The following is a 60,948-nucleotide window of genomic DNA, read 5'->3' on the forward strand; positions in this document are numbered from 1 at the left end:
ACTCATCAAGCACTCCACTAGCGGTGTGCTGGTAAATGTTCAACAACTGGCTCGGGGTGGAATGGGGTGGGCGGCGTGGGCCGGGTTCATAGCGCTTGCAGGTTTCCATGGTGTGACTGCTCTCTTCACGGGTGGCTTCAAACCACAAACATGATGTTGCTGAAGGCAGAGTTGGAAAGAAATGGTAAATGGGCAGACTCAAGCTGTGGGAGATGTGGAAGGGAGAGCATGAGGCCAATAGGGGAGAGAGGCAAAGCCTCCTCCTGGAATGTTGTTATTATTTGGCTCTGAAATGGCAATACATCAGTCAAAGATTAACCAGGAAAACGCATGTATTGTAAAGGAGATTTAATGCAGATTTAAAAATTGGTTATCCAGGTGATGGAGCGGCTCAAAATGAAACAGGGCAGTACAAGAACAGGAACGGCAGAAAGGCATTCCATCCCTAGCTGAAGGGACAGAAGGAAGAGGTGATGAGGGTCCTCAGAGCCAGGGGCTCAGGTCCCCTGGCAGAATCTGAGCCCCAGAGGGACTAGAACAGCTGATGAGATGCAGGTGCTTCTAGAGATGCACCGGAGGCAGAGATGGAGGGAAAGAAATACTCTGGCTTCTCTCTTCTCCCACCTTTCTGTCCCTACTAGTGCCTCCCATTGGGGTAAACCCAGCTGACAGTGGAGAAGGAAGCTTGCAGGCTTCAGGATGCCCCCTTAATACACAGCAGAGCAGGGAGAGGGTGAAGAACGAATATGAGGGCAATCAGGCATATCCAGGTGCTGGGTACCTAGCATCGGTCCATTGGCACAGTGCCTATTGCAAGGGCAGTGGATACAAATGGCCTGGCCCCGTGCTTCTGAGTACTGCTTGGTGATGAGACAATTTATGGAGGGAAAGGTTCTTTGGCTTTAACAGCTGAGGACTCTGGAGCTAAATGTGAAACTTACACTGTTCCTACAGAGCAGAAATCTTTTCCAATGCATGGACCTACAGATAATGTGCTTAAATTTCCTAACAAGCAGAGGGGATATTTGAAATGTTTAATAACCTTAAGGGATAATCTGACTTGTTAGTGTTGCAGAGCAGGCTGGAAATCACATTTAGATATACAAATAGTCACTTACATAGAATCTGTGAAATAGGAGTGGTTACAAGTTTTTTAAGTTTATTTATTTTGAGAGAGAAAGAGAGACAGAGACAGAGAGACAGAGAGAGCTCATGTGCACGAGCAGGGTAGGGGCAGAAAGAGAATCCCAGGCAGTCAGCCCTGTCAGCAGCATGGAGCCTGACACAGGGCTCGATCTCATGAATGGCAAGATCATGACCTGAGCCAAAATCAAGAGTCGGACACTTAACTGACTGAGCTACTCACAGGTGCCCTGGAAAAAATTTTTTTTATAATCAGCGATTTGACTTAAGTAAATAATATTGTACCAAAACTCAAAACTTTGTTCAGCTATATAAGGAAAGTATTTCCAGTATTAAAGCTGATAGACTATTTTGATGAATGATAAAATAATTAACCTGTCAATCTAAATAGAGATAATAAGAGAAGCAGAAGATATAACAAATGAGGAAACAGTGAAGAGGTATGTCATTTTAAGATAAAAGAAACTATCAATTATAAGAGAAATATTATTAATCTTGAATTATATGTAAATGCATTTTTGATGACAAAAGTAAAAGTCGTAATGAATTTAAATTCTCTCAGTGTGGCTGATTAATGTTCACAAAGCTCTGGGAATCGCTGATGAACATGGTTGACAAAATTAAACGAAATCTTTAATATGACAATTCAATAAACATTTTTATGAGCTGTTTGATAATAGAAATATTGAATAAATAGGAATATCAAATAGTATTACATGTGCTAAGAAGTTCTTTAGTGAAGTTGCCATTAGTTTGGTAGAAGCCAAGAGAACAGTCAGCACCAAAAACTAAATTGTTGATGCTAAGAGAAATGTACTTTTCTTTTTGAGAGAGAGAGAGAGAGCACAGAAGTAGGGGAGAGGGGCAGAGGGAGAGAGAGAGAGTTTTAAGCAGGCTCCACGCACAGTGTGGAGCTCCATGCAGACTTGATCCCATGACCCTGGGATCATGAACCTGAACCGAAATCAAGAGTCGGACATTTGACTGAGCCACCCATGAGCCCCAAGAAATGTACTTTTTAAGACAAAAACCCACCACCAAATATCAATCTAATGTGGAAGTTGTTGAAAGAGTTTCATGTGATTCCCTAAGTTGAATTATAGCTCAAGCAAGAGTGTCATCTGGTAGCCATTAAAAAAAAAAAAAAAAGGAAATTACTGCAAAAACTTCTAAAAATGAAGACATGATTTGGAAACTACTAGAATGATTTGATGGTTTATTTTCATAATAAGTTATATCTCTTGATAAGCCATTGTGGTATCCATATAATTCAGTTTGTTTAGATATGAAACAGAAAAGTATTTTTGCTGATTTGATTTGCATATGATTTACATGATCATTCTCTCTGTTAAGTACTTTCAGACTGCAGCTGCATGGGAAGCTCGTCTCATTGTGGAGAGGCTGGGGCTGAGTTTCAATTGACAAGTTAGGAGATGGGCTTCAGCTACACACTGCACATGAATACGAGCAAAAACATGAAAGAACTGGGGGCGCCTGGGTGGCTCAGTCGGTTAAGTGTCCAACTTCAGCTCAGGTCATGATCTCTCAGTTCGTGAGTTCGAGCCCCACGTCGGGCTCTGTGCTGATGGCTCAGAGCCTGGAGCCTGTTTCAGATTCTGTGTCTCCCTCTCTCTCTGACCCTCCCCCGTTCATGCTGTCTCTCCCTGTCTCAAAAATAAATAAACATTAAAAAAACAAAACACAAAAGAGCCTACTAGACAGCCTAGTGCGGGCAGGAGAACTTACTCATCCTTTCAGTTACTCGTTCAATGAATATTTATAGAACACCTACTGCGTGCCAGACACTGTTTTAACTGTAAGGGATACTTCAGGGAGCTAAGAAGGTAAAGATTATGTCTTTCATGGACCTTACATCAAGGCGGAGGACATAATCAAATACGGAGTGACTTTAAAAAGTGAACAGTTTGGTGTTCGACAGTTATACAAATCTCTGCCATCAGAGGGCACCCCAGCGTGGATCAGGTAGACCCAACTGGAAAAAGCATTTAATGGGTTGATGTTTGCCGAACTTGGCTGTGAGAAGACAGGCAAAGGTAATTTTGTGTTTCATGAGCAAGGGGTCATTTATGCAGGGACCATGTGTGTCCGAGGAAGCCAAAACTCAGGTCTGTGTCATGCTGTCTTCTCCATATGTGTTTCACATGAAGAAAATGCACTGAAGGTTATCAATGTTATAGGTTATGACAGGAAAAAAGTTAGGTATAGTCCACTTTTTTAATTTTTCAAATGAATGTGTGTGATGTGGCATCAGAGAATGAAAGATGAATGTGTAAAAACTTTAAAAAGGATCGAGGATCTCAAAAGCAAGGGGTGTCCATTCTGTCCTGATGGTACTACCTCTTGGTATGTGAGCTTCTCACCCTGGACAACAAGAATAACAACCTCTGCTTTCCTCCCCCTGCCTTCAGAAGCCTGGCCATAAATAAAGGGAATGGTGCTTATCACAAAGGTGTCTCTCTCTACACCACCTCCTTTCCCAGAGAAATGTTTGTGATTTGAAATGGGTGTTTTAAAATTTGTAGGGGAAGACATAAGGAGACCTGTGGACTGTGTTTGCTTGATTTGGCGGTTATGTTAAAAAACAACCTCAGGGTGCCTGGGTGGCTCAGTAGATTGAGCATCAGACTTTGGCTCAGATCATGATCTTTCGATTCATGAGTTTGAGCCTTGCATCTGGCTCAGAGCCAGCTTTGGAGCCTCTGTCTCCCTCTCTCTGACCCTCCCCTGCTCATGCGCTCTCCTCTCAAAAATAAATAAACATTAAACAAAAACCACCCCAAACTGTAAAGTAACATTAGAAATTCTCAAGTAGCTTGGGGATGTCAGACTTGAGGCTTACAGCCCCGTACAGGACAGCATTTTGTTCTGGATTCTGCACGCTAGGTCTGATTTAAATTACTCTGTCCTATGGTGGCCACCAGTGCTCTGGCACTTGTCAGATCCTGCCTGTGTTGTACTTCTTAGAAAACAGAAAATCCGGACGTGGACCCTTATCTTCCCCTTGTGTTCTGTGAGTCACTGGGAATGACTCTGCGGGATTTCAGAAGCAAATAATAGTTGGTGTTAGGGCCACACCCAGGAGAAAACTGTCCTGAGCTGATCAGGAGAGTCTAGCACTGACTTTTGAGCTCTCAGAAGGCAAAGACCATGTCTCATTCATTGTTGACTGCCCAACTTCTTTCTAATAATGCCTCACTCGCAGAATATTTGTTGAACTGAAATACTAAGTAAAGCATAGTTAAACACAACAAGCAGAGTCATAGCCGCTCGGTTCTTTGGGAAATAATGGGATGAGCAAGAAAATGAGCCTTACATCACAGTGCTACTTCTTAGATCTGTTATCATTCTGTTCTGTTAATGATACGTTGTTGCTTCTGATGATTCTAGTCAATTACATAACAACTGAGTTACTTTTTCCAGGGACAAAAGGATGGGCGGAGAAGCTGAGAGAAAATGGAAAACAAAGTTCCTTGGCACTCAGAATTGAATCCAGGGTCTGCCATGTTCTGTGTGATCTAGGGAAAGTCATTAATTTCTCTGAGACTCAGTCTCGTTTCCTGTAGTAATGGAGACCACACAGCCTCTTAGCCAAGAGTGGACATGAGGGTCGAATAAGAAGCATTGGTGAAGACGTCTGGCCACAGACCATCCCGTCCAATGCAGCTATGAAAGGCTCATGGTGATGGTGATTGTAACTGTGTGTAGGCACACATTATCTCCTGATAATGGAGAAAAAGCAGAACCTACACAGATGACCGCACACAGGATCCTGTCCATTGTGCCATGGGTATGACTGAGGCCAAGAGAGGGGAAAGGAGTTTCACAGAACTTCACTTGCTTTACGTCTCCTTTCTTCTGGCCCCTGTCTCCAGGACTCCATAAAGTGGTGCTTTTCCTTTTCATGTTATTTGTTAGTGTTTCCTAAACCTTTTTTCCAGACTGCTTAGGGTTTTTTTTTTTTTTTTAATTAACTTCATTGAGTTATAATTTACTGAGCTATAATTTATTATGCCACCAAACCCCATTTCAATGAGCTCAAACAAATTGATACATTCATACAACCACATCCAAGATACAGGATATTCCTATTACCTCCCAAATCCCCTGTGTCTCATCCCCACTCAACCCCTGCCTCTGATCCAGGTAACCGCTGATCTGCTTTCTGTCTGTGAGTGATCTCACAGGATTTCAGAAGGAAATAATAGTTGGTGTTAGGACCACACCCAGGAGAAAACTGTCCTGAGCGGATCAGGAGAGTCTAGCATGGACTTTTGAATTTGTCTTCTGTAAATTCAAGTGAAGTCTTTTGTAAATTGAATTTGTCTTTTGGAAATGAAATTATACAGCATGTACTCTTTAATGTTTCACTTCTTCTGTTCAGCATCACTTTTTTTTTTAAAAAAATATAATTTATTGTCAAATTGGCTAACATACAGTGTGTAAAGTATGGTCTTGGTCAGCATCATCTTTTTGAGATTCATGTATGCTACTGTATCAGTAGCTCATTCCTTTGATTGCTGAGTACTGTTCGATTGTATATATATACCACAATTTTTTATCCATTCATTTACTAAAGGGCATTTTAGGTTGTTTCTAGGTTTGTTTGTTTGTTTGTTTGTTTGTTTTTTTGTTTTTTTTTTTTGCTATTATGAACAAAGATGCTATGAGCATTGATGTACGAGTCTTCGTGTGGAAATCTGTTTTCCTATCTCTTGGGCATATACACTTAGGAGTAGAGTTGCTGGGTCACATGGTAAGTATATGCTCAACAATGTAAGAAATTCCCAAAATGTTTTTTTTTTTCCTTAATGATTATTCATTTTTGACAGAGAGAGAGAGAGAGTGCAAGAGAGGGAGGGGCAGAGAGAGAGGCGGACAGAGGTTCCAAAGTGGACTCTGTGCTGACAGCAGTGAGCTGGATGTGGGGCTTGAACTCATGAACCATGAGATCATGACCTGAGCTAAAGTTGAATGCTTCAGCGTCACCCAGTCACCCAGTCACCCCCCCACCCCCCACCAAAATGTTGTCTAAATGTTTGTATTTTTATGTTTATATTTTCTGGATACCAATTCTTTATCAGATACATATATGAAGAATATGTTCTCCCAGCCGGTGGTTTACCTTTCCATTAACAATACCTTTCAAAGAGCAGAAGTTTTAAATTTTGATGAAGTCCACTTAGTTCTTTTTTTTTTCTTTTTTTCGGTTTATGCCTTTTGTGTTGTTTTTCTAAATAATCTTTGCTTCCTTGAAGGTCATAGGTATTTTCTCTTATGTTTTCTTTTAAAGATGCTATGCTTTTAGCCTTTGTGTTAGGTCTATGCTTTACTTCAAGCTGATTTTAATGTATATGTGAAGGCTAGGGTTCACTTTTTTTCTGTATGAATAATAGGAGTATCCAGTTGTTCCAGTCCAATTTATTGAAAAGGCTACACTTTCCCCCACTGAATTGCTTTGGCAAGTTGTTGAAAATCAACTAATCATATATGTGGGGGTCAATTTTTGTACTCTCTCTTTTGTCCATTGATCTATATGTCTATCCTTACACTGGTACTACAATGTCTTAATTACTGTTACTGCATAATGTCTTGAAATCAGATAGTGAGGGCCTCTAACTTTGTACTTCTAGGTTTATTTTGGTGCTTCTAAGTCCTTTGTATTTTCTTGTAAATTTCAGAATCAACTTGTCGATTTCTGCAAGAAAACCTTCCTGGAATTTTGTCTGGAGTTGTATCATATCTGTAGATACCTGTTAGGGAGATTGAGTCTTCCAGTCCATTAAAATGGTATGTGTCTCCATTTATTCTGGGCCTCTTTGGTTTCTCTTAACAATGTTTTATATTTCTCAGTTATAAATCTTATTTATATTTATATTTAATATATTTATATTTAAATTTATCCCTAATTATTCATGTTTTGGGATGCCTATTAAAACTTTTTCAAGTTCTGATTGTTAATATATAGAAATACAATTGACTTTTGTATATTGACTTTGTTTTTTTAATTTTTTTTATTTAAAAAAAATTTTTTTTAACGTTTATTTATTTTTGAGACAGAGAGAGACAGAGCATGAATGGGGGAGGGTCAGAGAGAGGGAGACACAGAATCCAAAACAGGCTCCAGGCTCTGAGCTGTCAGCACAGAGCCCGACGCGGGGCTTGAACTCAGGGACTGTGAGATCATGACCTGAGCCGAAGTCGGCCACTCAACCGACTGAGCCACCCAGGCCCCCCTGTATATTGACTTTGTAACTTGAGACATTGTTAATCTCATTTATTAGTCCTAATAGCTTTTTGGTAGGTTTTTTGGGGGTTTCTGTATACATGATCATGTACTTTGCACTAAAGACAATTTTACTTTCCACTTTTTCTGCCTTTTATTTCTTTTTCTTTCCTGATTACATAGGCTAGAATTTCCAGTTTAGGGATGAAAAGAAGCTATGAGAGCATTTCTTACCTGTTTTCAAACTGAGGATGAAAGCATTCAGTCTTTTGCCATGAAGAATGAGGTCAGCTCTAGGTTTTTCATGTTTCTTCATCCGTTTGAAGAAGTCTTCTATTCTTAATTTGCTAAGAGATTTTAGCATTGATGAAAATAGAATTTTTGGGGGCTCCTGGGTGGCTCAGTCATTTAGATGTCCAAATCTTGATTACAGCTCAGGTCATGATCTCACAATGCGTGAGATGGAGCTCCCCTTTGGGCTCCATGCTGATAGCACGGAGCATGCTTGGGATTTTCTCTCTCCTCTCTCTCTGCCCCTCCCCCACCCCTCTCTCCATCACACATATGCACAAGCTCTCTCTCTCAAAAATAAGTAAACATTAAAAAGAAAGAAAATAGAAACTTTTCAATTTTTCTCCTACATCTGTGAAGATGGTCTTTTTTAAAAAAATGTTTATTCATTTTGACAGAAAGAGAGAGATAAAGTGTGAGCGGGGAAGGGGCAGAGAGATAGAGGGAGACAGAGAATCCCAAGCAGGACAGCCTGACATGGGGCTCCAACCCATGAACCATGAGATCATGAACTGAGCCAAAATCAAGAGTGGGAGGCTTAACTGAGCCACACAGGTGCCCCAAAGAAGATCTTTTTTTTTTTTTTTTTTTGTAAATTATCCTGTTATGGTGAACTATATGAATTAATTTTTTTAAATTTTATTTTAGAGAGAGTGTGAGTTGGGGAGAACAAAGGGGGAGAGACAGAGAGAGAGAGAGAGAGAGAGAGAGAGAGAGAGAATCTTCAGCAGGCTCCGTGCTCAGCATGGAGCCCAATGCAGGGCTCGATCCCACAACTCTGAGATCGTGACCTGAGCTGAAATCAAGAGTCAGGCTCTCAACTGACTAAGCCACCCTGTGGTGGACACCCAGGTGTCCCTGATTTTTGAATCTTAGTCAACCTTGAATAGCTGGGATAAATCTTATTTTTTGTATATTGCTACATTGAGTTTGCTAGTATTTTTTTAATGAGAGATATTAATCTATACTTTTCTATTTTCTTTTTGTAAGTCTTTGTCCAGTTTTGATTTCAGAATAATGAAGTTCTCATAAAATGAGTAGGAAAATATGTTCTCCTTTATCCTCTGAAAAACTGCATAAAACGGTCTTCTTTTTCTTTCTATTTGAAAGCATTCACTGATGAGACCAATGAGGCCTGGAGTTTTCTTTGTAGGAAGGCTTTTAACTAAGAATTCAATTTCTGTAGTACCTACAGTTACTTAGATTTTGTTTTTGTTTAGTCAGTTTCAATAATCTCTGTGTTTCAAGGAATTTTTCCACTTCATCTAAATTGTCAAATTTAGATTTGAGTTTTTTCATAATGTTCCATTATTATCACTTCTGTAGGAATCTATAGTGCTGCTCCCATTCAGTACTTTTATTTTTATTTTTTTAAGATTTTATTTAGTTAAGTAATCCCTACCCCAACATTGGACTCGAATTTACAATCCAGAGATCAAGAGTCACATGTTCTACTGACTCACCCAGCCAGGCGCCCCTCCCATTCATTCCTGCTGTTGGTAATTTGTGTGTAATCTCCCTCTTTCTCTTTAACTGATCATTTTAGCTAGAGGCTTATCAATCAATTTTACTGATCTTTCCAATTAACTTACTTTCAGTATCATTGATTTTCTCGATGGTTTTTGTTTCTATTTAATTGATTTTTGTGTTAATATTTATTATTTACCTCCTTCTGCTTATATCAGGTATTTTGCTCTTTTTTCTTTCTTTTTAAAAAAATGTTTATTTATTAATCTTGAGAGAGAGAGTGTGAGCAGGGGAGGGGTAGAGAGAGAAGGAGAGAGAGAATCCCAAGCAGGCTCCATGCTGTCAGCACAGAGCCTGATGTGGACCTCAATCTCACAAACTGTGAGATCATGACCTGAGCTGAAATCAATAGTCACGTAATGGAGTGAGCCACCCAGGTGCCCCTCTTTTTTCTAAGTTTTTAACGTAGAAGATTATAAAATTTATTTTGGAATTTTAGTCCTTTACAGTATAAATATTTAAAGCAAATTTCCCAAACTCTAATTATTGCATTAATTGGAATATCACAAATTTTGATATATCATCCATTTCGCTTGGCTTGAAATATTTTCTAATTTCCCCTTGTTTTTTTTTTTTTTTTTTTGATTCATGAGATATTTAGTAAAATGCTGCTTAGTTTTCCAATTATTTGGGGATTTTTCAAATAGGTCTAGGGAAGGACAGATCTGCACAGGCTCATTTAATTTACCGCTCATGCCCTCTGGCTCCTCTAAGACGTGGGATGCTCAAGATGCTTTTCAACAGCTATCTCTAATATGTTCTAAAATAATGTTTTCTGTCTGATTCCTAAGACAGAATCTTTTTCTGAGATTCAGGTGTGAAGTCTTCATACCAAGGAAACTTTGAGGTTGGCCATGCCTAGAAGGCCAAGTCTTGATTTGCCTTATTCGTGGACAAGTGGAAAGAGCACCAGCAGAGGGAGCCAGAGACCCAGACCAGGGGAAGTGACCTCCCACCCTGAATGCCCACTTCCGGCTCAGCTCAATCATAACCGTGGGACAATGCTATTCTTTCTCAGGATCCAGACAGCCACTTTCTGTAAACACTTGAGGTAGATGAGACATAAAATAATTCTGAGGCTATTCATTTTCCTCACATTTATTGAGGGACCTGACCAGTCTGGGTACTGAGTTAGGTCCCAGGAGTTTATAAAGAGGAAAATTACAGTCTTATTGTGAAGTCAGCATAAGCACAGGAAAAGAACATCAAATGTGTAAAGGGGCAGAGATAAAATCACCCACACATATTAATATATATTAATCACTTATCTAGATAGTTGGTCAGAAATATTCTGATGTTAAGAGTTATTGTACAGTTTATTTGTGTAAAGTCAAGATGTTCACGGTTAACAATTGGACATTTGGTGACAAACTGCAGGCTGGAATTTGAGCTGGTCCAGAAAGAGAATCACACACCCAAACTCCTGAGGTTATAGAGGATGTTTATATGGTTTTGATTGTTTATTCCTTCCTTTCAGTCATTTTTCCATTCAGGTTTTGAGAAAAAAGTTATAGGTATAAATTGGATTATTTCTTGAACTTAGGTTAGTATTAAGCTTTAGAAAGCCCCTTCCCCACCCCATCCCCCTCTTTTAAACAAACTCTGTTAGTAATGTATCACATGGACTTTGCTGCGGTGCTAGTTTACATTTTGGTATGCTGCCAGGGGCAATGAAGGTGAAAAAATACTGTCTGCTAGAAAGGAAGGTGGCCATCTGGAGAGAGGGGTGCAAATCAGAGAGGCATCTTCCCCTGAAAGGTTAAAAAACAACAACAACAACAACAACAACAACAAAAAGCAAGCAAGACCATATAATCAAAATGAATGGAGACATATCCAACTGAGAACAGTCATGAGGAAACACACTATAAGGAAGGGAAAGGGCTTGTGAATGTAATCATTTTGTTTCTAACTCATGGGAAGAGAGAGAGCGAGAGCGAGAGCAAGAGAGAAAGACAGCAGACAGATTGAAGAGGAAAATTGAATTACTTGAGTCATGGTCTTAGAAAGTTCTCTCTCCTGGAGAGAAAGCCAGATTTTAGCTGCAGGCTGAGGAAGATGGCGGGAGCTTTGGAATCAAGCGAAAGGGGAAACTCTGGAGTAGTCCAGGAGTAGCTTTGAGAGAACAAGAGAGAACAAATGGAAAGATGCAAAACTTCCTCACTTCTCCATTATAATCGGGAAGATGGTCACAATAACTAGGAACTGGAGCTCAAAAAAGTGAGAAGGAAAAGCACCACATGAAACAAGAGATTTCAAAACTTGTAGTGTTTTCAGATTAATGGCTATTTTATTTTCTTTAAAAAGGATTGCATTCCGGAACGGAGATAAAACATGAATTTCAGCTGAGATAGCGGAAGGAAACCAAAGTGTTGTATATACGCCATCGGTTTCTACCATCTTGCTTCCCTGGAGCTGGTGCGGTGCTTGGCACCAACTGGATATTAAAATATATTAGCAGATTAATTAAATGGTGACAGAGTGCTCCAACTAGAGATTTTGGTTTCTGAGTGGTGGAAATAGCATCTGAACTTGGAATTTTTCAGCAAACATGGAAAGTGATGGCACTCGCAAACACCAAGAAAATAAGCAAATACCAAGGTGAAAATGATTGGTGTTGCTAATACTTGAGGGCGGGGTGGGGGGGGGAGGGTGGGGGGAGGGGGGAATCCCACATGTAAATAAATTCCTCAGTTTCTCCAGCAGAGGGCACTTTAGGATTTCTTTAACACAGTTGGGTCTGGATGCCAAAGGTCCAAAAAACCCGACTGTTTACAGAAGGAAGAATTTCACAGATTTGTTTTCTCAGACCTCTGGAAGGTTCTGGCAAGGGGACATAGAGATGGAGGGGCTGCAGGAAAGAGAAGGTGTTAGGAAGTCCCGGAGGAGGATGCATTCCCAGCTCTGCACCAGCTGGGCAGCGACCCTAGCTAGTCACTTCAGCTCCTGGACCTGTTTCTGCTTCTTCTTTGTCTTTTTAAAAAAAATATATATGTTTTTAATGTTTATTTTTATTTTGGAAGGAGAGACAGAGTGTGAGCAGGGGAGGGGCAGAGAGAGAGGGAGACACAGAATCCAAAGTAGGCTCCAGGCTCTGAGCTGTCAGCACAGAGCCGGACGTGGAGCTCGAACTCATGAACTGTGAGATCATAACCTGAGCTGAAGTCGGATGCTTAGCTGACTGAGCCACCCAGGCGCCCTTGGACCCGCTTCTTTGTACGAGGAAAAGATCACTTTCTGATGGCTAAAGCTCTCTGACCTGACAGTATGTGATATACCCTGATGGGGTTCATGAGCAAATGGCTAAGAAAGAATTCTTGAGATGTCTTTGGTGCAAAAAGGTGATTTTTATTAAAGTATGGGGACAAGACCCGTGGGCAGAAAGAGCTGTCCTGGGTTGTGAGGAGTGACTGATTATATACTCTTAAGTTAGTGGGGGTTAGGGATAGCGTAAGTCTCCAAGGAATTTGAAAGCAAGGCTTTGGAAGCCTTGAGGGGCTAGCTGCTGTTAACATAAGGTTACTTTTAGTCTTTAATAAAACAAAAACATTAAGTAAGGCAGCCATGAGTTGCTTGAGGAAGGTGTCTCTCAGTGGGATGCAAGCTGTAAGGAGAGTTAACATAAGCTACATTTCTCTTGCCTTTGTTTCCCTCATCATATCCCACCTCAGCAGGGTGGGGTCGGTATAAGGCCATGGCTTCTTTTACATTTTGTATGATTTAATTCTGGTTGTGAGTTAATCATGAGTTCAAACATGGCAAGTCTTGTGTCTCTCCTCTCCCTTCTCCCCTGAGACTCATCACTCCCCAAGGCTGCTCCTTGCTCTCTGCTTTGCCCCCTTGAAGGAGAGGCTGTCAACTCCTCTAAGGTCCGGGCTCCTAGTGTCACAGCCCCTGTGAGGAGGCTCCTGGGTGTCTTGCAAGTTCAGCACATCTGTGACTGATGGCATCCAGCCTTCCCCACTGAAGGAGTCAGGCATTCGGTTTTAGAGGCGCTTCAGAGATGCTTCCGTACTTCAGAATCTGTAAAGGAGTCGAGATCCCGTTCTTTGGAAGGCTTCTAGGCCCCGACCCAAATTGTCTACTCCTTCCTAGCAATCGCAGTGGGAGCTGGGGAGGACGGTCTTTGTCAGAGCCAAGACTCTTGGCTCACCCTCCCAGAGAGGAGTAGTTGCTGACTTGCCTTTCATCCACTTCCTGAAAGAGACCACTCAGGAGGCTTTTCTAAGGGAGACTCACTGTCTCCTCTGCTAGAAATAGAAGTGGCTGGGAACTTAGAAACTTGCTTTTAGAAAATCTAGTCCCGTCTCCTGGGACCCCCTGGAACATTTTTATGATGGTTCATTCAGTCTTGTCTTTCCTTAGAGTTAGCAGAGCTCAGAGAGCAGCCCCCACCCCAACTTCAGGTTGGGGTGGGGGAGAAGGGGGTGGAGGATTCAGCAGATGACATTTTGTGTTCCTTTGTCTCCAGCTGGAAGCAGCAGTAGAGAACTCCTTCCTCCCTGTGTCTGGCCCCCAGGCTCCCCAGGGTTTCCAGGTGCCTCGCCCTCTGTGGGCTGAGCGCTGGTCATTTCAGCAGGGCCCCTGAGGAGCTGCGCAGGAAGTGGCCTGTCAAAGGTGGGACAGACAGTCCGAGCAGGCACTGAGATCAGCGGTTTTGCTCAACCTGGGGTGTGGACTCAAATAGGCTGTGGGGTGCCTGGCAATTCCTCTGGCTGCTAGGCCTTGGATCCACGCCTGCTCCCTGAGAGTCAAACTTGGAAACTGTGATTTCTGGGCCCTGTTCTAAGGACCTTATTAAAAAGGGGGAGGGGTGGCTCCCCCCTGGGTGGCTCAGTGGGTTAAACATCTTGGTTTTGGCTCAGGTCATGATCTCACAGGTTCGTGATTTTGTGAGTTCGAGCTTTGCGTCAGCTCCAGGCTCTGCACTGGCAGTGCAGAGATGTTTGGGATTCTCTCTCTCTCTCTCTCTCTCTCTCTCTCCCCTTCTCTCTTATGCACCCCCCCCCCACACACACCTGGCTCACTCTCAAAATAAATAAATAAACTTTAAAGTAAAAAAAGGCAGGGGATTCAGTGCAGGAAGAGAAGGTTATTTCATGTTTTCTGACTTGATGTCAACTCTGTGCTTTAGAAAATCCTCCCCTCGTTTGCTTTTTCCTTTGCCTTCTTTCTTTCTTGGCCTCCTCTCCCTTTCCTCTCTCCCTTCCTCTTCCACCCTGTTTTCTGCTCTGTGGTCAAGGGGAGCAGAGCCCAGAGCCAACTGGAAGGAATGTTGTATCTTTTACCAAAGGACTAAAGTTGCTGGTGCCCACAGAGGGACATTTGCCATAGGACCTACCTGTGTGACCTCTCAGAAGAAAAGCATCCATCCCTGAGTCCCATCTGGCCCAGCCCAGGGTCCGGCAGCAGAATAAAGCCAGTACCTGTCTCTGCAGGCTAAGGCTGGGTCTCACGCTTGTTTGATGTTGTGCCCCATCGGTAAAAAGTTTTGTGCCTATCCCCCTCCCCGCCGACAGGTTCACACTTCATACAATACATCACTGTACAAATGCATTGTGCACATTTCAAGCATATTAAAAACAGAAAGAGACTAAAAATATGGCTGAAGCTGTCCTGTCTTCTCACCCCCTCCTGCGTGTCTGATGCATTCCTTGGGGTCTGCTGGCCCAGGTGTCTGCAGCGCCGCAGGTGATGGGCTTTTGCAGGTCACTCAGGGTGAGGTGGGGAAGAATGGTGGGGTGCTCACTAATAGCTTGTTCCAAAACATTCTGGCTCGCCTCGGCACTGGGCGCACGGTAAGCTTGCACTTCCTCCTCCACTGGAGGCTTGGCTTGGCCACATGACTTGTTCTGGCCAAAGAAATATGAGCAAAGAAATAAGGGCAGAATCACTTCCGGGGGTGGGGGGCAGTAAGCTGCAAGAACCAGGGATGTAGGAAGAGGGAGGGATGGAGGAACAGCAAGGGTCTTAGTCTGCTCCAGCCACACAAAGGCCCACAGCCTTGTGGCTTCAACAGCCGGCAGGTATGGTCTCTCAGCGCTGCAGGCTGGAAGTCTGGGATCAAGGTGTCCACAGGGTTGGTTTCTCCTGAGGCCTCTCTCCTTGACTTGCAGATGGCCACCTTCTCCCTGTGTCCTCACATGGGGGGACATGTCCCTTTGTGTGTGTGTCCTGATGTTCCTTTCCGGTGAGGACACCAGTCCTATGGATTGGGGCCTATGCTAGTGACCTCATTTTACCTTGATTACCTCTTTAAAGGCCCTATCTCTACATAAATCACATGGGACACAACACAGCCTATGACAGCATGCGAAGCCGTTACTTTCCAGAGTAGGCGCCCGCAGAAGAGACGGGCTCTAGAAAAGTCACCACGCAGGCCCTGCAGGAAGCCCCAGAAGGTGCCTGCCGAGCTTGTGGAAATCCGGCACAGTTTCAAGATGGTCTCCGTGAGCCACCTCTCCCAGCGGCGCCTTCCTGATTCTTCCAATGGTTCTGTAGCCCCCAATTCCCAAATCAGGTCCTTCCCTTCCTGGAATGCTGACACTTGCACTTTCCCACCCAAAGCCTGACTGGTACAGATAGGACAGGGCAGAGAGCATTCCTTCTGCCCTCCAGCCCCATGCTACCCATGCTACCTGAACCCAGCCATGGCACCCCCTCCGGGGAGGCTCACAGTGCAGTGGGCGGAGGCCTCCCCTTCGGTGCCTAGGAAGGCGAGTCTCCAGGAGGGAGATGAGGGGGGCGGCTTGTCATTTCCTAACTCAGGTTTCCCTTGGGACTCGGGATGTTCTTCAGCAAGTTAGCCTTTCTCAGTGCTTTAGCCGTCCCAGCGTGGAGAAACAGGTGAGAAGACAAGCGATCGATGAAATGGTTTAGGAAATACACTACATGAAGCCGAACCGGGCCTTGCTGGATTATTTCCCAGGGAAATTCCACACAGTCCCGGTGCCTGTCCCTGTCAGTCAGGGACATGTCCACAGTGAACTTATCACCTCGCAGTGAGTGGTGGAGGACTGCTTTCCAGAGCCCTCAAACATTTGAGGTTTCCTTTCCTGAATCAATTTCCTTCAGCGACCGCCTCGCTGTCTCCATCACTGTTTGCTTTGAGCCTGTGAACAGGGTATTTAAAAATAGCCGAGTCTGAAAGCATCAGTGTGCCTGAGTGGTTCCCATCCCAGAGGGCTTGAGGTGGTGATCGCCCTGACTGGGCTGGCAGGGCCGTCTTTGGCCCCACTGCCTTCTTCCTCCAAGGCTCCCACCTCAGCCTTCTTCCCTTAGCTGGCAAGAGCACAGGCTGCGTGGCTTTGATATAGAATCAGGACCAGGGAGATGCTTCTGCTCCTGCTGAGAAGCCAAAAGGAATGTCGTCAACAGAGTTCAAAACCCCCTTTCCGAACAAGATAGTTAAGATCGGCAGGAGGCTCTGGAAGCCTCTGTTTTGACTGTCGTCACCAGTCCTTGAGACATACACTTAGCTGGGGCCACGGGGCAGCTAATGTAGCATCAGGCTGTGTCCCTGGAGAAGCTGAAGAATACCTGAAATATCACTTCTGCTCTCCCCATACTCTGGTCATCACCTTCCATTCAGTCTCCAGACCTCTAGATGTTGGAGTCCCAGGATGCTGTACTTAATCCCTTTCTTTTATGTCCTCTCTCTCTTCCTTGAAGAATGTATCCAGCTATGGTGCTCTAAAAATCATCCAAATACCCAGATCCAGAACCCCCAATTTATGTCTCTAACATTGGCCTTTTCCTGAAGTCAAGGTCCCTTTATCCAACCACCTACTCACTCCCCACTTGATGTCTAATAGGCGTTTAAATGTACCATGGCTGAGACCTAACTACTGGGGCCGCCCCTCTGCCCCAATCATGTGCCCCTCAAAGTGTTCTACATCTCAGTAAATGGCACCCCCTCCATCCAGCTGCCAGCCAGAGAGCTGTTCTTAATTCCTCTGTTTCCTTCACTCGCCGCATCCAAGCTATCAGTGTGTCTGGTTGGCTTTACCTCCAAAGTAAATCCCAAATCCATCCACCCACCCACCCTTCCTTCCTCCCTCCCCCCCTCTCTCCCTTCCTTCTTTCCTTCCTTCCTTCCTTCCTTCCTTCCTTCCTTCCTTCCTTCCTCTCCTCCCACCCTACTACCCTCTCTCCTGCTGTCCCTTCCCTTTCTCTCTTTCTCTTTCTTTGTGTGTCTGCTATAATAGGAACAAGGTAAAAGAAAGAAAATTTCTTCTCCTTACATAGTATCCTCTTTTGAAATATTTTTATTTCACTTCTTCTAACAGCAATATAGAAACAAATAATCATAAAAAATAAGATTATAAATTGTCCATTGATTATGTAATAGCACTTGGTATTGCTACAGGGAGGAGGTCTGGGGCTGGATCAGGCCAGCTCAAGCCTACCCAGGCTCTCCAGGCCTCTGTGATCTCTGCTGAGTCCATGAAGGCATCACACAGTGCCGTGCACAGTAGTGTCGATGGAAACCGCACGTTTTACACCCAGGGTCCTTGGGGACGACAGAGAGATGGGCAGATAATGAATGAAACTGCAAACAGTATTGTATACACACGGTAAGCCAGAGCATTGTCCTAGGGTGCTGGCGACACAGGTGGGCCTGCAGCTGATTCACAGACATCTCTTGACCCCCCCACCCCCACCCCCGCAAGGCAGGCTCTTCACAAAACTGAACTGACTTGTTGAGTTATTTGTGTTCCCTGTGAAAATAAGGGAGCTAACAGACACTGGATGATGAATAAGGAGATGTACCTGGTCTCTCCCCCTCCACTCTTCCTCTCTGGTCCCCTCCTCTTTCTCGTCCGTCCTTATTCCAAAATAAAATTCTCTTGGGGTGAACTAAGCGAAAGAGCTGAGACCTATTCAAAAAAGTATGCCTTGATCTCGGTTTCCTCTCAGAGAACAAAGCAAGGAAGGGACCATTAGGTTAACCGAACAACTAAATTGCCCAGTTGACGCCAATTCAATTGGGTTGACAAAATCAACAAAATCACTCAGCTTTAGTTGAGTCCAATTTTTTTCAATTACTGTAATGACTGATTTCTAGAAAGAAAAAAGCAATTTGGCATTGTTTGCTGAATATGGAATGGGCTTTCCTGCGTAGTTCGAGTATGTGTACCTGTGTGCCCTTCCAGAGTGAGTGGTGAGTGGGTGTGGGCCAGCCCGCTACCCCACCATCCCCAGGACTCATCTCAGAGAAGCCAGGAAAAAATGCCTCTGGAGCGCTTGGCAGTGTTTGTACATAATCCCTGAGGAGAGACAGTGTGGGGTAGAGAAAATCTCCCTCCTTTCCTGCCTGAAGGGAGCTGGTCTAAAGGGCCAGGCATTCCACTGAGGTCTTTTCTGTGGACCAATCCTCTGGGCCTCAGACTTCCCTCACTGCTTAGAGAGTCAGGCTGAAAACAAATCTTAGCTATGTTGATATACCTTCTTCGAAGGAAGTGTAAATCCTCTGGCTCTTTGAAATCACAAGAAAGTGACCATGTTCTTTCCTAATTAGGGAACATTCATTTACATCCTCTCACTGCCCGTCCACAAAAGAAAAACAACCTTCTTCATGTGGGTCAGGGTGTGTGTGTGTGTGTGTGCGTGTGCACGCGCATGTGTATAAGTGTGCATGGGCCCTGATGAGACTATACAGGAAGATGAAACATGAAAGAATATGAAAGAACATGAAACATGAAAGAACACTTTACTTCGATTACAGAATTGTGATTGGTAATATGTGTTCTGTGGGTCCACTTTCCAGTCATTGCTCTGAGTTTGACCCAAATATTCTGAATGGCAAAGTGAGAGCTACATATGGGGGCTGAAGGAGGTGGAGAGTAGAGGGGTTGGCAGTTTGTGGGTTTGGCAAAGCATTAGGACCATCTTTGGGGTTCAAGTTCATTAATAAATGATCTGTCTAGGCATTATTAATAATGATTAAACCTGTCTATATTCTATAGCCACTAAAGAGCTGTGTAACCTAAGGGAAGTCATCTTCCTTTCCTGGCTTCACTGTACTCCTTTATGAACAAGAAGGCGTGATCAGATGATGTCAAAAGCCAACCCTCCCCTCCCCCCACCCCGCTGGTGGGAGAACACGTGCCACGTGGCATTCTACCAGGTTCGCTTTCCTACCCTGTTGAGGTCTTAGTCCTCACCTTCCTGATCGTCATGCTTGTTGTTAGGGAGAACCTTTTAAAGTCAAATCCTGAACTTCTGGACTTGACCTACCCAACTGGCATCACCATTTGGACAAAAATCAAACAGTTATTAACAAGTTAGCAACAGATTAGTAACAGTCTGATTCAATTAAAATTAGTTATTTAAATCAGGCACAGAATCTCAGAGGAGGCTCAGGGCAAGCTTCTGAGGTCCCTCCAGTCTTTCTGGGGAGGGCAAGAAGGACATAGAGGTGACACCACCAGGAGAATTCGGGTTGTGGGAAATCTGCTGACAGACTTGCCTAGTCCACTTAGCCACGCCCCTGGAGGAGCAGGGTGGCGGCAACAGGGCTCTTTGGAGATTGGGATTGGTGTGTGTGGCCAGGGCAGACAACAGAGGGCATCTGTGCTTGCCCCCCTCAAGCTGCATGGGCGTGTCCTGGCACACGCTAGAAACAAGTTACATGGCACTGGTAGGGCCAAGGTCTAAGACCGACAGCAGCCTGGCCCAGCCACTCACCGGAGGCACTGGCTGCAGCTGTGGGGCCTGGGTTCCCAAGCTCCACTTCATCACTCCTTCTGGTTTTCCCTTCCTGGTGGGTCCCTGTCAGGGCTGCTGAGTCACCTATTTAGGGTGAATTTGAGCCAGTACTTAGAAGACGGCAACAGGAGATGGGCTCATCTGACATACCTACTCATCTCCCTGGATGCCCAGTGCTCTTGGTGAAGCTTTTGGCAAGAATCACAGCTTTTGGGGGTCCCCTCTGGGATCCCAGATCATAGCACCAGTGATTCTGGGAGACAAGAATGTAGGTCAGTGAGGGGAGGATGGAGACATATTATCCTGGGAACCAGGTCTCACTGAACATCTGGAAGGAGATGAACACTGGGGTCACAGACAGTCAAGGGTTGTTGGGTTCCACAGCAAGCTGGGACCCCTGAGAGAGCACCTGCCAGGAGTCTGGAGGTCCACGGTTCACCGTCACAGGGAAGCCCTTTCTCTGGGGAGACCTACTCAGGATGACTCAGCCTCAACTCCTTTCCCGTGTCCCCTCCCCACCTCCCGAACACTCTCTCCTAGCTCCTCTGCCCCCTTCTAGGGCTTCTCAGCACAGAGAGAACCTCCGGGAGTTGATGTTCATCTTGGTGACTCCAATGAGCTTGAGTGGTGTGGAGAGACTGAAGGAGGAGGCGAGCGGGGAGTCACAGAAGAGATCAGACAGCTCGTCCCGTTCCTCCAGCTCATAGGTGGCATCGTTGAGCATCCTTCTGTGCAGGTCACAGGTCTGCTCGATCTTCAGCTTGTTGATGTCACTGCGCAGGCGCATGAGCTGTCTGGCCAGCTGCTGGTCCTGCAGCCGCATCTCCATCTGGAAGGGAGGAAGGGAGCATCAGCAGAGAGCTGGACTGGGGGTTACAGCTCCACAGTCTCTGACAAACACAGACCCACTGATAGGAGACCTAATTAATACCTTGCATCATCAGTTGGTCTACCTGGAGATATTAGCATGTTCCCTGCTCCAGGAGGTGAAAAGACATACATAGCAAGGTGACAAATGGGGACAGATGGGTTTCCCAAACAGTACTTTGTGTTAGGCTAGATTCAATGTCTAAATCCTGGAATAGATGCATGTCAGTCCTGGCTTAAAGTGCAGTCTCATTGTTTACAGGTACGTACGGATGGAGTAAGAGTATAATGGAATGCATGGGAATGACAAATACCAAATTCAGGAGCATGGTTACCTCTGGGTGGGAAGGAAGGAATGTGATGGGGAAAGGCAGATGGGGGCTTCAGCTGTGTTGGTAATGTTCTATACCTTATGTCCGGTGGTGGGTATACTGTTATATTATTCTGCAAACCTGTAAACAATTTACAATGCCTGCAGTGTTTCTTAACAAAGTTTCAAAAAAAGCCCAAAAAAACATGCTAATGTTTGTTGAATATCTTACTATGAGCCGCATTGTTCTAAGCTCTTCAGGTATGGATTAGTCTGCTCAGGCTGCTCTACAAATTACCATCACCTGGAAGGCTTAACCAATAGATGTTTATTTTTCAAAGTTCTGGAGGTCTGGAAGTCCAAGATCAAGGGGTGGGCTGATTCCGTTATTACTGAGGGCCTCCCTCACAGCTTGCAGACGGTCACCTTCTTGCAATATGCTCACATGATGGAGATAGAAGGTTCTGCTCTCTCTCTCTTTTTTTAATGTTTATCTATTTTTCAAGGAGAGAGACAGAGTGTGAGTGGGGGACAGGCAGAGAGAGAGGGAGTCACAGAATCTGAAGCAGACTCCAGGCTGTGAGCTGTCAGCACAGATCCCGACGCGGGGCTCGAACTCAGAGACTGAGAAATCACGACCTGAGCCGAAGTCGGATGCTCAACCGACTGAGCCACCCAGGCGCCCCTCTGCTCTCTTTTTTTATAAGGACATTAATCTCATGATAGAGTCCCTACCTTTATGCCCTCAAATCTAACCATCTCCTAAAGGCCCACCTCCAAATACCATCACACTGCGGGTAAGGGCTTCAACATATGAATCTGGGGGGGTGGGCCCAAAGATTCAGTCTATAAAAAGTATATTAACACGCTACAGTTAATCTTTACTACAACTCCGCTAAGCAATATCACCATCATCATCCGCAATTTAGAAATGAAGAGGCAGAAGCTCGCAGAGTCAGTTACTATGTGATCACAAAGGTCATAAATGGCAGAGCTGAGATGAGAAACCCAGACAATCAGACTCCAGAACCCAAACTAATGACAAGGAAGTTCTGCCTTTTCAGGTATTGTTGATATGGAGCTAGTTCTGTGCTCAGTGAACTAATAAAAGGCTCATGATATCTGGTCTAACACCCTTACGGTTTCCAAAATCCATTCACGTGCTGACTTTGTCAGGACAGTACAGCCAGCCCTGAGGGATCAGCCTGGCAGTTTGGATGAGCATTTTACAAGTCTGGAAGGGTGTCAGTGAGTTGCTCAGTCACAGTTATGCCATGGCAGAGATGGGGGCTGGAGCTCACAGGACATCCTCAGGCTCCCAGCACAGAGCACTTTCCATTAACAACCCTGGGACAGGTTATCAGCTGTTCCCACTTGCCTGATAGTTGATTCCTTCTCACTGTTTACTCTGCCTATAATTGCAAGTGGTTCTTGTTTTAGTATTTTTGTGTCTTCAAGCTCAGCTATGCCTTTTGCCTGGTGCTTGGAACCAAACTGATTTGGAGGAATCAACCATGAGATCCCAGAGGGAACCTTTCCGTTGTTATGCAAGTGAACACACCTGTTTGCACTTGTCCCCTGTTAAGGTTTGGAACCCAGTGCCCTCCCTCATAGAAAAGTAAGTGACTTCGCCAGTAAGCATTTTATTTATTTATTTTTCTCTTTCATTTTTAATGTACTTCTATGGATCCCCTTTCTCTCCATTTCGTAGATGAGAAAAATCAGGATAAAAAGTCTTGCATGGGGATCAGCAAAGTTTTTAATGGCGAAATTGGTATTAAAGTTCATAGCCCCCAGTCTACTAGCTAACTTCTCAATCCTTGGACATAAAAACCCAAATTTATTGCCAACCAGAAATTCTATTGATTTAGAAGAGCACCAAACTAATGATGGCAGGTTCATCACAGGGCAGTTGGTCATTCATTCATTTGTTATGCAGCCCTTAGTCATGCCTGGAACGGGGCCAGGTGTTGTCTAAAACCCTTCTGAAGCAGATGGTGGTCAAGTTTGTCTGAAAGATAGTGTCCGCTCACTCTCATTGCTTCTGGGGTCTTGATTGAACCCCCCCCCCATTTCTCTTTGGGGGTATTCTGTAATTTGGAGATAGAGCTCTTTGAAAAGATAGGAACTTCATGTTTTAGGTTTGAACTTTGTCACCAGGAGTTGGATCTTAGGTCTGAAAAGATCCTTTAAAGTTGGAGAATTTCAGGCTTGAGCAGGTGTCCGGGAGTATCTGTGAGATGCAGCCCGCAGGGGTGCCTGGTAGAGGAAAAGGTCTACTTTTCTATGGCCAATTGATCCAGTCAAAGGTCAGAGAACAATTTAGGACTGAAATCCCATCAGAGTCAGCTGGAAAAAAGGAGTGACAGGAAGGCACATGTCCTGTTCCCTTTGACTGGACAAAGTCCACCTTGGTGGAGTCACTTCACAGACTTATTTACCTTGGATTCATTCAACTCTGCATAAAGTAAAGAAGAGAAATAAAACCACGCTTTCAACAGGGCTGAGGATTCTGGCCATCGTTGTGCCCAAAGGAACACGAGGGGACTGGGAACCTGCTGTTTCCCCAGCGGGTCCTGGTTCTGAGGGTGCCTTAGTGTGAGTACCTGCTTTAGGAGTCGCTCAGAGTATATGTTTTGTTATGACCCCTGCATGTAAATCAGCTACTGCATCTAAGGCACAGAGAACCAATGTTTGTTCCAACACCACAGGGAAAACCGGCGGTGTTGGACCTATTCACACTAAGGGATTTTCCAAGGGTGACTCTGTGCCTTAAATATCAATTTGAGGCCCCACTGAAGAGGGAACTCCGTTGGGAATCAGACCAAATCCATACAGAAATAAGCTCCCATGGCTGAAAAAAAAAAACCTAAGCAAAATGTGCAGGGCTAAAAGGATTTTTGCCCCCCGAAATTTTTTTCATCGTAATAAAATATGCATAACAAAATGTTTACCATCTTAATCACTTTGAAGTGTGCAGCTCAGTAGCAGCAGGCACATTCCCATTGACCTGTGGCCATCACCATCTTGAGACCTCTTCATCTTGTAAAACTGAAACTCTGTCCCCATTAAACACTAACATCCCACCCCACTCCCCACCCCCACTCTACTTTCTGTCTCTATGAATTTGACCCCTCGATGTACCTTATGTAAGTGGAATCATACAGAATTTGTCCTTTTGTGACTGGCTTATTTCACTTAGCATAATGTCCTCAAGGTTCACACGGCTAAGAGGCTTTTTGATAAATGAAACTTTCTCAGAAATGTTTAGGGGACGTCAGGAGAATGGCAGCTCCTGAGGAGGGTGCCGAACAAGAGCTGTGACATGGTTACAGAGCAGGGTCTGGGCTGGGGATGAAGGCCCTCCTTCCTTTTTCTTTCCTGTCTGCCACAGATGCACGTGGGCAGCAGTGACATCATCCCCCATCTCCTGCCACATACTGTCAGGTGCAAGTCATATAGATTATTTCGCCGCATATGCTCACAGCTCTAGATGATAGGTATTTCGATCTGTTTCACGGACGAGGAAACCCAACTCAGGGAAGTTAAGGGACTGTTCAGGATCAGCCAGGCTGGGCAAGGTGCACTCGGATCACCCGGGGGCCCATCAGAGACCAGAGCTGGTGACCTCCCCATGGTTCCCATTTACCTGGAGGTGGTCTGGGTCCCAGAGGCAGAAGGGTTAAAATCTGGGGTTCGAATCTGGATTCCAGTGGAACCCCCTCCTCACTAGTTGTGTGGGTTTGGGCGAATCACTAACTCTCCTTGAACTTCTGTCTCCTCATCTAGAGAAAAGCGATAATGCCTATTTCAAGGACTTGAGAAGCATATTAGATAATAAGGGATATGCCAAGTAAGCTGAATAGTGCCAGTCAAACAAAGGTAAGAGGTTCACCGTTTAAGCTCTTTCTCTCCAGGCCAAGGTGTAGAATGTGGAAACTGGCCAGAACTTCCCACTTTTAAGACTTTATTAAAGAGACTGAGACACTGGCCCTAAAACCTGGTCCTTGTGACTCAACTATCAGTGTGAGTTTAATGCTCTCCCTGGCAAAGACTCAACTGTAGGACGTGCTGATTTCCAATCCCCCTTCCCAGGGTGGCCTGTTGTTCCTGCAGAATAAAGGCATTTGCTGGATTTTCAGAGGAGCGCCTACAATTCCAGTAATCCTGTAATTAGGGCATAGTACTTGGTGAAAGGGGGAGAAATGTCAGCACATTGTGGTAAAAGGTTGTGTTCCTACCGGGTGAGGAAGCTCACGAAGGAGCTGGTGGACAATCGGTGGCCCTGCTGCAATAGCCAATGAATGTAGGATGGCCAGCCGAGGAAATTCACAGAAGTACCTAATGTGAGAGGGCTCTGCTGTGAGGTCTCTGTAGCCAAGTCTCAGGGGAGTTGGAAGAGGGGCTGACTCCTGCCTCTGGGAGGGGTAGAATAAAAACAAAGGCTGCAGTAAACTCATGTGGAGAACAATATGGCAGTTCCTCCAAAAAGTAAGCATGGAGTTATCACGTGATCCAGTAATGCATCTTGTGGGTATATCCCTACACGAATTGAAAGCAGGGACTTGAACAGATACTCGTACACTCGTGTCTATAGCAGCATTATTCATAATAGGGGAAGCAACCCATGTGTCCGTCGACGGGAGGACAGATAAACAAAATATGGTCTGTCCATACAACAGCATATTATTCAGCCATAGCAAGAGATGAAATCCGGACATGTGCTACAGCACGAATGAACCTTGAGGATGATATATAAGTGAAAGAAGCCAGACACAAAAGGACAAGTACTTTACAATTACACTTACATGACAGACCTAAGTAGTCAGACTCACAGAGATAGAAAGCAGAATGGGGTTGCCAGGGGCTGGGTGGGGGGCAGATACAAGAATGAGGAGTTAATGTTTAATGGGGACAAAGTTTCAGTTGGGGGAGAAGGAAGCACTTCTGGAGATGGACGGTGCTGATGACCACGTAACAATGTGAATGTCCCTAATGGGTTGTACACTTAAAAATGGTTAAAAGGGGGGCGCCTGGGTGGCTCAGTCAGTTGGGTGTCTGACTTTTGCACAGGTCATGATCTCATGGTTCCTGAGTTCAAGCCCCATGTCAGACTCTGAGCTGACAGCATGGGGCCTGCTTGCAATTCTCTCTCCCTCTCTCTCTGCCCCTTCCCCTGCCTGCTCTCTCTCTCAAAGATAAATAAACATTAATTTTTTTTAATCTTTAAAAAATAAAGCAATGGTTAAAATGGTAATTGTATGTTATATGTTATATTTTACCACAATTAAAGAAACAGAAAAAACTACAGATTTGGGGTGATGATTCTGACTTGATTTGCCCAGGGCCTTCCCGGTTTTTGTCCCCAGAGTCCCATGTCCCGGAAGCCTCCCTGTTCCCCGGCAAACAGGGATGGCTCATCACTCTCCCTTCAGTAAGTGTGGATGTTGCAGGCATTGGTGATGAGGACCTATCCTGGTGGTCAGAGGCTCATCTGTGTGATGTGTTCTTTTTTTTTTAATTGTTTTTTCAACATTTATTTATTTTTGAGAGACAAAGAGAGACAGAGCATGAGCAGGGGAGGGGCAGAGAGAAGGGAAGACACAAGATTAGAAGCAGGCTCCAGGTTCTGAGCTGTCAGCACAGAGCTTGATGTGGGGCTTGAACTCACAAACCGTGAGATCATGACCTGAGCCGAAGTCGGATGCCCAACCGACTGAGCCACCCAGGCACCCTGCGTTCTTTTTTTTTTTTAAGTTTATTTATTTTGAGAGAAGACAGCCCACGTCGGGGAGGGGCAAAGAGAGAGGGAGAGAGAGAAGCCACGCAGGCTCCATGATGTCAGTGTGGAGTGGGACCCAACACAGGGCTCGATGCCACGAACCATGAGATCATGACCTGAGCTGAAATCAAGAGTTGGACGCTTAACTGACTGAGCCACCCAGGCGCCCCTGTGTGATGCATTCTGTAACTTGAGTGGCACTGGGAACCGAGCAGATCCTGAAGGAAGCGGAGTGGTCTGGGAGGTTAAAGGCCTTTCTGAGGTAGGTTGGAGGAGCAGTGGCCACAGAAAGAGGGGCTCAGACCACCTCTGGGAGGTGGAGAGAGTACAGTATAACCTTGGTTTGCGAGCATGATTCGTTCCGGAAATGCTTGTAATCTAAAGCACTTGTATATCAAAGCGAATTTCAAGAACCATTGGCTCCATTGTGATCGTGTGACCTGCGGCGTCACATACGACTAGCGTTGCAAGACATCCCACATTTATCAAGTTAAAATTTATTAGAAATGTTTGCCCATCTTGCAGAGCACTTGCAGAAAAATTTACCTGCAAACCAAGCTTTTACTGTATTTTGTTCTTTGGCAATGGCCCTTGCAGCCTTTGGGAGAAGCGGCATTTTTGTGGCCATCTGGAGAATTTGCTTCCTTCCTCAGCACACCTTGCCCACCGGCTCTGTGTTCACTTGCTCAGTCTAGAACACTCCTTGATGCTTTGGCATTCCAGGGAAGCGAATGCCTTCGTTCCCAGTTGCCACTGGGATGTGCCCGAATGCTTTCTTGGGCCTGCTATCCACGGGTCTAAAATGTCCTGAAGATTTAAGGAGTTTGAAAAAATACAAAAGGCATGTAACTATCAGACTATTGGGAGCACAAGAAGCAATTCTTCGGAACATGCCGCCTTAACCCACAGCAGACTCTGCTTCCTAACACGAGTGGTCACGCCTGGCGGGTCAGACACAGCCTCCTCCGTCCACACAAGTCGTCCCGGCAGCCCTATCTGTGATCTGTTTCATTTCTATTCTCTAGTCCTTCATTTTCTGGAGGATCCTGCACCTTTGCCCCTGAAAGTTTCTGTTCCCTTAATTTGGAGAAAACAACAAGACAGGCGCAGTGGCATGAGACAAGGCCCTATGCACACTTGTAAGCACATTTGGGGCAGAGGTTTGCAAATCTGTCCCTAAAGCTCACCCCGAAGAAACCCAAGCACCAAGGGCAAACCAGAGGGGATATGACTGAGCTGGATTGAGGACCATTGGGATTAGCACAAATCCAGGAAGACAGAAAGTGTCCCAAGGTGATCAAGGGCATTTTGTTTAATCCCCATTTCTGAGGCTCGTATCTAAGCCACCCCAACCCAACAGTTACAATTAGTCTCTGAATGATGTTGAAGAGAGGAAGAGTATAAAATCTGGGCTATTTTCTCAGCCGTGCATGAAAGGACAGCATGTGCTCTATTCTCCCCGAGTCTTAATTCTTGAACCTTAGAAATAGTTTTTGTAAGCTGTCTGGTGATTTTTATATAACTTAGCTGAAAGGTCCAGATTATTGTTTTAATCAGCACTGTGTAGGAGCACACTTAGAAGCCTGGAGAAAATATTATTCATTATTTGATCTTGGATTTGGCCTCTGAGAAAGAGCCAGAATAACGTTGTTAGGAAAGAAAGCAAGTGGTGTCGTTGAAATGTGCTGCTGGAGGCAACTTCAGGGTCTGGGAAAATTTTTTTCATTTTTTTTCAAACACCCCTAGAAACCAAACTGTGCATGGACTGATTTTCAGGCAGAGCTGTTGACTCAAGTGTTTCTCAAAGGTCCCTACTCTGGCGGCAGTGGGCCACCGTTCCCGGCAAGTGGAGGCTGCATTCACAGGCCACCACACACTCCCCGTGGCTGCTGCCTTTGGGCAGATGCCAAGCTGGACATGAGTTCTCTTGGATGCCGCTGGCCTGGGGTGTGGGTGGCCTGAAGGGCACCATGGCTCCCATCCCCTGGGGCAGAATATGACATGTCTGTCTGTCTGGGCTCCTCCAAGGGGCTCTTGTGCTCCCCTTGGAGCCATTGTCGGCTGGGAAGGAAAGTTCGAGCAGACCTCAGAGCCTGCCCAGAGAGCAGGGGGCGCTTCAGGCCCTGCCAGGGACTGTCCATCCTCTGTGGTAAGAGTCAAGCTCTATGTATATGATAAGGTCTTTGGTTTTCAAACTTGAAAGGTCCTAGGCCAAACTGCATCTTTACTCATGAGGCCGGCCTTTGGGAAGGACAGAGTGATGCACTCTGAACAATTCCCAGATCTGTCCCAAGAGGCTCTGGGTTCTAGCTAGCTTTGGTCTCGATGTTTGCATGACATCAAAATTCACATGTTGAAATCCTCATGCCCAATGTGATGGTATTTGGAGGCAGGGCCTTTGGGATGTGCTTAAGTCATGAGGGGTGAGCCCTCATGAATGGGATTGATGATCTTATGAGAGAGTCCAGAGAGATCCCTCACCTCTTCCACTACGTGAGGACTCGGTGAGAAGTCTGTGACCCAGAAGAGGGCCATCTCCTGACCCTGCTGGCTCCCTGATCCTCGACTTGCAGCCTCCAGACTGTGAGAATTAGAGGTCTGTTGTTTATAAGCCACCCAGTCTGTGGTATTTTGTTGCAGTGGCACCAAGGGACTATGACACCGTCTTAGATCAGCCCTATGGAGATGAGTGGCTCTGGGCAGGTGATGTGACCCCTATATGGAAAGGGGATGCTGATTACCTTCCCCTACCTGATAAGATTGCATCCTGGACACGAGGTAGGCCTGGGAACTGTACATCTGAGAAAGGAATGTTGGGAAGGACAAGCCCAGACTTGCATACTCACTACTCACAGTCACCCCGCACTCTATACCTTGGGCTCCTTCCTGCCTCCTCTCCCACTGTCTGTGCTGGGCCCTACACTCAAGAGGCTGATGGACAAGTCTCTCCCCTTCTTCAAACCTTTCAAAGGTACAACCAGCCTTCCAGGCTCCCTTGCTTTCTCCAGCCTCAGATCTCCCATTTTGAGCCTCATCCCCTCCACGGCAGCCATGCTGGGTCCTTATTCCCTCTCCTAAAACCACTCTTTCCCTTCCCATCATTGTTCAGGCCCAGTCTTTGCTCCAAACCCTGCAGGCTGGGTGATATTCCTCACCATGAGTGCCTCCTACCACGGCACCTACACAAGGCATCGATTGTGTTTGTTTACTCATCTGTCTCCCCACCAGGTGGTAAAACAGCAAGGAAAAATGAAGACTGTGTTCATCAGGCCCATCCCAGTGCCTGGTGCATAACTCTGGCACTCAAAAGCCATTTGTTGAATGAATGAATGAATGAATCAATCAATCAATCAATGAATCAATGAATGAATCAATGAATTAATGAATCAATCAATGGGTGATACTTCCTCAGAGCCAGGTTTTGATTTTCTACAGCTGGGACAATCCTAGGGCAACGATTCTTGACTTTCTCACCCATGCTACCCTCCAGGCCTTGGAGAGGCAGTGAGTAGAATGAACAGAGTCTTGGCTCGTGGGTTCCAAGTCCTTCACTACTACTCACTAGTGGTGCAACTCTGGCCAAGTTGCTCAAGCTGTCTGAGCTTCAATTTCCTTATCTGTGAAATGGGCATAGTAATAATATCCTCTCTGAGAATTCAATGAATAACACATATAGAAGGCACTTTGTGTAGGACATGAGGTTCCAGAGGTTTTAAGTTCCACTTTATCCCTTCTTCAGGGTCAGAGCTGCAGGGCTCAGCATTTTGTTATTTCCCATATGACACTCATCACTCCTACTGTTATAGGAATCCTTGAGTGCCGAGGCCCTGTATCATTCTTCTTTGCTCCCCAACAGGGCCTGGAGCAGAGCTAGTCACCAAATCATGCCTCCCACACACGTTGCAGGTGATTACTTGCACCTGACGCCTGTGCTGTTTTTCACATGTAAGCACAGCCCGGTGGGGCTGGTAGGGGAGTCTTAGCATCTCCTTCATCACATGGCTTGTCTGGGTTCCCGGAGCTGGTAATGCCAAAGCACTTCAGGGTTTGAAACGGAGGCCGGGGATCCTTCCAGGCAGGGCGATCTTAGCTTGGCCAGTGTGGGGCCTTCCCCAGCTTCCCAGCCACTGCCCTGGACAGCCAGCGGGGGCTGCTCTGGGCCAACAGCCAGTCCTAGAACTGTGCCACTCACTCTGGGCTGCAGCAGGGTCTCCAGCCAGACTCCAGCAGGGCTGGCTTCCTCCAACACGCCCTGCTGGGGTGTCTCTGGGTGAGGGAGCTGACAGAGAGGAGACATGCCTGCGGGGACTGTGTTCCTGCTCTTCCACGAGCTCCTTGCATTGCCTTCAGAACTTGCACCTACAGGAAGCACTAACTGTTCCAGGCAGGGATCTCTTCCTGAAGAGATTGCCTGGAGACCAGCTTCGGCCGGGACAGTTGTCAATTGAATGAAGGGTGCTGAGGCACCCTGGCATCCATAGAGAGCCCCGAGGAGACCTATAGATCACCAGTGTTGGGACTTCTAGACTTTTCCTGGGTTCTGGGCCTCCCGGCTTGAAAACTGATAGAGTGGGAGTTTCACGCCTGATGCCAAGCAAGCCCACGAACCAGCCAGAAGCACTGGCTGACCATGAGTGACGGAGAACTGCTGTGGGGACAAGAGCCCTGCGGAACTGGGGCTTGTGTGTGTAACCAAGGCTCCCAAGCACCTGTAGTTTCTATCTATAGAATCTCACTGTGCCTTCAAGAGGAAGCGAAGCCACTCTATTCTCTGCCCCACCTTCCAGGCACGATTGAGGCCATTTTGCTCTCCAAAGTCATTTCACACTCCATTACCCTGGAGCCTGCCTCCTTAGGAAGAACAGATGGTTTGGGCCTCATCTGCCTGGGGACCTCACAGCAGCCTGTGGCACTGGGGTGAACTCAGAACCCACCTCAGGAGAGTATTTGCTGTGCCTGGGGAGTGTCTGGAACCCATCTCCCCCGTCACAGTCCAGAGTTAGGGCATGAGGCAGGGGTGCCCCCTCCCCCACATGCCCCAGGGGCTTAGGAAGGTCACAAACTGGTGAGTACGGTGGACTGTGGCCAGCAGTGGCTACGGGGGCTGCCAGCAGAGTGTGAGCTGAGGAGCGGGTAGGTTGGAGAGGGCCGGGCAGGGGTCTGTGAGAGCTGACTGATGGGCACACTCTCTACATATGTCCCTCCCTCACTGAATGACGAGGGTCATCCGCCCTTTGGCTCCCTCCTGCTCTAGCATTCTGCGGTCCTGTTCTAGCTAGCACTATTAGAACGAGCACTGGTAGAGGAGTTCGCTCCTCCTCGGGCCCTCATGCTTGTGGGCACGCCTGCCCTGGGCGGGGAGCCGTGCAGGAGGCAGAGAAGCCAGAACTTCCGACTGGCTTTGGACTTTCCTTCCCCTCTGGCTCCTGAGCTGCCCTCGGGCTCCGGCTGGCCCAGCTGCTGTGGGCCGTGGCTCCTGAGTGCCAGGCCCTTGGTGCAGACCTAGAAACCGTTTCCGCTGCCAAAAGCTCAGCCGCCTTGAGGGAGTCTCTCTGTCACCTTTCCCTGGCTTTTGCCTGCTCACTGGCTGTGTCTGGCTCAGGATTGTGCCCCGGGACGTGACCAACAACAGCCTTTGGGCAGTGCTCTTTTTTCTTTTTTTCTTTTTTGACCTGGTGGCAGCTTGGGGACAGCGGTGGTTCCAGAAGCTTGTAAAATAATACATCCCTCAGAAAGGGGCTGTTCAGCCTGGGCTTGAACAGCCTCTTCTGATCCTATGTGGCCTTTGTATTAGAATAATGAAGACTTCTGGGTGGGGGGGAATTCTTGGAAAGAGTGCAAAATCAAGTAAGCCTTGGAGGATAATTGGCCAGAATTCCGGGAGTTGAGAGAATATGTTGAACGAGCATAAAACTTCATGAAACACAAAGTGCGTTCGTGCTCATTTGATCACAGGAGGAAATCTGTATTTCCCCTTCAAGGCAGAGGTTCTGAGGCCGGGCAGATCTGGGTTCAAACCCCTGCCCTGCCGGTTGATCTTGGCCAAACTACTTTACCTCAGTTTTCCCATCTGCAAAATGGGGCTGGTGCCTACCTTAAAAGAGCACCGTGCATATGACATGGTGTGATGGATATAAATGTACACATTTAGTACATAGTACCTGACTACTTTAGGAACTCAGTAAGTGCTCACTGCCCTCCCACCCCCGTCCTCCTCGTGTTCCCTTTATAACACTCGGCCAGGTAGGTATGTATTATCTCCATTTCACAATGACAAAACCTAGGGCTAGGTTAATTCGTTTTCCTAAAGTCACGCACCTAGGATATAGTAGAACCTGACTGGAAGTCTAGTTTAGTTACACATTTGATGGTCTTCCCACTTCACCTGTGACTGGTTAGGGACCCAGTTGCATTAGAACCCCCCTCAGGCACTTGTCACACTCCTGACACCACCCTAGCTTTATGGAATCTGAATTTCCACGGAGGGCTGGGAGGGATCTGTAGTTTTAACAAATACCCCGGGGGCCTCTTCCAACAGTTACTACACACTAATGTATTATAACTGCGAGGGTGCCCATCAGAGGAATTGGGTTTTAATTACTATAGGAAGAATGTGAATGGGGACTCAGGAGAAGCCTGATGTCAGTCATGCTTAAAGCCAAGCATTCACTCGGGTGCTGACGAAACTAGGGATCTGTGTATGTCCCTTTGGTTAATTTCACCGTCCAGCATGCCTGGAACACAGTGACCACTCCGCGTGCACCTGAGCTCCCTAAAGCCTGTTGAAACTGTATTTTCTATACCTCTAGTATAGCTCTTGCCACACCGTGTCACTGTGTTTTGGGTCTGTCTCCTCCACAAAGGGGGGCACCTGATAGAGAACCCTGGCCCATTCCCCCTGGCCCCCACCCGCACACAGCCTCTAAGCGCAGGCATTCAGTGGACTCTGGCTACGCTGGATGAAGAGAGGACTGGATGAAAGGAACCCCGCCTGTCCCTTACAGCTACTATTCTGGATGGGTGCCACCATCAGGCCCCTGCTTCTGGCTCCGGTCTCCCTTTCCTCTCTACTGCAAGACAGTCAAGGGAAGGAAAGAGACAGGACCTGATTCTCGGGCTTCATCTCACTGGTCAACCCCCTTCCAACCCCACCCCATCAGCTCTCACCTTGAGAGGGGAATTTCTGGGGATCCAGGCCTTACTTTTCTTATCTCAGTCTAGGAGATTCTATGCCTTTTTAGAAAAATCTGTAGATTACAAAGTGAGGAATGTGTACTGATTACACTGGCAAGACAGGCAGGAGCTTGGAGCTTTTCTTTCTTTTGCCTTTTATGTTTAAATCTGTTTTCTTCCCAATTATATGTAATATATTCCTTTTTTGGAAACTTCAGAAGCTACAGAAAAGTCCAAAGAATAATATTGGCACCCAGAAGGAAAGATCCTTGATGTTTTGTCCTATTTCCTTTGCTGGTGCCTTTGTTTACAAATACTTTAATAACCACTGAAGGGCCAGTATGTGGCCAGATTAACAGAACAGAATCTTCTCTTGCAGGCTGTTCGTGCCGGACGGGCTGAAGGCCCCCAGCTACATGGAGAAGACTTAGAATTGGGCAAAGGAACCCTCGGACTAAAAACTTCTTGTGACTCAAACCCCAGCTCAGCCAGCACCTCCCTGGATGGCTGTGAGCAAACGATTATCCTTATCATGGAGTGGCCACAGCTGCCCCAGTCCCGGATAAGGGTGATTATGAGGCATTGCTAATAACTCTCTGTAACCCTTTACATGTGTCCTGTTTACACATGTAATTAGCAGGGTTTGAAATACAGACTTTCTGACAACTCCTGGTCCCACTGACTAGAGCACTGAACGTGAGTACCTATATCTGGTACAAGGTGAGTGATCTGGATCCAGATCCAGGAGATGTGGGTCTGTGTCTTCATTTGGCCATGTCCTTGCATTATATGACTTTGGGGTTAAGTCCCTCAACCTCTCTGATCTCAGGCTTATCATCTTTCTGAGCCTCCGTCTTCTCCTTTGTAAAATGGGAATAGCAAATACCTCCAAGCCTTCTCACAGGATACTGCACATAAAAGTGCTTTGGGGACCATAACATGCTCCCTGGATGTTCCCTAGAAGCATTATAGTGGCTTCACTTTCACATTTCTCACTTCGTGTCACCAGAAGATGCTTCGTGAGTTTGAACTGCCACTTGGCTGTATGGCTCAGCAGAAATGGATAACCCCGGCCTTGTCAGCTGTGCCTGGGACACACCAGTCATGTGCTTGCCAAGCAGGCAGCACAGGCAAGAAAGGGTTAGTCAGGAGAGGCTGAAATCAAGCTGTGGCCAGAGGGCCCAGCTGAATTCAGGTCCATGACCTCCTGCCACCTGCCACGGCAGGCTCTAGAATTATTAAAGCTTGTCAGGTTCCTCTTCCCTTTTTCTAACAACCATAAACACCTTTCTGGGGGCTTTCTGCAGGGATCAAACACCTGCATGAAGCTGAGAAAAAAATATCTGCCAGCGCCCAAGGATTCTGGCCACGAAGACAACCCTTTAGGAAGCTGGAATGTTTTGTTTTGTTTTTAGTTTGGGCACCACACAGGCCAAGAGAAGATTCCTCCCTTTTCTTTCTCTTTCAGGTTGGCAAGGGGAACATTTTAGCAGGGTTGACGAGAACATTTTAGCAGGGTTGACGAGAGAAGGCAGAAGGGAAGGTCCCCTTTCCGCTTGTGCTACAAGCTCTGGGACCAAGCACAGTCAGAGAGGTTTGTGAAATGTTCTGAATTCCAGACTCAGCTAGAGAGCTGAGTCCCACAGCGTCAGGCTCAGGCTCGTCCCAGCTCACCCTTTCCTGAAGGAATGCCCCCACACTAGGCCACTTGGCCACCTCGGGAGGCCTCCCCAAAGGCAAGAAGCCAGAAGCTGGGACTTGCTAGCAACACGAACAGTCTGGAACCAGCAGAGATGCACCATGGCCACTTGACTGGCGTCTGAGTCAGTCTCCTGCAAACAGAGCCTGCCATAGTCAGAAGGCCACAGGGTCCCTGGATACTTGGAAAGCCAAGGGCCAGGCCTTTCTAGCTGGGAGGGGTAACACCAATGGGGTTTGAGGATCTCCACCTTCCTTGTATCCTCCAACACAGGAACCTGAAGGAAACGTGTGCCCTGCCTCCAGATCCCCGGAGCATGTCAAGAATGACTTGTCATTTTCCCTGCGGTGAAATTGGAGAGGAAGAGTGTACCCCCAAAGGAGCTCTTAGGATCCTTTCTTGCCCTGAAAATAAGATTCAGGCAGTCACTCTCTGCCTTTGAGCTGGCCTCGTAGGAGGCTGGGGGTGGACTAGTCTGTCCATCCAGACCCAGCACGGTCTGCCTCTAGAAGAGTCAACATTGACAACAAAGCCTCACTGAGTTTATTAACTGCTCCCGGGACAGCCCTGCGGTGATCATAGGGCTGTTCAGGCCTGCCCTCTCCTGGGCACAAACCCACTACTGAGCCAAAACTTCCATCAAATTGAGGGTCTGGCATCATGTAGGGAAATCAGCGGCCTGATTGACTGAATTACAGATTTTTAGTCTGTTACCTTGGCCACATCGGGAGAAAAGACAAATTTGCATAGAAGCCTGACAAACTGGCAGAGAGAGCCTGCCCAGGTATAGAGAAAACTTAATTCCGGGCTTAAAATAAAACAAAGGTTATTTGAAACCACTTTCACTGGGTTCAGAAAACAGGTTAATTTTTAATGACATCTTCAATGACTTAACAGATGACGAATTAGGAAAACAAATGGCATGGAGTTTATTGTTTTGACTAAAATTTTAAAAATGTGAGAATGGGTTTGTTGTTCAGACGCTGAACTCTGCTCAACAGTCCAAGGATTTTACAAGTGGCCTTTGTTACTATTTAATCCCCGAAGATAAGCGGGCAGAAGTGCACATTCAAGCTGGCTTGCCAGTCTGCATTCAAGCTGCTTTTGACCTCAGACATACAATCTGATGGAATCTGGTTCTCGGACAGCTCAGTGTGGGATGCTGGGACTTCCTTCTCAGAGGCCCTTTTACTGGCTGAGCCCCAAGCTATAAAGGTGGTTATGGCAGCAGCACAGCTTGGGGTGCAGGCCTGGGGATCCCTGGGGCTTCCCTCTGAAGTCCCTTCTTGGTCCCCTGGCCTCAGTCTTACGTGCCTCTCAGTCTTTGGTTCTCAAAGTGTGGTCCATGGATCAACAGTGTAGCATTTCCTGGGAACTTGTTGGAAATTTGAAATCATGGACCCCCATCCCAGACCAATAGGATCAGAATCTTCAGTTTAACAAGAGAGCCAGGCAATCTGCGTGTACATTAGTTTGGGAGTCACTGCTCCAAGAGGTGCTCCAGAGTGATTTCTGGAACACAAATGCACCCCTGTCGTTGCTGATTCAGCATGCCCAATGGGGCCCTTTGCGGGAGGGCCGCCTCTCCTGCCTCACCTCCTGCCTCTCTCCCCATAGCCCTCTACTCTCAGTGGTAAAGGCTGAGTTCACACTCTGGCTCTGCGACTTACGAGTCATATCATCCTAGGCAGGGCATCTGACTTCTATGAGCCTCACTTTACTCATCTGTAAAATGGAGACAGTAATAGCCATCACACAGGTCTGATGTAATAATGGCAGGAGGACCGGACTCTCATTCAGTCTGGTTTCTTCCCCCGCCCTTCCCTTCCCATGCATTCTGTTGACTGCTAGCATCTTTGTGAACACACATTTTTAGGAATCACAAAGCAAAATCAATTGCCTTTGGAAGATCCTATGTAGTATGGTGGCTAAGAAAAGCATGGACAATGCAACCAGTTGGGCCACGGTTCAAATTTCTACTCTCTCGCTTATTGCCACATTTCTCTTTGAGCCTCAGTCGTCTCCTCTGTAACACGGGGTTAACAGGAAAGTGATGTGACAATCCAAAGAGGTAAGTAATGCATGTGAAGTGTCTGACACACAATAAACACTCATCTGGTGACAAATCTCAGAATTGTTGTTATTATGATTACTGTTACCCACCCCCATTAGCACAGAGAAACATTGGGGAGGGTGGAAAATACCATGCAAATAAACTGTGCAGGCACTCTTGAAAAAAATATGGAGTCTCCTCAAAGAGTTAAAAATAGAACTACTTATGACCTAGGATTGAGTACTATCTACTCAAAGGATACAAAAATACAGATTTGAAGGGGTACATGCACCCCCGTGTTTATAGCAGCACTATCCACAATAGCCAAATTGTGGAAACAGTCCAAGTGTCCACTGACTGATGAATGGATAAAGAACAGACGGTATATACATATACAATGGAATGTTACTAAGCCGTCAAAAAGAATGAAATTTTGCCATTTGCAATGATGTGAATGGAGCTAGAGAGCATCATGCTAAGCGAAATAAGTCAGTCAGAGGAAGACAAATATCACATGATTTCACTCATGTGTGGAATTTAAGAAACAAAACAAACAAGAAAAGGGAAAGAAGAAGAGAGAAGGCAGACCAAGAAACAGACTCTTAACCTTAGAGAACAAACTGATGGTTACCAGAGAGAAGGGGTTAAATAGGTGATGGGGATTAAGTAATGCATTTGCTGTGAGTGATGAGTACCAGGAGTTGTATGGAAGCGTTGAATCACTAGATTCTACACCTGAAACTACTATTGTACTGCATGTTAATTAGCTGGAATTTAAATAAAAACTAAAACAAGAAAATGGGGCGCCTGGGTGGCTCAGTCAGTTAAGCATCTGACTTTGGCTCAGGTCATGATCTCGCAGTTCGTGAGTTCGAGCCCCATGTCGGGCTCTGTGCTGACAGCTCAGGACCTGGAGCCTGCTTTGGATTCTATGTCTCCCTCTCTTTCTCTACCCCTCCCTCATTCATGCTCTGTCTCTCTGTCTTTCAAAAATAAATAAACATTAAAAAAAATTAAAAAAAAACTAAAAAAAACCCCTACCACACTGTATATAAAAAAAAAAAAGGAAAAAGAAAATACCACAAATATAAAGCACTATTTAATGCTGATATTCCCTGTACTTCTTTAAGACAGCCTTCGGCAGCCAAGTCAGTCCTGACAATTAGCGCATCTCTCTCTGCCTACAGAGCATTGCTCTCTATGTTACCCGTGGTTGTCCTTCACCTGGCCCACCAGCCGTCTCTCAGCACAGGCTGGCTAGGGCACTCATGCTACTTGGTGTGCAATGGCTGGGCAAGAAAAAGGAGCACAGCCTGCTCATCTATAGCAATGCTTTTCGATCAAGGCTGCAGTTTGGAAGCAACCGGGGAGCTTTAAAATCTACTGATGCCTGGGTCCCGCCCCACTGACATTCATTTGATTGATCTGAGGCCTGTCTAGGCTCTGGGACGTTTTGAGCCTTCCCAGGTGATTCTAATATGCAGCTGGGGTTGAGAGACACCTCTCTCATCTAGAGGACAAGGAGGACAAGTTCTAGAGAACTCCCTACTGGTTTACACACAGGGAATTCCTTCTCTAATCTCTGCCCCAAAGGGGGGCCCACAAAGAATGCTAAATTTATTTAGAAAGCAAAAGCCTCCACTCCCAGAAGCCATAAAACCTCAAATGGACCCAAAGCCAAGTAATTGAATCCTTGATTGATGGGGATATTTTTGTTCTCTTTATGAAAACAAATTAAAGCAGTTCAGCCTCAGGAATTTAAAGAGCAGCTTCCATGGGCCATTTTGGCCACTGCGTGTCCCTCTTTCCTCACCTGTTAATGGCCCCCCACGCCCCCATGAGTACCCAGCGGCAGTGGAGTGTCCAGAGGCACAGTGTGAATCCACAGGTGGCCTGCCTCCTACACAAGCCAGCTCACACTCCAGTTACTAAGGACAGACACAGCGGAATGGTGTGTTTGAGAAGCAGTTTCATCATTAAAGATTAAAACCAAAAAAAGATTTCCAATTAATCAGACACCTGAGTCCCTGATCCTCGCTTCCCCCTACCCCAATTATTTACTTCACCCCATGAGGAATTCCAGGCCCCAGTGGGGATTTATTTTTCAGGACTTTGCAGAACAAACCAGGCAGGCCTCTGCCTACCCTGCTGACGCAGGAGTTATGAGTGGCTCTGGAAGTCAGTTGGCCCTTGGGTGCTGGCTCACCTGTGGCCAGAGTGGCCTGACTGGACAGGTGTGACCTGGGCCACAGGTGATGAGGAGGCAGAGGAGTTGAGATTATGGGGACAATTAGCATCATGCCTGGACCAGTGATTCTCCCCTAGGCTATGGGTGCAAAGCTGTGAACACCATCCCCTTTCTCACCTGCTCAGAGGTGCCACTTATGGGAGCCTGCTGTGCCCGTGGGCAGAGAAAAGATCAAGCTGTAAACGCCCCAAACATACCTGTTGCTCATGCGCATTCCCCCAGCCCCACCCCCACCCTGACTTCTGGGCAGATTCCCACTCATCCTGGTGGGGGGGGGGTGGGGATGGGGGAAGCCCAGAGTTTTCACTGCAGGCCTGATCAGCTACGCCACCCCCTGGGCAGTTCTTCACACACTGCTCAGTAGGAACAGAGCACCTTGGGCTGAACCTGAGCCACTCACAGCAGCCCCCCAGCACGCAGCCCTGCACTCCAGCACAGCGCCCTCAGGAGCCACCAGCCCCAGGCTGGATGGAGGGTGGGAGGGTTTCAGAGAGGAGGGGCATCACACTCCAGGAACACCCTTAGCGATCGAGGGACGAGAGTATGGGACTCTGCTCCAGGGGGCAATGGAGAAGGTGGGGGGTCGCAGGGCACACTTGCTTCCTCCATAAGTACCTGTGAGGAGGGGCTGATTGGCATGTGGACCTCATGTTACCGCACAGTAATGAGGTCTACCCTTGGTAATAGGAAAACGGACAGATATGCAATTGGGAGGGATAAAGATAGGGGGAGAGACAGAGAGGAAGAGAGACACAGAGGAGAGACAGAGAGAGAGAGAGAGAGAGAGAGAGAGAGAGGCATCTTTTCTGGGGATTCTTGGAGGGGCACCCACTTACCAGTTCCTTCCTGAGCCAGGCTATCGCTTCGTCGATACTTTCAAAGCCTTCCAGCTTCCCGGCGGGCTGCGGCCCAGCAGCCCGGCTGGCACCCCCGTTACGTGGGGCATGCTGCCTGGGCTCTCTCTGGGGGGACGAGGGCTCCTCCTCTCCACACTCCCCTTGCTCAGCAGCTGGCCTTGGGAAGGGCCACGTCTGCTCCTCCAGCCTGGCCTGCCATTCCAAGTAGGAGGGCCTTCGGGTCTCCAGCCTCAGTTTCTCCGTGAGGGCCTTCAGGCTCCTGAGGTGGTCATCGGGGGGCAGGGCGGCTCCAGGCTCTTCTTCCCCACCTACCATTTCTTCTACTTGGATCTGGGGCACGGACATTCTAGAGTCTGCTGGGGGAGCCAGACATGGGAGGTGGTGGGGGGCACTGCGGAAATCTTGGTGGGTGGCAAGGCTGGGTCCAGCTCTGGAATGATCTCATCCAGCTGGGGTGAAGGCGCCTGAGGGCATCGCTAGGATGTGAGCAGCTCCCGGAGCCGAGAGGGACTGTGGATGAGCCGCGCAGAGTTCCCTCCAGAGCGGCTGTGGAGGTTCAGGATTTAAGATTCTTCCCGGAGTCCCATGGCTGCCATGCTTCACAGAAGGCAGGAATAGACAAGCGGTAGCAGGAATCTTTGGGGGGCAGATTTGCCAAGAAGATCTGTCAGTCCTGGAGGCACAGGCGGATCAGAGACTGGCAGGGAAGCGGGACTGGGCTCCCTCCGCAGGGGAAGGGCAGGCAGTGAGCAGCTGCTGCTGGGGGGAGGCCCTGCAGGAAGGATGAAACGATGTCAGGACGGGTCCCTCCCCTGGCAGGAGGCCTGCCTCATTCCTGAGCTCCTCAGGAGGGGAAACTGAGGCTCAGAGAGGCTAGGTGACAAGGCTGCTGATTACTGGCTCGGGACTAGAAGCGAGGCAACTTCAAAGCCTTAACTCAATGCAGAGAATAAGGAATCAACGCTCTGTACAGTGTTTCACCATTTATGAAACGATTCCACCTCCATTATCTCCTGTAATCCTCACCACAAGTCTGTGGTTACTTCTTTTTGTCCCCATCTTACACGCAAGGAACCTGAGTCTCTGAGAGGTTTATGACTCACCAGAGAGCTCCTGGGGATTAGCAAAGACGAGGCTGGGTGGTCGGATTTTGAAGGCTCAGGTCTCTCCTCTGAGCAACAGCTACCTGTGGGTCCCCAGGCAGACCCAGTTGTGCCGCCTCCGGGACCGCTGACCCCGCCCCACCCTGCCCACCACAGCCCCCGTCCACTGGCTTTTTCAGGTCTTACTACACACTCTCAGCTTCTTCCTCCAAGAACAACACCTTACCTCACCTCTTCAGAGGAGGAAGCAAATAAACCTGCAGCAGAGGAGGGAAGACCGACCTCACTCAAGGAGGATTACTAAACCGAGCCAAGCTTGTGACTCACCATTCTAGAAAGATGGGTCTAATATTCACCTGAAATGCCCACATGGCAGAGCCTTATGGACAAGGCTGTGGCTCTCTGATCCGCTTTGGCCTTCCCAACTCTAGAGAGGTAGTCTGAGCTGAGGCTCTTGACTCCTGTCAGAGTGCACGGTAGGGAAGCAACCAGGCGTCAGAGTGAGGCCCCAGTCTCCCAGCCGCGTCCCTGTGCCCACAAGGTCCAAGCAAGTGGCGATGGGCTCATCAGAGCAGGGCATTTGACTCGGACTGGGGAGAGAAATCTTTGGTTCTTAGGGGAGTTTTAAAATTGTGTGCAGAGGGCATGCAGAGAAAGAATGAACTGGCACGGAACGATGTGAAAGACAAAGCTTACATGAAAAAAACACAACGGGACGCTCATAGTCTGGAGAGCACACTGTTGGTGTGGAAGAGGAAGGGAAGGGACAGATTTTTTATTGACTTGTGTGCACCTAAAAAGATCTCTGCAAGGAGAATAACTAAAACAAAGAGTTCTGATTACTCGTCTGGATCATGGGAACTGGGCAAGGGTATGTGGGTGGGCAGGCACAGGAGGAGGCAGAGAAGTGGGGAGGGGGAAATAAAAACACAGCCTCAGTCCCCCAGGGGGGACGTGGGGCTTCTTTCCCACCTGGCCATGGAGATACTTGAGGCTCTTGGGCGCCTGGGTGGCTCAGTCAGTTAAGTGTCCGACTTCGGCGCAGGTCATGATCTCACGGTTCGTGAGTTCGAGCCCCGCATCGGGCTCTCCACTCTCAGCGCAGATCCTGCTTTGAATCCTCTGTCCCCGTCTCTCTCTGCCCCTTCCCCACTCATTTCCCACCCCCCAAGATAAACTTTAAAAAGAAGAAGAGAGATTGCTGTCTTTCTGGACTGTCTCTACAATCCCCACCTGCAACGTGATGTGACTTAAGGAAATCTAGCGGCCCTCCCCTTGCTCGGAGCCTGGCCCCCGTTTTGGGACATCCCTGAGGAATGAGGAGAAATATTCTACCCCAACTAATGGCGGAGAAACCTAGTTCTCACCTCTAACCACACTGCTGGGAACCCCCGAGGAACTTCTACCAAAATGGATTCCCCAGGCCCCACTCCTAGGGGCTCTGGGGTGGGACTCAGGCATCACATATTTTTAAAGCTCCCTAGGTGATGTGAGTGAGTGGCCAGGGTCGAGAACCACTGGTCTTGAGATAGAAACACTAGGCTAAGGATCAGATGGCCTAGCTGTAGGTGTTGTCAGGCTTGCTGAGCCTCAGTTTCCCCACCTATAAAATGGGGGTGCTAATAGCCACTTCCGAGGTTTGGGGGATTGACGGGACTAAGGTTTGTTCACACTTTCTGCAGGTTTAGCTGCTCTGCAAATATGGGGTGTTCTCTAAGGGTGTTTCTGGGCAGCCTCAAGGTCATACAGACTTCTTTAGAATCTCTCTCCAAATCTAAAGACCCGTTGGCAGCCCCTCCCAGACAGCTCTACCTCTTTGCAGAGGTACCAGGATCTGTTTTGAGCAGGCCTCCGAGCAGCGTTACCTTATAGGACTTCTCTCCACTGACAGGGGAGCTCTGATTATTTCCAGTGAAGATTTTTGGAGAGGATCTAATTGCAGACAAACCATGAGCAGTGTTCCCCACACCACAGCTGTGTTAGGAGACCACGTGGATTCCAAGTCCCCCTTTTCTCTCCCCGAGCTGCACACTCACCACAGAGGGCAGGGGCATCCGTGGCCAGAGGGAGAACCTGTAAGGGAAGGGTCTTCCCTTTGGGGTGGGAAACAGCTAGGACTCGATGACTTTATGTGGCTGCCTCTAAGGGCAGGGGGAGTTTCTCTTAACTCACAGGGAAGGCCCGTGAAGACGGTGTCAGAATGACTTGGAGGAGGCATCAACAGGAGCGCCAATGCGCTGTGAGTCAGCTAATGATGATCCTTTGATCCTCTGAGCTTACTCGTGTGCGTGTGCATCCTCTCCCTCAAGCCTCATGATGGCCCCGAGGATCAGAGGGGATCATCCCATTTCACAAATGAGAAAATCGAGGCTGGGAGGGATGGAGTGAGTCACTCATGACCACAGAGAGTCCCAAGCAGTGGGACTTGAGCACAGACTTCTGACTCTGGTCGGCCTCTCCACTCCAGAAGGTGTGGGCGTTGGGGTTAGACCCCCCCCAGAGGCCCAGTTCTGTGATCTTGGACCCGTCCCTTCACAACCACTCTGTGCTTCTGTGTCCTCTTCTAAGAAGCGGGGGTAACCAGGACTGTCTACGTAATTTGCTGAGCTTGGCGCAAAATGAAAATGCAGAGCTCCTTGTTAAAAAAGTACTAAGAATTTGAAGATGGCAACAGGAGAGCATTAACAAGCCCCGACCCAGTGGGGCTGCCTGGGTTCCTCGCTCATGAAGCCAGCCCTGGGGGTAATAATGTCCACTTCCTGAGTCATTTCAAGGACTAAAGTAACAAATACTGAGCCCTTCATGGTACCTGCTATACAGTAAGCCCTAGACAAAGTTATACTTTAAAAAATATTCTTCTTCTTTTTTTTTAATGCTTATTCATTTTTGAGAGAGAGAGAGAGAGACAGAATGGACGCGGGGGAGGGGCAGAGAGAGCAGGACACAGAATCCGAAGCAGGCTCCAGGCTCCGAGCTGTCAGCACAGAGCCCGACGCGGGGGTCGAGCCCATGAACCGTGGTATCATGACCTGAGCTGCAGTTGGACACCTAACCGACTGAGTCACCCAGGCGCCACCCCCCCAAAAATATTATACCTAAGATGATGAGAGCTATCAGTGCTACATCAGTCAGATTACCACCATAAACCCCTCTGCACTGCACTGAGCAGTCACCCTGTTGGTCCCTGAACTGCACCCTACATCCTTCCCTGGAAGCCGACTGAGATGAAGTCAGCCGGCCCCACCTTCCCCCAGAGGTTCAGGGCTCCTGCTCAGATTCTCCCCATGCAGCGGTGACTAGCAGGCCTGCGACAGGAAGAAAAACAGCCCAGCTTAGGAAAACACCACTCTGTATCCCCACTCCCTTCCCTCCCTGCTCATATTTTAAACACCCCTGTCCGCAGCTCAGGATCCCCGGGGGGGGGGGGTGGGGGTGATCCAGCCTTGACAGTGTGTTATCCACTTGGTAAGAGCAAGGGCAGGGGGCCGAATACCTCAGCCCTGGTCCCAGATCTGCTACCCATAAACCCAGTGCATGGGCTCAGCTCTCTCCTCTCGGCCTCAGTTTCCTACTCTGTACAAGGGTGCTTCTTACCCCAACCGGCCTTATGAGGATGGTGGGAGGATCAGTTGGATTGTACATGAAAGCTCTCTGCAACCTTTGAAGAGCTGTACCCACCTGAGGATTATTATTATCATTGAGGCATGTGTGGGGTGTGGAGAGGTCTGAGTCAAGGACTCATCCTGGGATCACTACATCCCTGTCGCATATAGCAGGCAGGGACAGAGCCCTAGCCTGCTTCCTATGCCCCCAGCACATCCAGGTGGTGAGGATTTGCTGAAAAAGGATCTGTTCTCCGGTCTCCTGGTCATCAGACGTTGTCCCAGGGAGCGTACCCTCTGGATGCCCTGGTGCCTGAGAGCCCCATATGGAGCTGTCCCTCCCCTCCAGCTGGGCTGCTGCGAGCTGAGCCGGAAGGTCACCCACTCAAGTCACTCCAGGGATGTGGGCGCTTAGTGGGTGCTGAGCTGGTGGAGAGGTGCCAGCCAAGTGCAGGGGAGCAGAGGCCAGCACTGGACAGCTTTCTGGTCTGAAAGGGCAGTAGGGACAAACCAGGGACTCTGGAGTGCAGGCCCTGGGAGGAAGAAGCCTCTGACACCTGGGCAAACAGGCTTTCTTTACATCTAACCTAAGTCCTTCCTGCTCCGAGGAACACATTTTCTCTCACTCTGAGCTTTGCAAAGGCAGACAGCCCAAGGAGGAGGGAAGCCAGAGGATGCACCCAGAAGAACAAGGCCAGACCCTAACCCCACCAGGCCCAGGCGTGCCCTGCCAGGCGGGCCACCCGGCTGCAGGGGAACATGAAACTCCCCGCAGCAGAGGACAGGCCTCAGGGGCGCATCAGCCTTTTTGGGCAGTGACATGCCAGCGCCTGGGGACGTACACGGCACAGGAGGACCGCTGCTCAAACACGCTCCTGGCTCACTCTGGCCCATTGTGGTTGCCACGAAGGAGGCTGTGCCCGCCTTAAGCTAATTCCTGAGCCGCTGGAGGAGCCAGGTGGGTGCAGCTCAGTCATTCAGCCAATTATGACCTGGTCTCATTATGACCTAATCTGTTTACTTGGACGATTTTCAAACCCACTTCCTAGATGGACTCCGTGGGCAGGGAAGGGTACAGGGACTGCTAACCCACTCTCTCTGTCTCTGTCTCTCTCAAGGGTGAAGGTAGTATGAGCCTGGGCAGTTTGGTGGCTCCCACTCCTTACTGCTCTCCGTTCTGAAAAACTCAGAAGCCACCCTCCCCCTGTCTGGATCCCCAGACTCGTGCCTGGCCCTTCCAGTCCGGGGTTCTTTGCCAGAACTGTTCCGTTTCTTCTCCAACACCCCTGTCCCAGTGAGTACCACGCTCCCTGGCACCCTCGTGGCTTTGTACAAGCCGGTCCCTCAGCCTGGAACACCCTTCCCTCCCTTCTACCCCGCATTGCTCAGGGGTTTTCTTTTTCCGGAAGTCTTCCTTGACTTGCCCAAGCTGCGTGTGCCTGGGATGCAAGGAGAGCATGTCGGAGAAACAATTATGTCATCACAACATTAGCTGACACTTACGCAGAGCGGACCATGCCAGGCATTGTTCTAGGAGCTGTACATGTACTAACACATGTAATCATCACAGCAACCCTATAAGGCAAGGATTAGCATGGTCTCCATTCCACAGATGAGGAGACTGAGGCACAGAGAGGTTGAGTAGCTTGCCTGAGGTCACAGGACTAACGAAGGGGAAAGCTGGGATTTAACCGCTGCGGCACAGCTCCGGGCTGGCTCACAACCCAGCCACAGCACTTCTACAGGACACTTTCCTGATGGTTCCTCTACTGGACTCTGAGCTTCATGAGGGTGAGAACCAGGCTTCGTATCCTGGAATACATAGCACTTAACACCATGCTGCTCTGTCTAAATGTTGATGGAATGGGGACACCTGGGTGGCTCAGTCAGTTAAGTGTCTGACTTCAGCTCAGGTCATGATCTCACGGTTCGTGGGTTCAAGCCCTGTGTCAGGCTCTGTGCTGACAGCTCAGAGCCTGGAGCCTGCTTCGGATTCTGTGTATCCCTCTCTCTGCCCCTCCCCAACTAGCGCTCTGTCTCTGTCTCTCAAAAAAAAAAAAAAAAAAAAAAAAAAGTTAAAAATAAATAAATAAATAAATAAATAAAAATAAATGTTTATGGCATGAACCAGCCAAAAGAACAGATTCCTCCCGGCCCCCACCCGGTGCACTGTGGCCTATACTTGCTCAAGTCTGAGCCAGTCTGGATGGGCTCAGAGAAGCAGAGGGGACCTGGTCCTGGTACCCTCACCACCCATCCTATGAGATCTGCCCTGACCTCAGAATCCCAGACGCAGGCTGCCAGGCCCTAGGAAGACAGGAATAGCTTTGTCTTGCATCAAGCACCAGGACTGGGAGCTGGCACGAAGGGCATTCCAGCATCACAGGTGTAACTGGAGGACCTCTCCTGTGTCCAGCATCACGAGGTGATTTCTACCCAGGGTCCTTTCCCTCTTCTGGAAAGAGCATTTCTTTGTGTGTTTCCTAGGGGATGGGCATGCCCTCTGTCCTGAGTAGGTGGTCACCTGACTCAATCTGGGCTAATCAGAACTCTCCTAGGTTTCTGTACCAGAATTATCCAGAAACCAGCTGTGTTCCATGCTGACCTGGGGTTGCTGGGGGCCATCTTGCTCACCACAGGGAGAAACTGTGTTTCTGACATAACGAACATAAGCATGCGTTGGACAAAGAATATAAAACAACACAGTGGATATTTGTTGGTATTTGTCTTGTTTGTTTGCCTTATCCTGTTTTCAGGGAGTGCCTCCTTTTGTGCTGGACAGCAGGCAGGTTGGGTACCTCTGCTTCACTGGAAGGGGAGGATCAGATCCTCCCTCCCTCCTGTCCCGTGCCCTGGCAGCCAGGTGTGAGCCTGTGACTTGAGCCTGGCCAGTCAGATGTCCAGACCCAGGCCTCAGGATCTGGTGTGTGTGAGGCCCAGATGGAAAAATGGTTAGGATTCATTTGTGGCCGCATGAGCCTTGGAGGCAGCTGTGCAGTGCAGATGAGGTAGCATCCTCTTAGCCAGACCATCCCTGCTAAAGGATTGTTGGAGGATGTGACATATAATAAGAAATATATACAGTGTTTGGTTTCCATCCCCAGTTTCTGATACAGAGCTCCTAAAACCCTTGGAATTTCATAAGTGATAAGAGCATAAGAATATTTCTTGTTGACATATCTGGGTTTTGTTCTTAGTTCTTGAAGTAGCTCTAGAGCCACAGAGGTGAAAGAAGTGTCTCATTATTCATGACAAGCCCACTTTCAAACCTACCCGAGTTTATGTTAATGAGGCGACTCTTGGAAAGCACCCCCCCCCCCCCAGCATGGGGCTGCTTGTCACTCTGTGATGAGAAGGTTGGAAATTTTAGCCCCACCCCTGCCCTGGGTAGGGGAGGGATTGGAGATTGAGCCAATCACAAGCAGCTAGTGATTTAATCAATCATGCATACCTAATGAACCTCCATAAAAACCCTAACTGAAGGAGTTCAAAGAGGGGTTGGTGCGCATATGGAAATTCGGCGGGGGGGGCACACCTGGAGGGGTTCTACACCCCATCCTCACACCTTGCCCTATGTGCCTCTCCCTTTGGCAGGTAAATGTAAGCAAATGCTTCCCTGAGTTTTGCTAAGCCATTCTAGCAAACTTAGTTAATCAGAGGTGGGGGTTGGGGACAATTCCCAACTTAGAGCCAGTAGGTCAGAAGTACAGGCGACAGCCTGGGACTTGCAGTTGGCATGTGAAGTGGCTGCCGTTGGTGGGACCGAGCCCTCGCCTGGCAGGATCTGACACCAACTTCAGCTAGATGGTGTCGAAACGGAGCTAAATCCAACAACACCCAGTTGGTGCCTGCAGAGAGCCGGAGGGTTGTTTGGTGCGGAAAACTCACACATCTGGAGTGTTTTGGGGATATCGTGTGAGTAAAAACCTAGCACCCCACCGAGTTTGTCTCAGGCAAATAATTTAATTCACAGGGCTGTGCCTGCCACTCTTTGTGTTTGGGAGCTGTCTTGGCTCTGCCTGTTTTCTCCCTTGGGTCTTTGCCTCCTGCCCGTTTGGGAAGGGCCGTAGGTGACACTGTTTTCTGTCCTTCACAACCAAGAGCCCTGACTGCAATGAGGGGGAATGCAGAATTCATCTGGGGAGACAAAGTACATAACTGAGGGCTAAGCAGTGTCATAAAACAGCATGACAACCAAAAAAAATCTCCCCTCCCCACATTTCCATGTGTCCCTCAGAGCAGGGTGGTCCCTTCTCTAGTTGAGAGTCACAAGAGCCCCTGTTTGGAAAGTGAGGCTCTTGCAGTGTCCTTATTGCAGAGCTGTGGTGAGGCTGAGAAGAGGTTGAGTGAGGGAAAGGGCTTGGTAGACGATGGCATGTTCAATAAACTTAAATTAAGGGTGGCCCAGGCCACAACTCACACCTGAATTTATTTCTTTCCTTTTCTAAAGCAGCTAATTCTCCCCCCCCCCTCCCCCACAGGTGGGTGAGGGGTCAAGAGGTCTGGGATGTGGAGGCGGAGCTTTGACAAGGCAGGCTTTTCAGGCTAGGTTTAACCATAAAACCCTGATGCTTATCTTAATCAGAGAGCCCAGGGCCCCCACTCAGGCCTGACCTTCAGGTGGTGGTGGCCCAGGCAGGCGGTGAAATTCTAGTCCGTGTTCTGCAGACTTGCAGGAGTGCTAACATCCAGGCTGAGAGGCCCGGAGGGGGTGGGGGGTACACAGCCCTGCGCCCTACAGAGCTGCCCAAAGGAGCCAGGGAGCTCCAAGGAGCTGCCAGAAAGCCCGTGTTTTCTCTCCTGTCAGAGGTTGCCATGGTGACTGAAGCAGGAGGGGACACCCGCTGGTCTGGCCCTACATAGCTCATCTTTATTCCATGTCTTGGTCTGAGTCGGTGTCTGGAAGGGAGCGCCTGAGGTGGGGGAATGACATCTTGCAGAGACTGGATGGTGGGTAGGGGGTGAAATGTGCTAGGACATTGTGTGGGGTGTGTGTGTGTGTGCGTGTGTGTGTGTGTGTGTGTGTGTGTGTGTGTGATGGGTTATATTGTCGCATGTGTGTTCTGGGCATGTGGTCGGGGATGACGGTAAGGAAGGGGGATGTATCCGGGGTGTGCACATCAGTGGGGTCTTCCTCAATGCCCCCATGATCTACAGACAGCTCACCTACAGGGGGAGAACCCGGAAGAACCCTTCATTTTCTACTTCCTGGAAGTCGTCTGTCTGCTGCCTGGATGACTCCTCCCGGCAGCAAGCAAGACGCTGTGACAATCCAGCCATGTCTTCTAAGAGTCTGGGACTGTACTCCCTGCCCTGCAGCCTCGGTTCCATCAACTGACTTCTGCCTGACCTCATGCACCCACTTCACTCATGTCTGCTCCAATGCTAGACAGAGACCGCACAGAGACCAGCTCTTACCATCCTATGGAGATATCCTCCCTTCATTTTAATTTGTAGCTGCTATCACTCCCCATATAACTCTGATGTTATATGTTGATTTGTTTACTTGTTCAGTATGTTTCACCCACTAGAATGTAAGCTCCGTGAAGGCAGTGATGTTATCTTGTTCACTACTGTGCCCCTAGCACTCAGAACGTAGTAGGTGCTCAATAAACTTATTGAATGAATGAATGGCCTGCCTGGGACCTCCCTGCTCCTCACAAAGACTAAAGCTCTGCTTTAAACCTCAGCTGAGGGGTTGCTCCCTCTCAAAAGTTCGCTAGGACACCTCACCTGCTGGGTCATTTTTTCTCTGAATTCTCCCGGCACTGGTTTCTGTCATGCTTGCTCACAATGGCCTGTTCAACCTTGAACTGTGGGAGTGTCCCATCTCCCTGACCAGATGTCTAGCTCCTCAATAAGAAGAGTGTTACTTTCTCTTTTGTGTCCTGAACACAGGCTCTGCAAACAGTAGGTGCTCCATAAATGCTGAGGATGACGATGTTGTGAATTGGTGAACACATTCTAGCTGGAATAGTTCTACCTCCACACCTGTCCAGTAGAAGACCTTCTGCAAGATCATAGGTAAGACTTTCAAGGTCAGAATGAGTCTGAATTGGTGAGCAAGTAGCTTGGGGAGCTGGCCTCAACTTTATGTTTTATCCTCCCCCCATGACCTCATGTATGACTATGACTAAGTCTTTAAGCTTATTTCAAACACCACCTCATTCTACATGTTCTTTCTGAATGGAACTGATTGCTTCTTCCCCTAACAACATTTTTTTGAACTTTTCTGCACCAACTAGGTTTTAGGTAATGACCATTTATCTCCTTGGACCACATTACTTTGTTACATTTATGATGTACCTGTTAGATGGACAAAAATGTCTTCAGCATCCCTTCTGTGGGGATTATTCCTGTGTCATTTCAGTGTTCAGAAGGGACTGTGAGTCATAGATCCCTGCCCATCACCCCCATCCCCAGGGGTGCTCATGTGACCCAGACTTAGACATTCATTTGAGACCTTACTCAGGCAAGAGTGACTGGTCCAATGGATGTGTGCATGGCCAACCAGTGCTATTCTGAATATTTTCATGGGATTTAAATATAGGCATCTGAAGAAATAGGGTGGCTTTTCAGCCTGGAGTTTCCAAGGTGCATCTTCTCAGCCTCATGGAGAAAACTCATTTGCATTGAGAAGGAATAAGCCTTTAGGAAGGAGAACCAAAGGAGAGACAGAGACAGAGACATGACATCTTCAGAGCCATTGACCCAACAGTGCCCAAAGATGTAAACCTCCAATTCTATGCACTAATAAATCCTCTCCTTTACTTGAGCTAATTTAAGCTGGACTTCTGTCCCCTGCCACCAAAAGGGGACTAAGTCACCTCCCTATACTAACTGGGATCTGTCTAGGCACAATCTGATTCCAATTCTTCCCCATGCTTCTTATAGCTACTTGCTTGGTGTCATCAGTTCAATTTTATTGCGTATTTTCTGTATAAATAAAAGAAATATATAAGAGGCCATTTTCTCTCTATCTGAATGCAGGAATAAAAATATAAATTCCTAGGGGTACCTGGGTGGCTCAGTCGGTTAAGCGTCCAACTTCAGCTCAGGTCATGATCTCACTGTTGGTGGGTTCAAGCCCCGCGTCAGGCTCTGTGCTGACAGCTCAGAGCCTGGAGCCTGCTTCCGGTTCTGTATCTCCTTCTCTCTCTGCCCCTTCCCCACTCGCACTCTGTCTCTCTGTGTCTCTTGAAAATAAATAAATGTTAAATATATATATATATATATATATATATATATATATATATATAAGTTCCTAGAATCAAGAGGAAGAGGGGGAAGAGAACCATTTTCCAGTGGCTACTATGTACCAGGCACTGTGCAAACATCTAGCTGAAGCCTTGAAATGGCCTGAGATAGGAATATTATCTCTACCTGACAGATCATACACAGGTAAGTGAAGAAACCACCATTTCAGCCCAAGTTTTTCCTACTCCACCATTGTGACCATGTCCCCAAAGTAGCTTCATATGTAGAAAAGTAATAGGAACACACACATTATGTAGTTTCAATGTTTGAAAGCCCAGGTTCTTAGGAATCCCAGGGGCAAATAACAACATTTAAATATTCTTATGGGGGCGCCTGGGTGGCTCAGTCAGTTAAGCGTCAGACTTCAGCTGAGGGCATGATCTCATGGTTTGTGAGTTCGAGCCTCACATCGGGCTCTCTGCTCTCAGTGCAGAGCCTGCTTCAGATCCTCTGTCCCCCTCTCTCTGCCCTTCCCCTGCTCATGCTCTCTCTCACTCTCTCAAAATAAATAAACATTAAAAAAATATAAAGTGGATATTACTATGGCAATGCTTTATTTGCCTAGAAAATTGATCTGGGCAGTTGAGGGGGACGAGACCCGAGCACCTAGATTGCAGTCCCTCTCTGTTGACGCCGGTGAGCAAAACTGCTGCGGCATGGGGGCTCTCTCCTGGGCTAGAGCCCCCTTCTGAGGGCAGGGCCTGGCAGTGAGAGGACCTGAGCCTCAGGAAAGTTCTGCCGCGCTTGACTGTGAAACCCTCCTGGACAAGTTACCTGACTTCTTGGAACCTGAGTGAAGTGCCTGGCATGGGAGCATGAGAGACAGAACTTTCTTTCATCTGTGGTGTTTCTGTTGGGGGGCATGGTGGCTCCCAGGCCAGTCCCAGGGGCAGCTGGGGTGCCTGGACCCGAGGCTTCCGGCAAGGGAGGGTGGGCCGATGGGTGTGGATCCCAGTCTGGGACCCCAGCAGATGCAGGGAGGCTCAGCAGCCTGTGTTCCTCACTCCCCTCCACCTTCCTGCTCCCATCCAGGGTCACAGCGCTGCTGCTGGCAGATGGGAATGAGACAACCATTTTGGACAGACCCAGCCCAGGGTGGGAGAGAAAAGAGTTCCTGGCCTGAGAGTCAGCTCCGGGGACCCTGTCCCCATCCCGAGCCACTGCGGCAACTCACCTGCCCCGCCGCCAGGCTTCTGCTTCCCCCCTGCAAAATTTGCAGTTTGGGTGCTGTGGCCTCTACGCTTCTTTCCCCCTTGACATGCACAGAGTCTAGACCACAGCAGCTCATGGGTTGTCACCATGTCACCGAGCTGCACCCATGAGGGTAGGGGGCAAAGCCACCCACTTACCCACGCTCCTCTGGGAGTGTCTCCCAGTGAAACTCGGTTTCTCAGGTCCAGTGCTAATGGCTGCACCTCGATTTATCATTCAAAGCTTCTGTTTCCATACCTGAAACCACAAGAACAATCACAAACATTTTTGAAGTCACTCTCTTAAAAAAAAGTTTACAATTTTTCCCCCACACATTATGGTCTGGGCTGAAGAGACCTTCCTGAGAGTTCCACACAGACAAACCGCAAACCAGAGACATTACGAAACTTGTCTGGGGTCACACAGCTTTGTGAGTGGGTTTGGCTGGGCCTGGATTCTTCCTCTGATTCAAATTGAGCTTCTATTGTCTAGAAGACGAGGAAACCTTGTTTCATGTCGTTGGGATATAGTGAGGCAAGAAGCTATAAAAAAAACTCTTGTTAAGACCTTTGCACATTCAAAGTGCTCAGTCCATGCTGAATAATTGATGGGCTCTGCTCCCGGCTGCTCATAGCAGACGCACAGGCCTCCTGCTACACATAAGGCTGGGAACGTGGAAACCTTGCCTATCATTCTGCCCAGTGCAAGAAGTTGCCGAGAAAATCACCAAGAAAGAGTTGTGCTTTCCTGTTGCTGTGGGGAGAGGCCGCGGCTCCAGGGACCTGCAGATCTAATTTATTGTCTCACTGAAAGCAGAGAGCTGCTGCAGGGAGGGGGCTGCGGGGCCACCCAGAGTCGACGCCACAGTGTCCTTTCCAAGGCTGTGAGGCCCTGGGAAAGGGCTGCTGTGCTCTGACAGGCAGGGAGAAAGGTGCCTGAGAATCCTGGAGTCCCATGGGGAGCAGGGGAGAGGACAGAGCGGGAAAGGGGGGACAGAATTAGCCATGGGAAATTCAGGAGTCTAAAGCAAAGGTCCTCCTCCGTGAAAATGCCTGACAAGGCAGAGATGCCCAGGCGGGGGCCAAGGCGGCCTGTTGTCCCCCCAGCCGAATGCCACATGTGACCACAGCACTCTCCTGGCCAAAGGCCATGGTGTTGGGGATTAGGGGGCAGAAAGCAGACACAGAGTTACCTTTAATGCAATTTGCAGAGATCAAAGCAGAACACGATTCAAGTGAGTGTTCCGGCTATAAAAGTAGGGAACAGTTAGTTCACAGTTGACTGAAACTCAGGGTGCCATTTCACAGCTAAAGGCCCTGGGGATGTGCACCTTCTCCCTGTGGGGTGCGGCCCACCGAAATGTCCCCCGACTGGGATTTGTCTCAGCCCTTAAACAAGGCAGATTTAGGATTCTCCAAATCCACAGGATAATTGGCTTCAACTTCAAATAAAACAAACTCCAGCTCAAATGGGAATTTGTTTGGAGGATGGGCTTTCTATTTCACTCTGAGCTACAAGTTCCAAAGCCTAATGATTTAGCAAGGACTTCCTAAGAAATTTCATGATATGCTCTGTGCTTATGCAAGTCAGTTCACTTCATGCTCTGTCTGGGAGTGCTTACCCCTCCAGGGATTGAAGGGTCCTTAGAGTTTCCCTGTGTTTGGGCAGGGCCTGTCCTAAGGGGCTGGGGCTGGGGTGGGGGATGGGGTGCCTCCAGCATGGATTCAGCCTGCTGAGCAATGTCCACGCTGTCTGGTGGACAGGGGTTGATAGCCCAGCTCTAACACCTACTCATTCTATGACCTTGGGTAACCCTCTAGGTCTTAAGTTCCTCATCCATGAAATGGGGTTGGTTCATAATGGAACCTACCTCAAAGCTCTGAAGGATCCAGTGAGATAGGGTATATGTGGATTCTCAGTTATGCCTCTAATAGGACTGTCCCCTCCCGTCCATATCAACACTTGGCTGGGCCTCTCCTTGGCCTGTCAAAGTGGTAAATGGCTACCAAACCATTAAAGTTAGTTCATGTACACCTGTGTGCTCCAGAATGTTCAGAACATGACTTTACTGTCAGCTCAGTACTCTAGGCTGCACAAAGTGTCTTTTCTAATGTGCAACCCTGATCAGAAGCCACATTCCTTGAGGGCAAGACTATTGTCTTATCTGTGATGCAATGACCATTATTGAGCTTAAAACCCTTTGTAGATGGAGTGAGATGTTATATGGTTTCACTAGGCTAGCTGCAACAAAGGTGCATTTAACAAGGGTGCATTCAAATCAGGACTCCCCGCTCCTGGCCAGCAGCCCCAAGCACAGGGTCGACGTTCCACAGGGGGCTGTGGCAGGTGCTTTGGGTGTCTTTCTTGCTCTCTACTCAACACTGGGCTTGATAATTAACAGAGGAAATGTTAGAAATGCATTCTCCTTAGTGAAAACAGAGGTATTCAAGATATGTGGGTTGGTCAAAATTATTTGAGGCACTGTTGACCTTGAAAGGCAGGGTGAAAGAATCTCGGGAGCTCTCGGGGAAGGTGTGGCCAGGGCGCCTAGAGAGACAGATGGCTGTGACCTCACTGAGTCCACAGAACGAGCTTTATGAATTCTGCGGGACTTGTCTGCAAATAAACAGTTGTTCAAAAAATGTGTACATGTGTGGCAGAGTCTGGTCTGAGGCTTGCTTCCATCCAACCTGTTAATGAGATTTGCCTTCACCTTCACCATAGTTTTTAGTGGTTTCTTTCAAACAAGTAAACAAACAAACAACACAGCAAAACCTAAAGTTATGACCAAATGGGCTTAAGGACCAAACGGACCTCAGTGTCCCCAAGGCACAGCACACGTAAATGCTCACAGGACTAAGGAGGTACTGTCACTTTTCACTCTCTGGGGGGTGAGGGTAGGGGCACAGTGAGGGCTCTAAGTGGCCTCTCAGTCAAGGATCCTGATCCAGGATCTTCCTGGGTCCTTATCGCCCTGAGAGTTCCCCAGCTTGCCTTGCAGGGCTGAAGTACCCAGCTCATGTTCAGAGGCTCTGTTGGCTTCCTGGAATGAGGAAACGCTGCTCAGCCTTCAATAAGCCCTGAAACTGGCCACAGTGGAGGTCCCTGTCTGGGCCCCTTATGTACCCGGAAAACCAGCTCCTAGCTGGACCTTCCCTTGGAGGTCTCACGGGACAAGCCCTATGAGGAAATCTTTTGGGACCTACTACCAGCTCCCACAGTTAGATCAGATACTGGGAAGGGGGATTTCTGGCTGTACTGGAGAGATTGCCTTGAAGAAATAGGGCTCAGTCCGTACCTCTGGATAAGCCGAACCCCTGCCCCTTCCTAGGCCTCTGCAAAGGCTGCTGGGCAGGGGCCCTGGGGTGAGAAGTCCCCTGTTGCTGGAGTGCTTGCTACTCCTCTACCCCTAGGGATGAGAGCCTTTCCTTGGACGGCAGTGCCCACAGGGAACCGGGCTGCTGCTTTATGCAATCTCGTCTCTAAGGGGTTTTTCTGGGTTGAGCACTGTTGCAGGGTTGAGGTAGGGGTCGGGTAGCATTCAGGAAGAAAGCAGATGGTGTGGGGAGTGCAAGCCTCTCACTTCTCCTCTTGCCCACTTCTTTCTCCTTTCCTTTCTCTCCCTAGCTTCTCCAGACAGACATGGGGGGAGGGGTGGGGAAGCTCTAGGCGTTCACGCACCGGGGCAACTGTCCTAACCGTGGAAAAGCTGACATTTGCAGCCTTCCTAACTCCTATGGGCAACTGGACCCTCTAGGGCAACCCAAACTCTACAGGCTGATTGCCAAGTGCTTGCTAAAGCCCTTTCCCTCCTCCAGGCTCACCCTTCCTGCTCATACCCTCTCTTTAGACCCTCCCCACGCCTTCCAGTTGTGCCTGAGGACGGCTTCAGAATTTGCCTTGAAGCCTTCCTCTCTTCTCACCCCAATCCAAATCCCAGTGTACATTTGCGTATTGAGAGCCATCCTGGCTAGTCCTCAGACATTTCCAATCAGGGAGCACTCCCTCACTCCTATTCTGTAAAACGGGGAGCCACGCATTCAGAGTATCATTCATCTTTCAGCTTTGCGAGTAGCTCAACATCCCAGTCAAGCAAAGAGCCATTGCCAGTTAAAGCACAGCTCCCAGAGGAGTCTGAAAATTCCAGATGCTCTTGTGGGGCCACGGGAGTTTTCCACTAGCAAAATTTACCTAGAGGAAACCACCCGAGTGTGTGAGAAGCCTAACAAGCGGTTTCTTCCCTGTGGGCCTGAGGCTCTGTGGGTCTCTCTCAGCAAACAGTTAGGCACCGCCTTGATTTACTTCTCCACCAGAGTCCCTTTTTTGGAGGAAGGCCAAGCTGGTAGGCACAGAAGCGCGACTACTAATTTTGTGGAAACCTATGCATGTATTTGGGAGGACAAAACAGGAACAAGTGCATGAAAAGTTGGAGGACTTCGGGCGGGCAAAGAGGAAAAGGGGGTGAGGGAGGATCCGTCTCTCCACTTGGGGCAAGTGGGGTTGAAGCGAGCCAGACCTCATTACAGGGACTTTCATGCTACTGATGCAAGAAATGGGTTTCCTGGCTCCACAGGATGGCAAGGGACATTCCCAGGGCACAGGATGAGCCCTGCCAGCCAGCTCTCTTTTTCTCTGGGTGCCACTGGTTTCCTCCCCTCTCTGGGCCTCTCCCTCCAGATCTCCTAAAGCAGCCTTCCTGTGAGAGCACTGTCTTAGGAGTCAGGCACGTGAGGCTGACCCTCCCTGCTCTTTCACCAGGCACCTGAGCTGCACAGAGTTACTGAATCTCTGGGGGGTCCCATCAGCAAAATGGGGATGCGATGTCCTCTCCAAGGGCGATTGTGAGGATAAAATGTCCAATGGATGCAAAGCGTTCTCAAGCGGTGCCTGACTGGTAAGTGCACTCAGGAAAGAGCTGTCGTCTTTATCCACTCTAAGTACAGCTCGTGGTTGCTTTGCCAAACCTCTGAAAAACATGCTAGCAGAAACTAGCGGACGTGGTCAGGCTAGAGGCGCCATGGTCACCTCCGCTGTCCCAGGACTTTGCCCAGCACTCGCCATCCCTTGCCTGGTGGGTGGCAGGACCATCTCTGGGGCATAAGGAGGAAAGCTGCTTCCTGGCCATGTCTCCCTTGGGCACTTTGGGAATTTCCCTATTGATGGGGACCTGGGCTCACCCCACCTGGGATTCACCAGGAATGGCTGGGAGTGGATGGAAACTTAATCTGCGAGGACATGCCTGTGGGCTAAGATGAGGTCACGGCCCACCAGCCTGGAATCAGCCTGCCTTCCAGACCTTCTCCGGAGGAACCATATGCCACAGGGAATGAAGACCAGATATAGGCAATAAGGGATTATTTTAAAAGCAGAATATCCAACCTGACTTGGTGGAAGGAGACACCTGTCCACTAGCCAAGGACCAAAGACCTTCCTGCCTTCTCTCAGTGAGGATGTGGGGGGGGGGGGGGGGGGGCGGGGCGCAGTCTCAAGGCTGAGCTGCTCATTTCTCTGGGGCCCTTTGGGCTGCGCAGTCCCCTCTGAGCACACTGGCCTCAGCCCTTCAGAACACCCAGGGCCCAAGTGCCCTGGGCCACTTCTTCTGAGTTAGGGAGGGCAGGAACTTCATGTCACGGAGCCTGAAGTAGGACAGAAGGGACAGAGTGGGCTCAGAGATGATAAGCAGTCTGGGAGTAGACCTGGACAGACTGAGTGGGGCTCCTCCCTCTCAGACCGTGTACCCCAAATCTCCATCCAGATCTTAACCGCGGAACGGGCCAGCAAGGAGAAGGGAGATAGAATCCGACAGGCTGTCCCATTCCATATGAGGGAACTGAGCCCCCAGGGGCCGGCAGGATCGGTGCTCCCCAGCCCGGGGCAGGCTGGTCTCTGCCAGCGCCTACTGTAGGGACCTGCGGCCCCGAGCCCCCGGCCCATCCCCAGACCGACGCCCAACCGCGACCCCTGCCTGGACCCCAGCCCTGGGAACGTTCCCGCCCCTGTTGCGAACCTACCTTGCAAGGCGCTCCGAGGCCCTTTCCAAGGACCGAGATCCCCGCCTCTTTCTCCGGACGCGGGCTACCCTCGCCACAGCCTCCTGGCCCCAGCCTGCGGGGCTGAGCCGGCTCCTGCCTCCCTTTCTCTCTGCTCCCGTGAATTCTCAGCACTATTCTTTTTTTAAGGGACTTTTTTTTTTTTTTTTTTTTTTTTTTTTTTTTTTTTTTTGCGTTGCGTCAGGGCGGTTGCCTGGCGACGGCGGAGCTATTTCACCGCGAGCGGTTTCAGCCCGATCCCCTCCAGCCTCTCATTCGAGCCTCTCCGCGCGCCGCTCCCGGGACCGGGACGCGCGGGGTCCCGCAGACGCGCAGCCGGGTCCTAAAGCCCTTCCAGTTGCTCGGTCCCCGCCGGGACCTGAACCAGAGCCGCCGCCCAGCCGCAAGTAGAAACAAACCACAAGCGTTTGCCAAAGCCTAGACGAAACCAAACCCAAATATCCATTTTATTATTATTATTATTATTATTATTAAAGCCGAAACCAAAGCAGTTTTTCCCCTAAGCATGGCAACGTGGCTTTGCCAGTGTCAGCAGTTTGCGTGGGTGGAGGGGGCAAGAGAACGATCTTCCAGCGGGCCTGAGCGAGCCTAGAGCCTACACCCCATCCACAGGCGGCTTGAGTTCAGACTACCAGCAGCAAATCCCGTTACTGAGGACCTAACCTACGCCACACCGTCACAGCGACTCTGCAGGACAGATGTGGGCATTTCCAGCTTACCGATGAGGAAACTGAGGCTCAGAGAGGCTAAGTACAAACCAGAGGTTAAGTAGAAACAGACGTCTTCCAGGTCTGTCTCCCAGACCTGCCCCAGAGCACGTGTTTTCCCCACAAACCACAGG

The 60,948-nt window shown here is 48.4% G+C and overlaps 1 protein-coding gene across 1 annotated transcript; it reads right to left on the reverse strand.

Moving 5' to 3' along the window:
* Positions 1–17,479: 17,479 nt before the first annotated feature.
* FAM167A (family with sequence similarity 167 member A) lies at positions 17,480–60,230 on the reverse strand. The gene is made up of 4 exons (XM_042983579.1): positions 60,069–60,230; positions 54,216–54,315; positions 40,884–41,676; positions 17,480–20,744 (listed from the first exon to the last, which is right to left on the reverse strand). Exons 3-4 carry the CDS (start codon positions 41,247–41,249, stop codon positions 20,481–20,483), a joined length of 630 nt encoding a protein of 209 aa, XP_042839513.1. The 5' UTR covers positions 41,250–41,676; positions 54,216–54,315; positions 60,069–60,230; the 3' UTR covers positions 17,480–20,480.
* Positions 60,231–60,948: the final 718 nt, after the last annotated feature.

This window comes from Panthera tigris, chromosome B1 (assembly GCF_018350195.1).
Source record: "Panthera tigris isolate Pti1 chromosome B1, P.tigris_Pti1_mat1.1, whole genome shotgun sequence".
Taxonomy (NCBI): domain Eukaryota; kingdom Metazoa; phylum Chordata; class Mammalia; order Carnivora; family Felidae; genus Panthera; species Panthera tigris.

What these genes read in the sequence shown, in the direction of transcription:
- FAM167A (XM_042983579.1), bottom strand. Translation starts at nt 41,249, where the DNA reads ATGTCCGTGCCCCAGATCCAAGTAGAAGAAATGGTAGGTGGGGAAGAA. An exon ending in CCTGGCTCAGGAAGGAACTG is followed by an intron (nt 20,745 to 40,883) that starts GTAAGTGGGTGC and finishes CCTCCCTTCCAG; the next exon opens with ATGGAGATGCGGCTGCAGGA.